At 43.5% G+C, this 56,994-nt stretch overlaps 3 protein-coding genes and 1 pseudogene across 3 annotated transcripts; all 4 read right to left on the bottom strand.

Annotated features, from left to right (window-relative positions):
• Positions 1-17,851: 17,851 nt before the first annotated feature.
• Positions 17,852-18,676, bottom strand: LOC129592104 (uncharacterized; annotated as a pseudogene).
• Positions 18,677-30,153: 11,477 nt separating this feature from the next.
• Positions 30,154-34,960, bottom strand: LOC129592175 (uncharacterized). Its single transcript, XM_055488147.1, has 5 exons — positions 34,884-34,960; positions 34,715-34,782; positions 31,077-31,262; positions 30,877-31,014; positions 30,154-30,585 (listed from the first exon to the last, which is right to left on the bottom strand). The coding sequence occupies exons 1-5, from the start codon at positions 34,936-34,938 to the stop codon at positions 30,454-30,456; spliced, it is 579 nt and encodes a 192-aa protein (XP_055344122.1). The 5' UTR covers positions 34,939-34,960; the 3' UTR covers positions 30,154-30,453.
• A 1,098-nt stretch (positions 34,961-36,058) lies between these two features.
• Positions 36,059-37,005, bottom strand: LOC129592190 (uncharacterized). The gene is made up of 3 exons (XM_055488166.1): positions 36,835-37,005; positions 36,625-36,762; positions 36,059-36,335 (listed from the first exon to the last, which is right to left on the bottom strand). The coding sequence occupies exons 1-3, from the start codon at positions 36,919-36,921 to the stop codon at positions 36,204-36,206; spliced, it is 357 nt and encodes a 118-aa protein (XP_055344141.1). The 5' UTR covers positions 36,922-37,005; the 3' UTR covers positions 36,059-36,203.
• A 3,793-nt stretch (positions 37,006-40,798) lies between these two features.
• LOC129592179 (uncharacterized) lies at positions 40,799-41,889 on the bottom strand. The gene is made up of 3 exons (XM_055488151.1): positions 41,730-41,889; positions 41,518-41,655; positions 40,799-41,169 (listed from the first exon to the last, which is right to left on the bottom strand). Exons 1-3 carry the CDS (start codon positions 41,814-41,816, stop codon positions 41,038-41,040), a joined length of 357 nt encoding a protein of 118 aa, XP_055344126.1. The 5' UTR covers positions 41,817-41,889; the 3' UTR covers positions 40,799-41,037.
• Positions 41,890-56,994: the final 15,105 nt, after the last annotated feature.

The raw sequence follows: 56,994 nt of genomic DNA, 5'->3' as shown, positions 1-56,994 counted from the left end.
AATTAAATATTCATCGCTGCCCCGATCACATTAAGGGCAGGGTTGTCCACACAGCTTACCAGGGAAGACAGTTGATTGAGCCGTTGTCGGTGGTGGTCACCATCCATGAATTTGGGATGGCCTTTGAGCACGCAATGCTTGTGAGTTCCACTTTCGATAGGGACCACGTTGTTTTAGGTTTAGACTTTTTAGCTACAAAGCCTTTTATTTTAGATATGAATACTATGACTTGGCGCCTCTCGCGTAGACAGCCTAATTCTCCGGCATTCTTTCGCCGCGAAACTTACCTGATGTCGGATGTCATCCGCTCACACGATTTTGACCCGTTAATTCCTGCAGGAGTTAAGCCGTCACCCGCAATTCCCGCACTGATGTTGACGGAGCGTATTGGTGTGGCTAAAGAGGCAAAATTTGTGCCATACGAATCTGCACATTTAATATTAGCGAAAGCCGATCCAGAAATTTGTATCCTGCACTTACAAAAGGCCAAGCAAGAGTGGCCGCGTCCAGTCCCGTCGCCACCAGTGATAAAAGTGGCTGTTGCCCCGGTGAAAACGGAAGTTAAAGAAACAGCACCCGTACAGTCGGTGCCGACAAAAAAGGGATCCGACCAGCGTGACGAAGAGTTTGTGCGCAGTGTAGTACAGGAGATGATTCGCCAATATCTCCCAAGAGCAGCTTCCGTCGTGGATGAACCCGTTCGTCCTGCAATTAAGCAAGAGATTAAGCCGGAGAAAAACCCAGTACCAAGTCAAGTTCGTGGGGGAGGCGGTGAAATAATTGTAAATAATATCCAGTCTAGTTCGCGGGGGAGAGAACAGGCGTCTTCCCAACCGCCAATTAGAAAGGAAAAGGCTGTACAGCCGTCGCCGGCAAGCAGCCCAAGTACCTCACCTGCGGTACTGATTAGTCCTGTGCTTAACTCTGGCTCCAGTCAAGTTCGTGGGGGTGATGATTCCCTGCAACTGCCAATTCAAATTTCGTCAATGGATTCGGTTTTGAAGCACCATCCGGCTGCGAAATACCTGTATATGGGCGTGCTAGACAAATCATCAAAGTCAGTGGAGTGTCTGAGTATGGATAATAAATTGCTTAATGTCATACCGGTAGAGCGCGACCGCAGAGATGTCGATGAAGTCCACGATTATCCGTCTTACATGGCACGTAATCCAGAGTTGAAGAAGTGGATGACGCCGATGGACAGGCCACAGGATAAGCAGCTCTTCCCTTCAGAAAAAAGATTTCGTGACCCACAGTTTTGGCGTGAAACCCAACAGCAGTGTGTTGATAGCCGGATGTGGTACAAGATGTACAAAAAGCCGTCGCACGCTAATACAAATTTTACCAAGTATGAAATAAATCGGTTTATCATTTGTGAAGGAATATTATGTAGAGTGCCTGATCACTCCGGCGCTTGCCCACGGATTTACGTACCGCACCAATGGCGACAGAAATTAATTGCCTGGTTCCACGAAATCTTAATTCATAAGCAAGCGTATGGCCGGCATGAAAAGCTATATCCGTACTTGGTGAAATTATTTTACTGGCCTGATTGTATAATTGAAATCGAACGCTATGAAAAGAACTGCGATGTCTGTCGAAACTCGATTAATGATCGCCGGCATTTTGAAACCTTGAAACGCACGGAGCAATTACACGCACAGAGAGCTACAGGAAAACGTAAAGTTACCTTTTCTGTGGATAACCCGGCACCAGCAGGTGAATTCGAGAATGGTAGCTTTATCCCCGCGGAAAGCATGAAGCCCATTAACATCGGCCCGTGTCCGGTTTCCTACGAAGATAAACAAGCGGAGAAGCAAAGGGAAATAAATTCTCAAATGATTAGTAACTCACCGCCGCCGAAGCCGTCTGAGTTCGTTTCAGAGGATGTCAGAGCGACCTACGATGTCTCGACAAATGTTAATATGAATGAACAGTGGAAAATCTGGAATGAAATTCAGAAACAAAAAGCATTGAGTGAATCTGCAGCTGTCAGTCTAGTCCAACCAACCGTGGGAAATTATGAACCGTCACTGGAAGGTTCAGGAAGAAGCTCGCCCAGGCGTAAAAAGTCCAGTTACAGCCGCAGAATTCGGCGGGAGTATGCAGAGCGCGAGGCTGCAAGCCAGATGTCAGCTGAGACAGTGCAGCCAGCACTGGTAGTACAACAGCCGGTGGCTAAAAATTTGCCCAAACGGTCTCAGTACGTCCGTGAGTCCACAGATATTCCGGCTTGCGTGTATTCGAAGGATGTCATCGAGCTGGCGTACAGGGACGCCCATCTGAAACAGGCACAAGCACAGGTTGAAGTTAATTCGGTAGAACATGATATTTACCGCTTCGAGCCAGAACCCGGTCCGATTGATTGCTTCAAAATGGAGCTGTTTCCAGCTTCGCCGGTTATTATCCAGCCCCATTCGCAGGGAATTATTCGTGCAACAACGTTCATGTCTGATGAACAGTTTATGGAGTTCCAGGATGAGTATTTATATACTCAGCCCTTTCTCTACGAAGGAAAAATTCCTGAATCAAACAAGAATGCGATATTACTGGACGGCGTTTTAACGCTAAACGAATACGGAAATTGTCGAGTCTGCGTCGTTAATGTGTCTGACAAACCGCTGGTTTTAAACGAAGAAACTAACCTTGGCGAAGTTGCGCTTGTTGATGCGGTTTATCAGATGGACTCTCCGGAGTTCCAGGAGAATTGTCAAGAGGCGATTGGTGACATTCCCAGTAAGGAGGAAGGCATTCCAGTGCCGGGGAAAATCCATGAATGTGTGGCCATGCAGTTGCCGCCACCCGCCGTCAGTGCTGTTGATCCTGAAACAGAGGAAACTTTCGCAAAAATTAAAGTTGGAGACATTTGTCCAAGTAAGGATGAATTGAAAGCCATATTTTATCAGGCAAAGTCAGTCTTACCGACTAAAGCGCGTCCAGTGGGATGCTGTACCATTTATGAGCACTCCGTGGATACAGGCACCAGTTTGCCGGTTAGAACTCCTCCGTACCGGACATCGTTTGAAGATAGGAAGTGGCTTCAGGCTAAAACACAGGAAATGATTAAAGACGGTATCATTGAGCCAACAAATTCGGCGTGGGGCAGTCCTATTTGCATCGTAAAAAAGAAGGATAAATCTCGGCGATTAACCGTGGATTTTCGTAAATTAAACGAACGGTTAATGGGCAGCAGTTACCCGCTTCCCAGAGTTGACGACATTTTAAACGCGTTGGATAAAGCTACGGTCTTTAGTAAAATCGATTTAAAGAGTGGATTTTGGCAAATAAAGATTAAACCGGAAGACAGATGTAAAACCACAATGGTTGGTGAAGACTTCACGTTTCAATACAAAGTCTTACCTTTTGGGATGAAGGACGCGCCTTCGGCTTTCCAGCGCGCCTTGGATTTGACGCTTGCAAACATGAAGTGGAGGAATGTGTTGGTTTTTATTGATGACATTATTGTCTTCAGTAAAAACCTGGCTGATCACGTGCGAGACTTACAGGAGCTTTTCCTGCGGCTCCAGGAATGCGGCTGGACCATTAATCCTGAAAAGACAGAATTATTCGTAAATTCGATTACCTTTTTGGGTCATACGGTCGATCAATTTGGTATAAGTACGGATCCAGAGAAAATCCAGGCGGTTAAGGAATTCGGCCCTATAAAAGACAAAAAAGACATATTACGGTTCCTGGGCATGGTAGGATATTATCGTCAATTTATTAAAAACTTTCAAGAAATCGCGGAGCCGCTTCAAAAGTTAATTCCTAAAAAAGTTACCTTTGAGTGGGGAACTGATCAGTGTAGGGCTGTGGAACAATTAAAGGAGGCCTTGGTAACGGCGCCGGTCTTGGCCCGTTATGATCCAGAGGCTTTGTCGCGAGTTATCGTGGACGCCAGCACAATCGCTGTGGGGGCTGTTCTCATGCAATGCTCCAGGGACAAACCGACGGATGTGCCGACCAACTGGCGTCCTATTGCATACCTAAGCCGCAAGTTGACTGAAACACAGAAAAGACTGTATTTCCCTACTGAGCTTGAAGCTTATGCGGTTATTTGTGCTCTTAAAAAATGGAAACACTACTTATCGGACTACCAGTTCGAAGTCCAAACTGATCACCAGGCGCTGGTCTTTCTCAATAATATGCGCGATGCCGCTGGCCGCCTCGGGCGCTGGGCGCTATATATCCAGCAATTTAACACTAAACCTGTTCACATACCTGGCAAAGAGAACGTTATTGCTGACGCCTTGAGCAGAAATCCAGGAGAGCAACCGGAACCCGACTCGGATGACTCGGATATTGAATTTGACTATAGGCAAACTTACCCTTTCGCCGGCGATGCAGCGATGATCGAATGTTGCTTTGCGGTTTTGGAGAGAGATTATGTGGATATCCGGTTCGAAATGATGTCAGCCGAGGTGAAGGCAGTCTCTCAAGAAGATATGCAAGCCTTCGACGCCGATAAAGTTCAAAAGTTGATTACGGATGATAAAGCCTCTCATTGGGCTGAGGAGCAGTCTCGCGATGCCCGGATCGTCCGATGGCGATTGCTCCTAGAAAACAAAAAGGAAAAAATGTCAGAGCACGAGAAATTACACCTAAACAAATTTGTAGTGAAACAGGGCGTTGTATACTACAAGTTCGAATTAAACCGGAAGATCTATTACTGCATGTATGTACCTGTTCACTGGCGGCTTCAGTTCCTTCAGGATAACCATGATTCTCCGTTAGCGGCACATTTGGGCGTCCTGGCCACCTATAAAAGGATGTACAAGTATTTTTATTGGCCCCGTATGTTCGAGTCTGTTAAAAGTTATTGTGCCTCTTGCCCGGCGTGCCTTGCACAAAATCCTCTCGCTACGGCACCGGCCGGCGCTCTCCAGTCAAACCCGACCGTTCCTCCTCGGTTAGTTTGGGCAATTGACGTTGCCCCGGCCCTCCCAACGACGGAATCTGGAAACAAAAATATAATTATTGCAGTAGATTACGGGAGCAAATACATTGTGGCTGAGGCAGTCGAGAGAAATGACGCTGCCACATTGGCGTTGTTCTTTTATCGCCGCATACTGACAGTCTTTGGTATGCCTGTACACATCACTTCAGACCGTGGCAGTAATTTTATGTCGGAAATGTTTCGGGAGCTTCTCGCTCTCGCTGGTGTTGCTCACGCACCGACGGCGTCAGGCCACCAGCAGGGTGACGGTCTTGTTGAAAAACGTGTAGGGGAAATCAAAAAGGCGTTGGCGAAGTATGTTAATGAGCAGCAAAGTGACTGGGATATATTTCTCCCAGCACTCTGTGCTGCCTTTAACAGTAAGGTTGTGGAGCGAACGGGCCGTTCACCATTCTTCATGATGCACGGCACCGAGATGCGCTTACCGATAAATAACTTCTTGCCATTTGAAGAGGATTTCGTAATTCCCGCTCACGTATATGTACAGCAGATGCAGCGTGGCCTTGGTGAGGCCTTGGACTTGGTGAATGCAGAAGAGTTTCGCCATAAACTTAAGGACAAAATTCGATACGATGCAAATATTTCGCATGTATCGTATAAACCGGGAGATCAGGTTCTGGTGTACGTACTTCACAGAAAAGTGGGGAAGAATCCATCCCTTATGCCCCGTTGGACTGCTGGATGGGAAATCGTTCGTCAGTCAGGGCCAGTGCATTACGTAGTTAAGAGTAGCAGGCGTGGGAACGTCAAAACTGACACAGTCCATGTCAGCCGTCTAAAGCCGTATAACTTTCGCGATGTCGATACTATTCTACAAGATGAGCACTTACCGAAGTTGCTTGACTGTGTGGAGAAGGAATGCCCCGATGAACTAGTTGAGGCGCCCGCGCCGCCGCCGGTGATCCCGTCTGTCGATTCAGCATCGTCGCGCCTTGATGCTGAGTATGCGGAATATCTGGATAATCAGATGGAAGCGGTTCCATTGCTTAAAACCCGCTCCGGGCGTGTGGTGAAACCTGTGGAAAGACTTGTAAACCAGATGAACGACAAAAAGCGTAAAAGAGACCCGTCGGCTGATGCTAAAAAGCGCATGGCCACAAATGATAGAGAAACGGCTATTCTGAATGTATCCCAGCCGGGAGGGGGTCAATCCGAACCAGCTGAACCATTGGCCAGTCATACTTCGTCAATTACCTGTAACGCAATGGAGATTGGGCCGGCGCAGCCAGCAAAAACTTCTTTAGCAGTTGTGGAAGACAGAATTCTTCCAGTTCCGGCTTGGGCACGTCCAATTGAGCAGTTCTGGCCACAAGGCGTAATATCCGATGACGCCCTTGATAAGCAGGAATTCTGGAAGTATCGACAAATGGAGTGTAGTGACTTGATGTTGTGGGACGCCGTTGTTGATGGAGATTGCACTCTTGAGGAAACTGCATACGCGGCCTGGCATCTTCCTTTAGTTCTAAAAGTAAACGGCATTATTTGCCATTATGGAGAAAAACAGGACATTGCAAAAAGGGTACCTAAAATTCTCATTCCTTATCAGTGGCGTAAAATCTTAGTTGAGTCTGTAAATCGGCGGTTGTTGCATAAGTATAACAGTAATATTACGCCGTATGATTACTTGTATAGAAGTCTTCGTCTCTTCTGGCCGGAAATGAGGCGTGATTGTGTTAATTTCATAAAAATCTGTACCTTATGCAATAACGATTAAACAAGCTGAGCGGCCGTGTAAATTTGTACATTTATTTTATTTTATTTTATTTTTGAATTTTAAGAATTGAAATTTTACCTTCAATGCACCCAAGCTGTCTGGAAAATTCCCAAAGTCGCTTGTACGTACAGATTGAGTGTGTATAGTCGCCATTGGACAGTCCGCGGTGACGTAGTAGCGTTCGTTGCTCTTTCTGCAAACAGCTGTAGGAAAGCTGCTGATAGCTGGCCGCAAATGATATTCATACCTGTAAGATCAGCATTAGTCGTCAATTCGCCTTCAGTCTCGTCTGAGTTTGCTCTTTTTATACACCGAATTTGTGGTTAAAATTACTGTATATCACTGCAATGCATCGTCCGAAAGTGCCGTCACATCCTTCTTATCAGCATGAGGATACCACGAGTTCCTCGGAAGATTCAGTGCAGGTTTTGGCAGATGTCCTGCCCGATGTTCAGCCGCCAATGTATCCCGATCCTCATGTTGGATGGCCTGAACCAACATTTGAATGGTCCCATCGCATGGTGGATTGTGGCCTTCGTCCGTCTCCGCACGACTACGCTCGTGGAGGAAAGAGTTATATTCCCCCTTCTGGTTTGATTCATTATCCCTACAATCCGGACACCGATTATGTGGAGCTGCATCCCGAAACTCGATTGCGTTTCCGCGGCAAGATTTACCATAATGGATCGGAGATGACGTTGGATAAATACAACCGCTTTGTTCACACTCTAGATTTGTCAAAGGACGCACACTATGCATTGTTGCGTTACCTGCGGGTGGACTTCCGCCAAGGATGGCTCATCGGGCAAATTGTTTGCGAACTCCGTCGGAACTTCGGCATCAATGTGGTGCGCAATCCCGTCGAGTTTCTCACTGCGTTGGATTATGTCCCCGGGGAAACGGGAGACCATGGTGCCGTTGTTACGCTCGTGGACGCGTATAATCAACATATTGAGGAATTGGTTTCCAATATTGACTAGGATCACCGCTTGGAAGCAGAGCAGCGCTATTTCGATCGTCTGAATGCAGCGGATCCGCGCTCGTCATCCCAACAGCAGCAGCAATTGCAACAAACTCGTTGGCTGTTACATGAAGGACAGGAGAAGCGGGGTCCGGGTAAATTGGATGCTTCGATCGCCAAACGCCATCGCCCACGCCGTGATGACGATGATGATAATATGGGCGCTGCGGTGTAATGAGGATTTCCCCTGCAATAACAGCCCTGTTTTAGTGCTCTCTTATTTTAGCTTCTGTATTTTTCGTTTTACGGAGGAGCATTATCTTTAGTGTTGGGCATTTTACTCCAAGTTCATAGAATCTTGTACAGAACCTGTTTTCCGTTTACAATTAGCTCTTTAGCGTTATTGTTACAGCCTGTGCTATGTGCAGCTTTCCTATGAAGTGGCTTACCATTCATTCTCTGGAGCACAGATTTGGCTGTTCAGAAATAAATCGGTTTAAATCAGATTTCTCCGGTTGTTTAAAATCAGAATTTGGCAGATAATCCGACAGAAAACGATTTTAACACACAAATGACAGTCTAAAAATGCGAAGTCTTCACGTTTGAACATGTAAACAATTATGTCACTGTATCAACCGCCCGCATGTAGTCGAATGTTAGGGCAGTCGCAGTTTGAGTGCACACAGCTGTTTTTGGTCTGCACAGTCGTTTCATGTTCAGATTTGCAGCTTTCTCTTTTCACCTTATTCATAGCCTCTCTGGTTTAAACTCTTCACTTTTCTTTTAAAATGGAGATGGAATTTTATAAATCCGAGCGCGGGCGTATGATTTGTGCTGAGCAAGATGAAAAGAAGCGCCGTAAGTTTGTCAGATTTTCTGATTCTGTTGCGTATGTTCTGGCGAACCAGGAACACATTTCCGAGTTTGTGTACTTTTGGCGTTCTTTGGACGGCCCGTATATTTCTATTTCGGAGCTTTGTAAACTCTCTCATTCCGAAATTATGGCCTTGAATTTTACAGAACCCGAGCCATTGGATTTTGAGGCTCAGGTGGCTTTAGAGATCGAGAAAGTTCGCGCGTCGGAAATGCAGATGTATTACTTGAGGATCGGTTTCATTTTGTATCCCGACACTCCTATCCTTCGTGAAGCATCTGAACGCCTTCGAAAGGAATTTGGCTTGCCATCCTTATTTAACCCGCCGGAAACTCCACGTGAGCGTCATCAGCGCATGCTGGAACACAACAAGCGTGTGATGGAAGAAGAGCTTTGTTGTGTGGAGTGTGAGAATAATGGCCCGGGTTCGTGTGGCCGTATTTTGTACACCTTGGATGATGACGAGCCTGTTCCAAATATCTGGGGATCTGGCAATCTTGAAGATTGGAAAGAGCCAGATTCAGATTTGGATGACTGGTGGGCAGAGCACAAGCTGGATTTTCCGGATCCAGTCAAAGTCTTGCCTGTGGACATGCTCTGGGTGGACGAAGATTTCGGTCCTGACCAGAAACCGAAGAAGAAGCGCAAGCACATCGCTGGGCAGCGCCATGTTCTGCGTGGCATTCCCACAACTATTGGAAGTGAGGATTTTGCCGATCGGCCGTTTGTATTTCTAAAGCACGGCGGGATGATCTAAACTGTATGGGCCCTTTTGTTTAAATCTCTTGCTGTTTTCTGCTCTTTTTGTGCGTTTTCAATGATGTCTCAGCGTGGCGCGGCTGATCGCGTATAATTTTCTAGCTGCTGCGTTTTTAATGTCTAAATGAGCGCTGTTTGCTCCTCTCAACAGTTGTGATAAGCCTGATCGTTAGGGCTTTCGTTTTCTGTGAATTATGCGGTAGCCCAATAATTTTTCTGGTACCGCTGTAATTTTTATAGCTTTCGGTAAATTGTAACACAAATTAAAACAGTCTCAAAATTACAAACAAGGGTAGTCTGTGTGGTAAACAAGGAATGGCAAGCCTACCGCCGGGTGGCACTCTCATTTGATGGACTTCGCTGGTTGCGAAGTATGCGGTCGCCGTGTGTGGGCGGTTGTCAGAATCGTAATCTGAATGTATCCCAGTTGGTAATTTTGTTAAAATTCAATCGTTTGCAGTTTTCTGTGTTTTATTCTGCTAAATTTAGCCGCGTAAACTTTGCTCAGAGGAATTCGAGATATAGTCTCTATCTCTTAATCACTATGTCACCGCCGGCTAATGAGAAGAAGAAAGCGGCCAAGCAGGTGCTGGAAGCCCGTGTGACGGCATGGACGGAGATAGTGGCGCAGAAGATGGCTGAACGCACAGAAGCTCAGCAACGTTTCGAGCGTGGAAGAATTGCTGTCAAGGAGGCCGTGTCTAAGCTCCCGCCTAAGACTCCTTAATGTGGCATCATTTGGTGGACTTTTGGAGGTGGATTTTGCCCACTATCGCTAGAATCTCTGGTGTTTTGTTCGAAATGCTCGAGATCCATCACTACACGCGTATGATCTCTTTTGCTTTCATTCTTTTATTCGTACGCTCATGTCTCTCTTTTCTGAGATCTCATATTGTAGATTTGGTGTATCGTTTTATCTTTTGCCTTTATTGTTTTACGATTAGTTTTCTCCTCTGTTCAGATTGCGTTTCACCACACGTGTTACTGTATATCACTGCAATGCATCGTCCGAAAGTGCCGTCACATCCTTCTTATCAGCATGAGGATACCACGAGTTCCTCGGAAGATTCAGTGCAGGTTTTGGCAGATGTCCTGCCCGATGTTCAGCCGCCAATGTATCCCGATCCTCATGTTGGATGGCCTGAACCAACATTTGAATGGTCCCATTGCATGGTGGATTGTGGCCTTCGTCCGTCTCCGCACGACTACGCTCGTGGAGGAAAGAGTTATATTCCCCCTTCTGGTTTGATTCATTGTCCCTACAATCCGGACACCGATTATGTGGAGCTGCATCCCGAAACTCGATTGCGTTTCCGCGGCAAGATTTACCATAATGGATCGGAGATGACGTTGGATAAATACAACCGCTTTGTTCACACTCTAGATTTGTCAAAGGACGCACACTATGCATTGTTGCGTTACCTGCGGGTGGACTTCCGCCAAGGATGGCTCATCGGGCAAATTGTTTGCGAACTCCGTCGGAACTTCGGCATCAATGTGGTGCGCAATCCCGTCGAGTTTCTCACTGCGTTGGATTATGTCCCCGGGGAAACGGGAGACCATGGTGCCGTTGTTACGCTCGTGGACGCGTATAATCAACATATTGAGGAATTGGTTTCCAATATTGACTAGGATCACCGCTTGGAAGCAGAGCAGCGCTATTTCGATCGTCTGAATGCAGCGGATCCGCGCTCGTCATCCCAACAGCAGCAGCAATTGCAACAAACTCGTTGGCTGTTACATGAAGGACAGGAGAAGCGGGGTCCGGGTAAATTGGATGCTTCGATCGCCAAACGCCATCGCCCACGCCGTGATGACGATGATGACAATATGGGCGCTGCGGTGTAATGAGGATTTCCCCTGCAATCACAGCCCTGTTTTAGTGCTCTCTTATTTTAGCTTCTGTATTTTTCGTTTTACGGAGGAGCATTATCTTTAGTGTTGGGCATTTTACTCCAAGTTCATAGAATCTTGTACAGAACCTGTTTTCCGTTTACAATTAGCTCTTTAGCGTTATTGTTACAGCCTGTGCTATGTGCAGCTTTCCTATGAAGTGGCTTACCATTCATTCTCTGGAGCACAGATTTGGCTGTTCAGAAATAAATCGGTTTAAATCAGATTTCTCCGGTTGTTTAAAATCAGAATTTGGCAGATAATCCGACAGAAAACGATTTTAACACACAAATGACAGTCTAAAAATGCGAAGTCTTCACGTTTGAACATGTAAACAATTATGTCACTGTATCAACCGCCCGCATGTAGTCGAATGTTAGGGCAGTCGCAGTTTGAGTGCACACAGCTGTTTTTGGTCTGCACAGTCGTTTCATGTTCAGATTTGCAGCTTTCTCTTTTCACCTTATTCATAGCCTCTCTGGTTTAAACTCTTCACTTTTCTTTTAAAATGGAGATGGAATTTTATAAATCCGAGCGCGGGCGTATGATTTGTGCTGAGCAAGATGAAAAGAAGCGCCGTAAGTTTGTCAGATTTTCTGATTCTGTTGCGTATGTTCTGGCGAACCAGGAACACATTTCCGAGTTTGTGTACTTTTGGCGTTCTTTGGACGGCCCGTATATTTCTATTTCGGAGCTTTGTAAACTCTCTCATTCCGAAATTATGGCCTTGAATTTTACAGAACCCGAGCCATTGGATTTTGAGGCTCAGGTGGCTTTAGAGATCGAGAAAGTTCGCGCGTCGGAAATGCAGATGTATTACTTGAGGATCGGTTTCATTTTGTATCCCGACACTCCTATCCTTCGTGAAGCATCTGAACGCCTTCGAAAGGAATTTGGCTTGCCATCCTTATTTAACCCGCCGGAAACTCCACGTGAGCGTCATCAGCGCATGCTGGAACACAACAAGCGTGTGATGGAAGAAGAGCTTTGTTGTGTGGAGTGTGAGAATAATGGCCCGGGTTCGTGTGGCCGTATTTTGTACACCTTGGATGATGACGAGCCTGTTCCAAATATCTGGGGATCTGGCAATCTTGAAGATTGGAAAGAGCCAGATTCAGATTTGGATGACTGGTGGGCAGAGCACAAGCTGGATTTTCCGGATCCAGTCAAAGTCTTGCCTGTGGACATGCTCTGGGTGGACGAAAATTTCGGTCCTGACCAGAAACCGAAGAAGAAGCGCAAGCACATCGCTGGGCAGCGCCATGTTCTGCGTGGCATTCCCCACAACTATTGGAAGTGAGGATTTTTGCCGATCGGCCGTTTGTATTTCTAAAGCACGGCGGGATGATCTAAACTGTATGGGCCCTTTTGTTTAAATCTCTTGCTGTTTTCTGCTCTTTTTGTGCGTTTTCAATGATGTCTCAGCGTGGCGCGGCTGATCGCGTATAATTTTCTAGCTGCTGCGTTTTTAATGTCTAAATGAGCGCTGTTTGCTCCTCTCAACAGTTGTGATAAGCCTGATCGTTAGGGCTTTCGTTTTCTGTGAATTATGCGGTAGCCCAATAATTTTTCTGGTACCGCTGTAATTTTTATAGCTTTCGGTAAATTGTAACACAAATTAAAACAGTCTCAAAATTACAAACAAGGGTAGTCTGTGTGGTAAACAAGGAATGGCAAGCCTACCGCCGGGTGGCACTCTCATTTGATGGACTTCGCTGGTTGCGAAGTATGCGGTCGCCGTGTGTGGGCGGTTGTCAGAATCGTAATCTGAATGTATCCCAGTTGGTAATTTTGTTAAAATTCAATCGTTTGCAGTTTTCTGTGTTTTATTCTGCTAAATTTAGCCGCGTAAACTTTGCTCAGAGGAATTCGAGATATAGTCTCTATCTCTTAATCACTATGTCACCGCCGGCTAATGAGAAGAAGAAAGCGGCCAAGCAGGTGCTGGAAGCCCGTGTGACGGCATGGACGGAGATAGTGGCGCAGAAGATGGCTGAACGCACAGAAGCTCAGCAACGTTTCGAGCGTGGAAGAATTGCTGTCAAGGAGGCCGTGTCTAAGCTCCCGCCTAAGACTCCTTAATGTGGCATCATTTGGTGGACTTTTGGAGGTGGATTTTGCCCACTATCGCTAGAATCTCTGGTGTTTTGTTCGAAATGCTCGAGATCCATCACTACACGCGTATGATCTCTTTTGCTTTCATTCTTTTATTCGTACGCTCATGTCTCTCTTTTCTGAGATCTCATATTGTAGATTTGGTGTATCGTTTTATCTTTTGCCTTTATTGTTTTACGATTAGTTTTCTCCTCTGTTCAGATTGCGTTTCACCACACGTGTTGTACACCGTTTAGTTGGTACATTATGGTTTTTGCGTTTCGTTCCACAAGACACTTTTGACGTTTGGTTACTATGCGAGTTGCGAAATAAATAAAGTCTAAGTAGTCACCGTCCGTGCCGTTTGTTGGTAAATTCTGAACAGTGTAACGCACGACCGCACGAGACTACACTTTCGTTGGGATGCCGTACTGGTTTTCATGCAGCTGGTCACTTGGGTTGGTAGGCCACAGGCACATTCACTATGGGTTGTTGTCAGTGTACGCCTTCGGCGCTTCCGTTAAACAGGATTTTGTGTAGAGCGGCCCCGCTAGTATAGTAGAGGCTTCCGTTGCTTCGTCATTGGAGGTCGGAGGTTCCAGTCCACATAAAAATGCGATTTTGTAAATGTCCTTCCTTTTTGGTTTTTATCTCATGAATCGTTATATTTTTATTAGCGGGATTTAACATGGGGAATATTGGGTGAATCGCTGTTGAGAGGTGACAAAATGAACCCTGCAAGCTGTGTTATTAGTATTATTTTTGTCGATGACTCTTGTAGTCGAGTGGTCCAGTAAAGTGGACAATACCAGGCGAATCCGTTTACCTGTTGCTGGTCCTGGGTTCCAATCCCTAAAAGTTTAAAAGCGTTTCATAAAACCTTCTTTTTCGTGTTTAAGTTTTTGCATTTGGCTGTACTTACACATTCGGTGTGATACCGTTAATTTCCTATTGGTTTTCAACGAGCGGTGCACATTTGCACAGCCCTTACCGTTCACATTTTGTTCTTTTACCGTGAGACTTCGTAGTGTAGTGGTTGTCCGTCTTGTCTCCGCTACGACTCAGTCAATTTAGGGCCTTGGGTTCGAAAACCCTACAAGTAATGCATATTTCTTTAAACCTTCTTTTTGGATTTTATTTTGTTGTAGTAGCATCAAATATGCATTACCGCTGCCCGTGGTAATTTTACGATCGTTTCCGATGAGCAAATTCAAAAATTACTGTCGTAGAACAGCGTAGTATAGTGCTTTGCACCGTTGAACTACAGCAACGGGGAAATGAAACGGTTGCGGGTTCGAGTCCCTTACAGCTAATTAGCAATTTTGAGAAACTTACTTTTTTCGTTTTATATTTTTGTTTTCGTCCTTGGAAAAGTATTGACAATAGTTTCCAGAATGTCAGAATTAAACTCAAAGAGCTGGGCGTAAAATTGTATGCACACTTAAGGGTTGACATTGCGCTTGGCCGTCTGTCTGTCTGCATTCGAATGACTTTGTAGTTCAGTGGCTATGAATGACGGCCATTCGCCTCATGTACTACCTCCTAAACGGCTAGTCTTAATCTCAGGCTTGCATGCTGCATGTTTAAAAACTACATTTTTCCTGCCCTATATTTTTGTACCCTTGTGGGATCAAGCCTTAATGGTTTGCTGCCTTATTACAGTCTGGTTAAATATACACGACATGGCGCTTCCGGTGTCAATTCTAACTCGGCTTTACCGTAGAGCACCTTGTGGCGTAGTGGCTAGACTGAGAATCCATACCGACCCGCTTCTCGCAAGTCTAGAGTTCCAATCCCTAAAGTTAATCCGTTTAATTTAACGAAAGTGCTATGCGCCAGGAAAATTTCTGGCGCATAGTCAATTTGCTGTGCGCCAGGAAATTCCCTGGCGCATAGTCGGTTTGCTATGCGCCCAGAAATTCGCCAACAAAAACGAAATATTATTGTTTCAAGTTGTTAAAAACGTTGTATGAAGTAAGTATTACAATTCCACCATAACTTCTTTCAAATGAAATGCACTAAACACTCGCGATCAGAAAATTAGACAGGCTGCAAAACAAGATCTTATGCAATGTGCGGCACTCCGTCTATTTCGTCGAGACGGACTTTTTCCGGAATATTTCTACGCTTTCTGATTTCAGCGATCTCTTTCGATGTGACAACTACTACTTTCTTTTTTGGTTCGGTTCTCGGGTGATTGTTGACACCTCGCTTTCGTGGCGGTTTCTTCAGGGTTTCTGTTTCAATAATTTCATTTAACCAGCTTCGAAATTTGAACTCTTCTACATAATTGGCAGTTTCGACACCTGGGTTTTTAGAGAGAACGTGGTCAACGCAAAAGGCTGCTCCATAAACACCACAATTGTTTGATCCACCACCTTGTTGCGGAACAGACGGGCACTCAATGTGCATTTCATTACCTTCACTGCACAGTGTCCACGTTTGTAGCTTGACCCAATCCGTCGGTTCCCATCCAAGTGTGCATAAAACGGCAATTTTTGGATGTGGCTGCCAGGATGCTTTTAGGGTAACAAAATGACGCCCTACTGGATCGTAAAGTGGTTGGATGAGAGTAAGACCGTTTTTCAAATCTGCCCGTGTTTGCTGGACAACTTGGTATGGCCGGTGACACTTTAAAACCCAACCGAGCGCCAGCATTCCAGTAAGGCCGTTATTGCGTAAGAGGCCACGAGATAGAAAGCAAATCACGTCTAGCACTCTCACATCCAACAGATATCCAATTTTTCCCAAATAGACAATATCGATTCGACAAATAGCCCACCTTTCTCCCACGCGCTTAACTGTTTGAAGCTCGTCTTCTCCTAACAAAGATGCCGCTTCCCTTTGCTCTGGTATCTGCGTAGCAGGGAGGTCACCCATCGTTTTTCTCCTTTTTGACATATGTTTGACTGGTGGTTCCGTTGGAGTACCGGCTGCTTGCGAGCCTTGTGTCTGATAGAAACCGAGGCCAGTACCTGGTGGTCTGCCTCTTTCGCGGACACTGGCTCTCATCAGGCGGAACTGCGGTTCGGAAACAACTGGCGCCTCGCTTAGTCGTTTTACCGCCTGGCCAGTCGGCGCGTGTTCGGGTGATGGTGTTGGCGATATAGTCCGCTTAGAGCGCTTAGTAATCTTGCTTGCGACTTCTCCAGATACAGCCACATTATCTGGTGAAAGTAACGGCTTCGATGCCCGCTTTGAGGTTGAAGTGGGACGCTCTGGTGTAACCGTGCTCGCCACTTGTTCCGTTTGCGTGGATTTAGGCGTAAACTTCTCTAATGGCTGAACCACAAACAAGTATCCTTGGTCAAGGAGCTTATAGGCCTTTTCAAGCTCAGACATAATGTAGGCATACCGTGGGCCGCTCTGTGACGACAGAACCGAAGCAAAATCACGACTGAAGTGCCGAAATGAGTCATGAAACTTCTGCTCTGGTCTCAGTGACGCTTTCTTTTCGACAGCGGCCGCTTCTCCAGCAATATCTTCCATGTCCTCGTCCATTGTTCCTTTAATTGCATCTTCTACAATTTCCCGATAAAGCTCAACTTCACCGTTAGATTCTATCGAATTTCGGTGCCATCTGATCAGACAATCGCCAGAAGAGAACCAATCAGCCTTGCGGAATTTCCTTACGTGAAATATATGCCGACACGGAAGTCCGAAGACACAGGATACATAGCAGTTACACGTGTGTTCTCCTGTTTCCGCAGCTATCACCACTTGATACTGCTTCCCGCTTTTTTCATGTGGGACTTCGAAGGATGCATCCGTCTCACCGGCGACAACATACTTCTCATTGGTGAACAGTTGAAACTGTTTTTTGACAATGAGCGCTGCAAAGTTTGTCAACTGTGTGCCAACTTTTGATCCGGTTTTGATATCGGGAAAGTCATGCATGACCAATTTTTTGGCTTGATTGGTGAACTCAGCAAAACTGGACAATGTAGTTTTACTCTCAACGGCAGCCATCACGACGTCGATGCATTCAGAAAGATGCATTTTCTTCGGCGTTCTTCGTCCTTGTCCTCTCATTACCGCTTTAATCATTGCGAAAAAGCGTTCAATTCTGTTGGTAGTATTGTTCCCGAGTAATCGCAAGTGCTTTCGCAGATGTAACGCCCACCGTGCCTGACATGTAGACCAATTAGCTTCATAATAGTCCCAAAATTCGTCTGGACAATCGTTACGTAGATCCGCTTCCTTTGCTTTAAACTGGGTCTCGTCCACAGCGTAGACGAGTTTTTTGAATAACGATAGTATTTGCTGCTTCTCTGGCGCAAACAGTTTTAAATGCGCAATCCAAGTTTTAACTGCTTTCATGGTGTGGAAAACGCAAAGGAGTACAGCAGCTGGATTGAAGACATCGTCGAGGATTTCTATATTTTTCAGATCTTTATCACAGAAAACAGCTGACAGTTTAGCCAGGTCGTTCTGCTCGCCAAATGTTTCAAAAAACGTTCTCATCGTCTCCGCTTTTTCGTTTGCAAGAAACCCAATTGCAGCACAGCGTCCAAATCCATTGTTGTCCATAACCAGTATGGCCCACATCACGTATGTAAACAGAAAACCTTGTATCACATTACACATATATGCACATTACTATATGTACAAGTAATTGACTAACTGATATAATCACCTTTCGATATTTATGCGGTAAGTCCCGTCAACAAACAAAACTTCCGGGAATTTGCTAACAAGGTCTTTCATCTCGGATGTTTGGATGTAGATGCACAGCAGGTTTTTGTCCTTGTCAGTGACTGCTGTGACAACGGCTTCGGGATCTTGTGCGCGGATTTTGGCCATCACGTCTTCCATGACCTGCTCCTCAGTTTTACCTTTCCTTGAATCTGCTCGAAGTTTAGTTTGGACATTGGAAATGTTTTTCGAAATAACTCTTCCCTCCGTATCGCGGATTAAATTGACCGTTCGAGCAATCGCCGTGGGTGGCATGCCTGATTTTAGCATATCATTAACCCTTGCTACTTCTTCTGGGGTCAATTGGCGATTTTTCGGGTAAAACGCAAAAATTTCAGAGGATAATGGATGATTATGTTTCGCTGTCAGGGGTTGCTCATCAGCGTTGGGTGCGTTCGTAAACGTAAAATAGGCTAGCGTGGGCGTTTTGATCAGTTTTGCCACAAGGGTCACGGGACAACCTAGCTTCAGAGATGTTTGATTTGGACGGGCTTTTGGGATTTCCCCTGGGCGATGTGTGCGAGATTCTCCATAATGAATGCATTCGTATTGAATGAGATAATACTTGTGACTTTCTTTGAGCTTATCGGTGGCTTTCAAAGCGTCGACCCGTCGTCCTTTGACAAACATTTGATGGGTTTGCTTCATATATTGCTTCATATAGTTTTCAAGCTCTTCGAAGGATTTTAGCTGCAGCTCTGCATTTGGCTCTGGAGCGTTTTCTGCCATTTGCAGCAATGGAGGATCAGATATTAATATCACAATTATTAGTATCAGATTTGCGAAATTTCAATATCAGTTTTAGTGAGGAAGTAAGATTGTTTACCAAGTTCTTCGATTTCCAGAGCAGGAAAGTACTTGTATTTTATTTCTGTACAAGTATATCATTTCTTGTAGTTAGTACTTGTAAGTACCTGTAATAATACGTACTGTACTTTCTGTGATAATTCTTTAGTGTTGCTATGGTTGTCTACCTGAAATAGGCCTTACTGTGGTGTATCGAACGATTTCAACGATTTTAAGCAATTTTGTTTTATTTTTAGCTGCAAATTTCTGGGCGCATAGCAAACTGACTATGCGCCAGGAATTTTCCTGGCGCATAGCAAATTGACTATGCGCCAGGAATTTTCCTGGCGCATAGCAGTGACCTTAATTTAAAACCTTCTTTTTCGGTTTTACATTTTTTTTTTTTATATTAATATGCAGCATTATGTTGGCTTCGAGATTGCTAATTTTACGGTCACTCCCGACGAGCGAAGTTAAAGTTTAACTCCGCAGATTGTAGTGGCGTAGTGCACTGAACTGTTGAACCACAACAACAGGTGCAATGAAGGTTGCGGGTTCGAGTCCCCTACAATTAATATGCAATTTCTGAAACCTTATCTTTTTCGCTTTTGTGAATTTATTACTGTTATTGTGAAAATATTGCCGCTGACGGAATGAATTTTATAGCCACGGTGACGGTGAAATCTTAAAACTTATCAGCTGCTTCAGTGGTGAATTTTTATTATATTGTGAATTTTCGTAGTACAGCGCCTCTAGTGATTGCCAAATTAAAAGTGAAATGTGGTATAGCCATGCTAGCGTATGGGCAAGAGCAGGATTTAGTTGTCCACCTAGATGCAAGGTTCAATCCTGCGTGAATACAAATTTTGCAAAGCTTTACGAGTTTCTCTTCATTCTTTTTTCCTTTCTTTGGTGTTCTCTGTAACTTTATTCCCAGGATGGAATATTAAAATTGTTTTTAGCGTTTGATTCACGCTTACGGTGTGATATTTGATTTTACTCTGTTAATTGGCTATTCTATATCGGAATTGACTGCAGCTGCGACTGCGTATTCTCCTACACTGATTTTATTCCGGTTATTAAGAGCCTTACATAAATCCAAAATTAATCTCAAATTAAGATCTGTCCGACCAGCATAATTAACGACTATACGAGAATCTGTATGAATGAGAATTATTAAACCAACAAGAGTGAGATTAAACGGAAGAAATAACAGTCGGCCGAATTTTAGAACAAAATTATCAGACAGCCGCGGGAAATCATCAGATATATTACAACTGCTGTTAGTCCAGATCCAGATTCTCCTTCGCAGTTTTCAAGTTCGCAAGACGTTGTTCCAGCGCCTCACGGATATATGCGATATGTTTAGCATCCATCGTCGCTCGAGCCTTCAGCGTATTTACCAGCGCCTTGCAGTTATCCATAATATCCTTTTCGCGTTCAACCTGTTCCAGTAACTTGTCGATTGAGTCTGGCTTTTTAATAGCATCCGGTTCTGCAGTGCTCACTTCATTGTCAGGCTTTTCGGCCTTCTCTTTGGTCTTCTGGTTCTTCTTCTTCGCATCCGCATTTTTCTCTGGGGCAACATATTTCGGACGGCCGCCCATTGCTTTCAGCTGAGTGAGCGTGATAATTGGTTCTCGCTCAATGCGTCTGTCTTTGCTAGCCCGGATTACCAAATTCACGTTGGCGGTATTATTCTTTGCCGGCTCGATTGCGTCCAGCCGCTCCATGACGCCATCGACAACCAAATCCCCGTCTTGTCCCACGTAACCGAAGCTACAATCGGCAACGTGTTGTTCGGTGTCTCTTCCGTTGACTGTCACCTTCATAGTGCCCATTTTGATATCTACAATTTAAATCACTTTGGTTAAATTACGGAAGGCAAGGTGATTTGCAGTAGGCAGCGTTGTTGTGCTATTGTAAAGCGTAAATATCAAGAATGCCACTTCGAAAAATACAGAAACACTCACTGATGGTCTGGGCTAGAGTGGTGCAGAGACAGCAGCCGCGAATGCTTCGTAGCCACAGGTCGATGCAACTATCCACGAAAAGATTCCCGTAGACGACGACGATATCTTTCTTTTTAACCAGTTGGCGCAGCCCGCGGTCCAGCCAGTAGTCTACGTCCTGCAGCTGTACGTCGAACGTACAGATCCAGTGTTGGATTTCGGTCCGTGACATGGCATATCGGCCGTGGTACAGGATTACGCGAATCATTCGACGAAATTTTCCGGTTGTGTCGATTATCTTCGTCTCTGGATCGCGGTTATTCTTGACTTCTTCGGCGACTTCTAGGACGAAGCGCCCGTCGCGCGACATCTTCTTGAGCAAGATTCCGGCATTAATAGCGTCGCCGAGGAAGAAATCCACTCGTTCCTCCGTGAAATCATCGTGCATTTCCACAATGAATTTCTTGATAGATGACATGTCCACATAATATCCCGTAATGTCAGCCTCAAGAATGCACGCGTGGGCTGCCGTATGCATCGCCAATTGTCGACGGCTTCGGATGGTTTCGTTTGGCTGTAGAGGCTCTGCCATGGCAAACTGAACTGATTCGCGAGTTCGTCCCTTCCAGTATTCATAGTGGGCAATCGCGTCCGCTTCGGGCGATGGCAGAGGCTCTCCAGTTGGCCCCACAGGCTGTGCTGACATGATGATTAGTAAAGATTAAAATTGGAATGCAATTCAAGGAATGGAATACGCTAGTAAATGAGAAACAGAAAAATCCCGTCACCATAAAAGATAAATATTGTTGGGTTCTTCACTTTCGCTATTAATAAAGAACAGCTGACATTTCTCGTGCCATGTACCGGTATTTTGTCGCCTGTCAACCGTCTTGACTTGACAGTGTGCTCGGAAACTGTGTGGTTTCCGGTCTGTGTTTTAAATGTAACCCAGCCGCGTGTTTCGCTTTTTCGTCTTGTGATGGCTGTCGTTCATTCGAGCATCAAGCGTATAATTATTAAAAACTAGCTACAGCGCTTTAAAATTGTCCATTTTTCCCGGAAAAGATTGGTCCTTTTGTTTCATTGTGTGAAGTACTTTCAATTTTGGAAATCGAAAAATTCAGTCTGTCGCCTGTCAACCGCTTCGGGGGCAGGTTGCGGTATTTGAGTACTTCCGGCGTCGGTGCCAGTGCAGATTATCTGTTGTGCCTTTTCTCTGCGCTCCAGTCCTTTCATTTTCTGCTGGCATTCGCTTGTTTTGTCTTCCAGCTGGCATTTGTTTTATTTCTGTTTTCCTCGTCTTCTTACGATTTGTCATTTTCATGTTTTGAGAATGTCGCCTCCCGCAAAGAAAGCGACTGCGCGGAAGACTGCATCACGTACTCCGCGTCCGAATCGTGCAACAGCGGGATTAAGTTTTGGTTATTCTCCGGACAGCGATGAAGCCCGTTCTTCATCGCGTGTCACTCGATCTCGCGTCTCTCGCCGTACCTCCGCTCAGCCAGTGTTTTCTGCACAATCTCCTGCACCATCTGCAAGTCGCCGATATGATAAGCAACGGCGACGAACGATTTTGCGACGCAATGCTGCTGTGGTTCGCCGTCAGGCCCGCCGAGGATCGTTCCCTGCCAATCCTGACGTTGAGATCCGTCAGCCGTCACCGAAGAAACTGCAGACGCAGGCAGAAAGACAGTTGGGTACTCCAGACTTGACGGAAGAAGAACCATCGTCTTCTGAGACTTCGTCTGTAAAGGCAAAGCGAGGTATTACCTAGTCTCTATTCGGGCTACCTTTTATTGGTCTGCTATTTGCTCAATTCATATTTGGCTTGCTTTTCATCGCTTTGTATAGCTGTTCTGTTCTTGTCTGTCTATTTGCGTGCTTTACTTCACCGTGATTAATCGGTGTTTCACTGTTTTTAATCACTCCTCCTACTTGCTGTATTGTCTACAATGTAGTCCAGGCTCATCATTCAGCCGTGTTACTGATGATTGTACGTTTTATTCAATGACAGATGAGGAGCATCTGCGTAAAGGTGGCATCCTTTATGCCCCGTACAACCCGGATGCACCGCGGCCGGTCTTTAAGACCAAGCAGACGGCTCGCAAACGAGCGCACTCCGGAGTGTTTCCAAGAATGGCTATTGCGGATAAGCAGGGTGAGCTGGCTGTATCTGAAGCCTTCTTTTCTGGACTAAACCGCTTTCATCCTTTTTATCCACGTCTATATTTGTCGCGCTTTTTATTCCGTGACGGAGCGCTGATTAACCGTTTTGACTTATGTGCATTTACTCGGATGCTTCCTACGGCTATCGCTCTTGAATTACGAGGCCAATATCTCTATCTCAATCCTGTTTTTATTGGTCTGTTTAAAGAACTCGCCAATCGTCAGCAGCGTGATGCGGTGGCTCGTCAAGCGGTAGTCGATGCTGGCGTCGTGGGAAATGCTGAACCGCAGGCTTCAACTTCTGCTACACGCCCGTATAATTTTCGCACTCGTGGGGAAAAGCGCAAGTACAAGGAGGTTTCGCCGTCCTCGTCCTCTGCGCCAAGTGAAGTTTCCGTTTCGGATGATGGGGAAGATCGTGAGGATCCTTCGGCCGTGTTATCTCCTGAGCAGAGTGCCGATGTCGAAGCTGATGAGAACGTTGATATGGAAGTTGATTGTGGTGGCGATGATGGATCCGATCTGGAAAAAATGGATGTCGATCCGCTGCCGTCTTTGCAGCCAGTTGTCCCTGCTGTGCCACCTGTTGCCGCTGCTTCACGTGAGGATTCACCCGAAATTGCGGAACCAGCAGTTTTTGGTCAGCATCAGCCGCATTCAAATGAGCTGTAATGTTACTATCGCTTGCTATTGTACTGTCTTTGCTCTATCCTTGTGGTATCGGTGGTCTCTTCAGTTGATATCATGATGGTTCCTTTTATTTTATACTTGTAGTTGTGTTTCCTAGTGTGGTATTTTATCGTAGAGTCCAAGGAGAATTTTCTGTCTTATTGCATTTTTACTCTTTTAATTTTGTGCGCTGAGTCAACGAACTGGTTATTGCCATATTGTCGCTGTATAGTGGCTATCACTGCCGAATCTTCCATTGTACCTGGATAGATCTGATCGGATGATTAAGTTGAATTAAAGGATATAGCGCGAAGCGCTGATTGGTTGCTTCTCTTACCAGTATGGAATCTGCCGCAGTTTAAAATTTCGCTCCAGCAGACAGGTATAAAATCACTTGTGCGTCGCGTGCAGAAATCGGCATTGTGGATTTTTCGTCTCGGCCTTCTGGCACGCCGGATTTTCAGTGTGTGTAGACAGTGATTTCACGCTTTTTCACTCTATACTTTTAGCGTTTAAGGTCACTAGTTTCCTTTAGTTTGGGCATGCCGCCTATTGATCCTAACCGTGCTTTCGATAAATTGGTAGACGCCATTTTTCATTCGTCTTCCAATCAGCAGCAACAGTATAATGCCGGTTATAATAACCGAGGAAGGGGTGGAGCCCGTGGTTCTTACCGTGGCAACTTTCGTCCGTACGGCCGAGGAAATCATAGGAATTTTGGAGACAATAACTTGCGTCGTGGAAACGATCATTGGCGTCGTAATGGCCGACCTCTGGGCGCACCGGAAGTTATTGAAGTACCTGATGGAGTCGATCACCCAGTTGCTCCAGTGGAAGCTGCCGCCGCAAACATGGAGGTTGACGACCCGGGCAACCAAGCAGCGAATGCACCGAATCCGGTCCAAGGCAACGGAAATGTGGCTGCAGGTGAGCCCAATGGTGTCAACCCTGCTGTCAATCTACATGGCCCGCCAGCCTTGAATGCCGTTGTCGTTCCTCCGGCTGTCATTCCACCTGCGCAGCAGCAAGCCCCGCAGAACGCTGAATTTCCCGGTTTGCCACCAAATGTGCTGCCGCTTCCCGAAGTGCCGATTGTCCGCGATGCCCGCGATCGTTCACCGGCTGATCGTCCACGTGCGCCGTCTGCGCCCTCTGGTCCTGTTGGTTCTGCTGAGCACAATTTTGTACCTGGTTATTTGGCCCAGCAGCAGCAGCGTGAACTGGATGCTGATCGCCGACGACAGATGGCTGCAGAAGTTTCTCGCCGTTTGGATGCCGCTGCGTCTAGCTCTGGTATTACTGGTCTCTTTTCATTGGCTCCCAGTGCTGGCAAGTAACCTTGACTCACCTTTGCCATTGACCTTGTTTGCTTTCCTTGATCTCATATTGTTTCTCACTTTGTTGTACTGAAGCTATTTTGCCTTTTTTGATATTATTACTGCTTCTCTACTCGTTTAAATTTGGTTCTGTGTACCAGTAATCTGTACTGATCTTTATATGATTTTGTCTAGCTTGTTTGTTGTTGTTGACCTTGTTATTGTGGTGCAATCTGGATTCGAGAATTCGTAAGAATACCAGTCGGATGATTCATTGTTCCGTTTCGTTTCGCTCGTACGTCAATACATAATAGTTCAATCAACCACAAGCCATATTCAACTTTAAGCATTTATTGTCAGCTAATAAAGCCTTATGCCGTCTCCTGTACATACAAAGCACCGTCTAAACTCAAACGGCACAGTATCGGTAACTCATAGTATTGCCCTCCTGGATCCCTTGGACCTCCGCCCTGCCAAACCCGTGGACTTCCGGATGCCTCTTCGCCAAGGATTCCACACTCACTAACTCTCTGGGAATCGCGGCGTACAGTCACATTGGGCATCGGATGGACGCGTGGATTGTGCGGTGGATCGGGATCAGGATGGATGGAAGTGCACAATCGCACTGGGATGTTGCGGGATGGATTGTTTATTTTGGCACGGCCAAGCATCGTTCGTGGGGGTGACGTGTGGGAATAGGATCACACGCCGGAGTACGTACTGGATGCTGACTGTCCGCCTTCCACCTGCAACACAACGGATAATCTAGTCAATCTCTTCTGTGATTTGCTGTTCTCTTTTACTAGCGATGTATATGATGTCATAACGCGAAGTCTATATAAGTTCTTGTTACTTCTAATATCGGGATCAGTAGTCTGAGATTTACTTCTGAGACTGCTTTCTATTTACGATTTCCTAGCGTTGTGAACTGTGATGTGAATTGGATAAAGAGGCAGCAATACTTGTTCCTACGGAAGTGCATAGTCGTTCCCGGATTATCGCTTAGTATACAGGTTTGCTCGTGACACAATCGTCCTAGCTCTTGCCGATCCTCACAGGACTTACGACCGGAGATTGTAGTTGGACTATCGTTTAGGGATTCCTGACTCGTGTTCCTGATTCGTTCGTCTTATTTCCACCATAGTTCTTCTGTTACAGTTTGAGAGTACGAGTGCCTACCGATTGAGCATTACAGGCGTGGAAGAGTAAAGATTGTTCATGGAGCCTTAATCGGCGTGAACGCTTATACACGACAACCGGTAAAAATTACAGCAATAAATTATGATGGTCATGTCCACCGGCTGAACTGTGCCTGCTTCACTGGAGTAAACCTTACTTCATGTCTGGACCGTTTAATCATTAATATACTTAATGTGCGCAAGTTATTTATGTACTCATAATTAATGTTCATCGCCAGATTCAAGGCACTAGTGCCGTTTGCAGTTGCATGTAATTTAAACACTGGCATGTCTAAGTTACATAATTCTCGACTATGGCTGTCAATCATATGCCTGATTCATAGAAACATTGAGATACATACTGTAGAATACTGTAGAATACACAGAATACATAGAATACGCGTCCTCAATCACCTCTGGCTTTCTTATCTCCGGTCTGGTTTTGTTTTGACCAGGATTATGAATCATAATATTCTGAACCGATCTGCTTTTTAACTGGTCGAAGGAAAGATACGGCACGTTTTACAAATACCCGCGTGAACAGCTCCGTTTTGCAAATACGCATCATGGCATCAGGCATGCAAGTCATGAAAACAACAGCCTACTACGCACATACACTTTAATACATATATATACATAAGCGTCTAAATAAGCAATTATAAATTGATCTATTATCAGGCTATTAAGTAACTTATCAACTTACGTTAATTGCAATTTACAGTTTACACTGCGTTAATCAAGTCAGAAATGTACTGTACCATGTCGGCTAACTACGGTATGTAAACGTTTCCAGTTTAATTCAGCGCCACAAAATGAACTGACACTTAATTAGCAACTGATCTGCTTAATTAGTTAATTAATCTGCTTAATCAATTAATTTTTGCCAAAGGCGAAACCTTGCGAAAAATATCTCAGCACATTCTTTAGAAAAGCGGTGCAAAACATTCTTATCCATGATCCATCGCGCTAATTGTTTCCCTCTTATACGTGCAATTAGCAACGTACTACGTAGCTTCTCTTTAGAAAATTTAAAGCGAAGATTATTTTGTAAGAAAAATATTAGATTCTTTTAGTCAAAATTCTTGAAGTATCATTTCCTGTTATCATTCTCATTCCTTATCTCTTCGCTGCTCTTCGAGTCTCCGGTGCCGCTAATGCAAATCGTCTTACGATAAATGCATTTTACCGGTGATGTGCGACCAGTAAGAGTAGCATTCAAACATCGCTCGCATAAGTCCATCGGTATGTGTTGTAATTGGTTATTGCTTATCTCTTTGGACTTCGAACCAAAAAAATTGTTAATGCAATACCAGGCTGGGAAAGATAAAGCTGGATATGCTTGAGGTCTGCTAATATCCCCTTTCGCTGACTGGTATCGATCTTCCATTCAAAAAAAGACTTGCATGACCAACCATTTCGTATACAACCAGAGTAGAAATTTGGGGAAATTACGAAGCTTAAGCATCTCTCGGCTTCAGACGTTGTGTTACCAAAGCCCTGGCTCGAGTAGCCGGGAGTAATTAAGACAAAGGACAGGTGGTCGGCTTAGATGTTGCGTAAAAATTATGTAGATTTATTCAGATGACTAATGTGATTGTTATTAAAAATATTTTCCACGCGCCGTAAAGATGAGTCTTTTTCACTTGATTCACTTCCGTATTACATTTAATTCCTGTCTATCAGGTGGAAACTGCAGATTTTGCTATTAAATGTTCTTGCAACGACTAGACAGCGTGGCTGTCCTTACGTTTAAGCAAACGGGGCTCCGGCAATGTGTAGCATGACAATTCAGCATCATGCCAGCCGCGGTCGCCGAGGTCGACCGGGACTGGCATCATGAGTTGCTGACCTTTAAGTTACTGTAGCGGATTGTGGTTACTGATTGTTGTGGCTTTTTTCGGGAGTCTGATGGAAGCGCGTGGCGATAAGTGCCCGTTCGCTCTAAGTTAGCGCATGAAGGAAAACCGGTGACCTTGTGCAGTGGTGTGTAGTATACCAAGCGATAGCAGCAGTAAATTTTAACTGTACTATTAAAAAGAGTCTACTGGGTGTACCTTCACTCTATGCCAGCTTTAAAAGACTTCATGCTCGGTATTGAGTGTGATGATACGGTGGATAATTTCCGCGCTCTTACAGCTGTTAAAAGTCGTGTTGGCTCTTGGTTCTAGCCACGTGATACAAGCATTTTCCGACTTCCAGACCCCCGTTGACTGCCCGACTGGTCTGATTTGTGAGCCGAAATGGCATGGACTTGGATTACAAAGCGATGGTAAACAACCACCCGCGTATACAACATATACGTATATATAAATTACCCGTTAAAAAATCGACGTATAATATGATCATATGTACCGGTATAATGGTGTCCTGTAACTTGTAAGCACTTAATTAAAGAGCAAATGCTGAAATATAATATAATTATATATATGTATGTGATATATCTAACCCCCGGTTCCGAAAGCCTTTTTCAGAATGATTTGAGACTAAAATTGAATAAGACTGTCCTGTGCCTCTTAAACTTAATTCTCAGGGCTGAGTTTAGCGTATTTGCACTGGCGTCACTTGTGATACAAACTGGATAATTTAATATGTACCCGAAAACGATACCAAATTTTTTTTTCGTGTCAGTCTTACTGAAACTGCAGCGAGCTGATATTCAGCAACAACTAAAGCAGCTGTTAGTCGCGATTAGAAAGCGGCTATTTTCACAACAAAAAAGGGTTCAAAATTCTGATACAATTCGCATTCGGGGTTCCCATTTTTGATCCGATACCGTGCAGACCCCAGTGAGCGGCATTCGTGCAGACCGGGACCGTATAATGTAATCACATAAACAATATAATTATATTCAGTATTGTAAAGATGGTTTTTCCGGTATATACAGATCTGCGATGGATTCCCGGAGGGCGGTAAGGACCCGTGCCAAGATGACGGGTCCTTATCGCTCCCCGGAACTGTAAGGTGACGGTTATAAAACCCGTCACCCATGTCAAGGTGACGGGAGGTGGTCGTGCAGGCCAAGGACCAACTGTATGGTTAGGGTACATGCTAGCACAAACGGGACAAAATTCGCTGAATTTCCTGTCCACAGAAAAGGAATGGTAGAAAAGCAGATTGAGTTTAAGTTATCTAAACAATTCACGTTTTTGATACGAATCATGTTTCGGTTGTTTTGAATCTGTGAGTTGGTCTCTATACAATATACCCGTCCACTATTCATTTCCACAAAATTAAATTCGGACAAAAGCAGCGTGTACAGCAATGGAACAGTAATAAAGCAGTTAGCTGGATCGTTGTTAGTCACGGCAACAGCAGATATATTAAACAAAGATTTGGAAAAAATTCAGGAACGGTGATACGCGCAGCAGCTATTACTGTTAACACGGGCTATTACTATGTACCGGTATTCATAATGCGGTATTGAATATATATATTATAATGCATTTGCTACTAATATTCAGTTCAGGAGCGCACTGCTATGAGTAGCGGCAATTAAGGTATGAGTTATGATTATGAATAAAAATATGATGACCGGTAGGACCAAAGTATGGTTATGAATATGAGAGCCATTATGAGTATGAATTCTGAATTAAGAATAGGATTATGAGTATAAGGACCGTTATGATTATTAGGTAGATACCTGGCCGAATTCAATCTCGTATGTTCATGTGCTCATCGGTACTTTATTTTGTTGCTTCGTGATCTGTGCGAACAATATTTTCAGCTGGACACAGTTCTGATTTCTTGCTGTACGTGTTGCCGCAAAACTACTGTAATAGGTTTTGAATCTTTTGATTACGATAGCTTCTGTACGGGTTTCATATATGTGGAACGCTACATTGATAATTGATATCTAATCCATAACCGATATTTGGAAGTAGCGGATTACCCGTTTAAGCAAACTGACCGGTGAGTACAGTAAATCTCCCGGTGCTATCAGTGACGGCGTGCACATATCAGCGGCAATTTACAAGTACTTCACTTTACAAACAGTTATCGCATATAAACAATCTTATTTATATAATACAAAACAAAAACATTTAAAGTTTACACTTACTCGCGTAATTATTTTGGGATATCGGAAACTGGCCAACCAAGCTTGTGAAGGAAATTGCAATATATTAACTTTTATTCGGCAGTCGGCGTTGAAAAAAAATCTTCCACGCTTTTTGCTTTTTAGTTTTAATTGTTTCTGGCCATTTATGATATTGACGCCTTCAAAAGCATCATAAACATCATTCCCGCCATGGCCAAATATTGTTACCACTGTAATTGTCATTAATTTTGTCAGCGGCGTATGTATGATATAAGCGTTTCGCGCGGCAAGAAAAAGCATGATAGCATCGAGACAGCAGAATTAGCTCTGATTCCCTGTAATCTTAACGAAGTATTATGCGATTAGAAGCACAATCGGCTCTGGGCGGCCATGTAGATATGATTTACGATAAATCAGGGCGGCATGGATTTTCTCCAATGGTGAGTTCCTCTCCGGGTCCTTTGGTTACCACGAAGACCTTGTTTGTCTCGGTGAAGGCCTCACTGGAACCGGATTTGGGCACGCTAATGTCCACCTGACAAGCAAAGAAAGTTGCTGCTCCTTTGGGATACAGATATAATAAAAAAACCACATTTATACTCAAAAAACGTAATTATAAAATTTCCGGCTATCCGTACGTGTATGTACTTGTCCCTATACAGCGCTACATAGACGAAACGGAATTATTTAATGAAATGAGGTCCGCTATTTATTTGTTACAGCTCGTATGTTATACTTATAAACTTCTGTTAGACGTGCCGATCATATGCGGCAATATTCTCCAGTGAATCGTATTATCCTGCAGTTGGAAGACGAAATCGCTTACCACCATCGAGTATTTGGTGATGCCGGGCTCCGTAGCCGACGTTTCATAGCTCACGACGGTCAAAGTTGCCTTCATATGTCGGCCACTGCAGTAGGAAGCTATCGGCTTCCCGTCCACGATGTTCGCCTTCCATGCGTCCTTTAATAAATGATAAAAGGTCATTCATGCGTTTGCTGTTGGAGCACTGAGGTTAAGCATACGTTGGCAATTTTGTTGGATTCTTCGTCTCCGTCCATAGCGGCAACGTAGGCGACGGCCAGCAGCAGTACCAGCGAAACCTTCGACATTTTGAGCGTGGTGAGATAAGTTGAAGTTGAAGGGTAAGTTGAAGAAAAATTAAGTAGTGGATATCCGATATGAATGTTTTGATTCCATTCTGTACCCGCCTTTAAATAAGAAATCGACGAGGAATCAGGTGCGGTAAAAATACTTTGTTTGCTAGAAGTGTATGCTGAAGGCCATCGTTTCCAGGCATGTGTAAGTTCTTAAGGTCCGTCAGACGACGCCAGTTGCCAAAGGAATATACTCTGTCTCGACTACGGCGCACTATCCGGAACTATTCCAGGCTTTCTACCCAGACAAACTGCATAATCACTAACCACTTTGGCACAACGCACGCCTCTTGAAAAATGTTGACGTGTTCTGCGTTGATAAAACCGGTAAAAATTACAACAATAAATTATCATGATGGTCGTGTCCACCGGCTGTATTATGTCTGCTTCGCTGGATTAAGCCTTTCTTCATTTCGGGACGATTTAATCATTATAATGTGCGCAATCATTCAGATACTCGTAATTAATGTTCGTCGCCACCGTCAAGGCAGGAGTGCCGTTTGTTGTTGCAGGTAATTTGAACAGACATGTCTAACCATAAGTCATAATTACAATTATCGATCACGCCTGTCAATACTATGCGTTATTCAACCCTGACTATAAGAGTTTTGTTAATTTTCTGACTTCCGTAAAACCGTGCCTGGCCCGGCCGGAACACACAAAAAGATATCTATGAGGCGCATAGAAAACCATCCCTTTTTGTGACTGGTATCCACCCTCAATTTGAAAAAAGACTTTCTTATGGGCCAACCATCTCGCATAAAATCAGAATACTCTGAAGATTTGTGGCGATTGCGAACACTGAATGTCTCTGTGCCTATAGGCACAGAGACATTCAGTGTTCGCAGTTATAATTGGTAACACCATCTTCGAGGCCTCGAAGATGGTGTTACCAAAGCCCGGGCTCGACTAGCCGGGAGTAGGGAGTAATTAAGATTACTTAGTAACAGAATTTTCATCGTGCGCCTGATAGACAGAACTCGAATGATTTATAGGAAAGGCTCACCATTACGACGCGAGGAAATTATATTTTAATAAATAATCAAATTAGTCAGCTGAATCGACGCGGTTCTCTAGGGGCTGTATTGTATTTCATACAATACAGACTTCACTGTATACAATATCTTCACTGTATACAGTATACGTATGTATTGTATACGTATACAATACAGTGGAGCCCTTTGAGTAGGGCGATGGCTGAATGAATTTACACAGTTTGTAAGTGTCGAAGCTGACCGTCTGACCTTTGTCTTAATTACTGTATTTTATTCTCCTGCAACGGCTATGTGAGCGTGATCTGACTTTTATAAGTAAAGTTAGTAAACAGATAGTCTGCTGCATTAATACGTAGTGCTTATGCCGCGTAATACGTGGCTTCATATGCACTACGATTGTTATTGCTGAAGAGCCTAGAGCCGCAGAATGTCGACATATGATTGAGGATGGTGCTGGTACGAGGTACGAGGTGCTGGTACGTGCTGGTGCTCGTATATGTTGGATCCCTACTGTAAGGGGCTTTGGAATTCGGACAGGATCTGTCTGCAGAGTGGAACCATACGTGTATGTATTAGCAAATGTGGCGCCCGTTTATACGCAACATGACAATTCAATGTGATGCCAGCCGCGGTTGGATGGCTGAGCCATCCATAATTCAATATATATAGGTTTAGCTGCTTGAAGTAAAACTCTGTCACGTCTTGGCACAGATGTTTATTGTGCCACTCTGGCCGGATAGATACTGAGTAATAATGATAATAATGGAAATACTCGTAGTACCACATAAAATGCGTCCTCTACAGGTCAACACAGTCATGCGGGTTGCTACGCGCTAATATGGCGCGTAGCCACTACACTACATCTTCACCCTTAAAATGAAGTGAAAAAGCAGAACATTATGGCAAAATGTCGAAATAATCTTCCTCGACATTGTAGACGGTATTGACCTTTTCCTTCTTCTTGTTGTCCTTCTGCTGGCATGCCCTCTCTATATGGCCTTTCATGCCGCAACCATTGCATCTGGTGTTTTTATACCAGCATTCTTCTGGCGTATGCCGCCAGGATCCACATCTTTTACATTTCCGCCGGGACGGCATCTCTTCTTCACTTCCACTTTCGTCATCATTCTCTTCCTGTCTCTTTTCTCTACTGCTCTTCTCCTCTTTCTTCACTCTTATTTCTCGCTTCTTAATGTTGTTCACCACATTCTCTTCCACATTAGTTTTTCTCGCCTCTTTCACGCTTGTTTCATATTTGATAGCAATTTGGAGGGCGGCGTCGAACGTCTTCAGCTCTTGCAGCATTAGGTAGCGTCTTGTTGCGTCGCTTTTGACGCCTGCCACGAGCACAGCACTTAAATTCTTCTCCAGCACTGTTGCCGGAAAGTCGCATAGGATCGTTTTGTCACGTAAACGTGTCGCGAAGTCCACCAGGCTTTCTTTTTCGTCCTGCCGAAGACTGAAGAACAGCGCCCACTCGGTTATTTGGTTTGTGTACGGGGCGTAGGCCGTTTCCAGCTTCGTGACCAGTTCACCCAGTGTGAAGTCGGACGGCATCTTGGGTTTGCACATCGAAACTAAAAGCTGCAGGGCCTTCGTGTCCAGACTGTTTATTAGCAAGGCACGGTGCTTGTCCGTATGAAGGTCGGTCAGCACAGTATAATTATCATACAAAACTTCCACGCCTTCCAGTCCATGGTTTCCGGATTGAACTTGGTCAATTGATCGGTTGTGGTCGTCATTTTCGATCTCTTATTATATAGCGCTCGCTTTTCTCCTTCCGCTTCAGAGTTCAGAGAATACTACACTTCACGCCAATTGTCACGTCTTGGCACAGATGTTTATTGTGCCACTCTGGCCGGATAGATACTGAGTAATAATGATAATAATGGAAATACTCGTAGTACCACATAAAATGCGTCCTCTACAGGTCAACACAGTCATGCGGGTTGCTACGCGCTAATATGGCGCGTAGCCACTACACTACAAACTCCTTGTGATTTTATGCAAATAGCTTTCTATACAGATATTTAGTTGACTGTACATGTTGACTGGATTAATTTTTAACATAATTTTCAAAATGTATTGCCAAAATAGCTTGCGATTAGTTTCAGATGGTACTATAAATATATCTCGTGTTTTAGCAACAAAATCAATGTTTTCCTTGGCTGATGCATAACGTCGTCGAATAATGCAAATCGTTTTCCGGTATCACAAAGTCCTTAGTTTAATGCGTGACATCGGGTTATGCTTTTCACATCAACTATCAAGACACCAATAAATTAGAATAATGATGTCACCGTTATTAATAAAAAAAACGTCTTTGTTTGCCGGAAGATAGATTACATAAGTTCTTCGCCTATAACATAGAACACTAGAAAATATTAAGACCGTTAACCGAGAAGCCGAGACAACGGCAACAGCGGTTAACCAATCAGTACTCGGTTGTACGAGTACGTTAGTTACTCACAAAATCACGCATTACAACTACATCATTTCAGCACATAATACCTCTAATTTAGTTGTCTTTAAGTTGGGGTTTGTTACGCAAACGTGACATCCCTGGACAGCTTTAAATCCTGCACAAGGATGCAAGTGCATTTAAAAGTTGCAGTATTGCGCGGAGCAGCTATTTACCACCCAACCGGCGAATTCCGTTTTCATGATTCCAGAACATTACTTGCCACGCCTGGTAGCTGGGAAGCGGTGGTCGTTTTCACATGAATGAATGACATTATGGAGGTAAGAACCCATACATTTGCCGGCTAAAAAAGGGCACAAATATGAGGTATAAAGAAAACAGTTTATACCGAGAGCATTTCTGTTTTGCGAAATTATCCCTGTTAGCTACCCTAGGGCTAATGGCATTATGGACTGGCTAGCTGGGCTGGAAATCGGTCCATAATTTGTCGTTACACTCAACATTTCTGAACAAACTGAAGTTATATAATATAACAATCACTTATTTGCATTATCAGTATAATATATGTGCTCACTAGTTAGGTCCACTAGTTAGATCGTATAATTTATGTAATTTCTACTGCCAGCTCGGATCAGAACCGCGCGCGCGCGCATCTCATCTGGTCGAAATTCTCATCTGGAAATTTTCATCTGGTCGAAAGTCGATATTACCAACTTAATCGTACTTGTACAGACAAAATTACTTAAAATTTTCTACATAATTCTGCACACAGAGATCGAGGCTACACGAGTGGCGCAGTTGCAGATACAGCTGATTAAGATGATTCAAAGTTTAGACAATAATATCTTATGTAATAATACTTTTGGTAATTTTAAATATTTCTGCTTTTGAATTGGTGTGCAGGTCTCTTGAGCTTGAACAGATGCAGCTCGCTGTTATACCATATTTAAAATTAATACCTGTGCTGTGTGCGTACCGAACGGGATCGTTTCCGGTGCTCGCAAAGATTAGCTACGCTCAAAATACGTAGAGCCGCCCCGGTCGCTTTCACTGAATTATGCTTTTTGAATCAGCAGGAATTTTTGTCGGCAATTTCTTGTGTGTTGGCGCTGGATCCATGAAAATTTGGTTAATGTAGTCAATTTAGTTTAAATTAAATTCTGATCATTTAAAGTATAACAATATCTAAAAAATTGAATACATTACCTGCACTTGTGTTAGTAAGATATCGGAAAGTGAATGCTAACAAGCATGAAGCCGAACGTACTGTAGCTGCAGTTTTATACATGTGCCGTACTCGTATAATTATTGACTTCGAATCCGCAGCCGTTGCCGCAACGCATGTACTGTATTCCAGTTTCCACGTTTGTTTATTTCATCGTTCATTTTACTCACACCTTTAACTAGCGCATCATTCTTGTCAACTGTCAAAATTTTTGGCACCGGATTTTTCATTGGCATTTTTGGTTCTGTATCTACGGGCAGAACCCGTTTCGGTTTGTGCAACAAGAAACAATCAAATCAACAACTGCAACAGAGCGCTGTGCAGGTCTACACAAATTGCCGGTAAATTGTGATTTATGATAAATCACCGCGGCAAGGATTCTTTCCAATGGTGAGTTTCTTTCCGGGTCCTTTGGTCACTTCAAACACTTGGTTTTTCAAGGTGAATGCCTCGCTGGAACCGGATTTGGGCGTCGCAATGTCCACCTGTTCAGTCAAATGCATCCATTATTTTATTGGATTAACAGAGTTACAACGTCGCATTTTTGCACAAAAGCTCCACTACATTTCCTACTCTTCATACTTTGTACTGCACTTTACACATATTACTTTTACAAACCAGGGACCCGGTCCCGACACTGGTTTTCTACGGATACGGGCTACTCAATAGTATATATACTCGTATATATGTATATATATATATATATTTCTTATGTTACATTGCGACAATATTGTTAATCGACTACCGTAATAAATAGGCATGAAATTGTTTTACCTTCATGGAATATTTGGTGATGCCGGGTGTTGTAGCCGACAATTCATAGCTTTTTACCGTCAGGGTGGCCGAATTCATTCGGCCTCCGCAGTAGGAAGCGATTGCCTTCCCGTCCACGATGGGTGCCTTCCATGCATCCTGGAAAAGTATATTGTGCGATAAATCCTGATCATTGAGTTCAGCGGAAAAATATATTTAAATTAAGCATACGTTGGCGACTTTGGTGGAATCAGTATCACCCTTCTTAGCGGCGACGTAGGCCACGACCAGCAGCAGTACCAGCGACACCTTCAACATGTTGAGTGTAGTGATGTAGCAGGTGTATATTGAAGAAAAATGGAAGGCGGTGGGTATGAATGGTTTTTTTGGCTGCACCCGGCTTTAAATAAGCATTCGACTGGGAAGCAGGTGCGGTGAATGCGTTGTTTGTTGAAAATATAGATACGCTCGGAGCAATGATTCCAGCTCGGGTTGGTTATTTGTTAGAAGCCATGGCTGGCAGCCGAACAAATACCGGGTATACGGCGCAAAATCCTCAACCGTCCCATTCTTTCCATCGTGAACATGGACAGTAAAATAAATAATAACAAATGTACTAAGCATCATAGCATGCAATGATATTGAATGAAAATTTGTGATATTGAAAAATAAATGATATTGAAGGACATGCATTTTTGCGGTAAGTCGGAAATACAATACAAGGCACAAGTTGTATATATTTTTTATATTTTGAAAATGTAGATTTATGCAGTAATAGCCAATATCTATGCCTTATGTGTACATCGATACAACAATAATGCAATAATAAATAATGTTATCATATGCAAGAATTAATGCACGCAATAATGCTCTTCATTCAAAGCTCTCCCTCGCAAAGCCCCAAACGAAAACTTCGCCTTTTTAAGTTCCCTACAACCATTGTAATATCAGTGCATGTAAATACTACATAATATGCAATAGTTATGTATAGATATTTTGTAGCGATTATATGGCTCAAAGTAATTAATTCGAGCCACAATTAACTGTACATAATACTTTTATCGATGTGCCCACTCAGTACTCGCATCCGTATGGTACGAAACTTATTTATAAGGATATAAATTATATAAAGTGCTACTATGCGATAAAAACAACTTTTTGTACATAATATCCTTGTTGCCATTTATCGACCGCTAGAAAAAAACACATAAAGGGATAGTTTATAAAAAAATCAGCATTTTTAGAAGAGAATAAAATGGAGCACAACATCATGTTGTCAATTGAAAATTAATCATCGAAGTAGACAGTTTCTGCCAGCCAGCATCTGCGCATCGTCTCTTACAAACTGACATTCGCACACATCTTTTCTGTAGAAACTCGATTAATCAGTTACTTGACTATGAGTAGATAGGTCACCCAAAATCCAATGATCTGTAAGCAACGCTCAGCTAAGAAAGAATTATAGCGGGTAACAAATTCAGTACTTACGTAACATTACCAAAATCGGCCTATCGAATGAACAGAATCCTCCAAGAGTCAGCGAAGAAGGTCGAATTGGCATCTTATCTATAGTTAATAAATAGTTCAAGTGGGGATTCTTCAAAGCCTGACCAAAATCCTGCAGATCATTCCATAATTTTTCCGTAAGCTTCCGTATCAACAGCCATGGCATGTTTACATGTACCGTACTAAAAGCTACAAATGTACTGCAAACTAGTATATCACACGAACCGCAATCCCTTGAAATAATTATATAAGCAGATCTAAGCATGGTGAGGTTGACGCGGCACGCTGAACTGTCGTATGCAGTTTCAAACACTGCCGTAGAGCCACCGGGGACTAATAATTTATTACAAACGTGAAACTGTAATTTTACAATTTCAAAACAAGAGCACTAAAAACTAGTATTTTGTGCAAGCGCTAAGAACTCAAAATGCTGCGGTGCACAGGTTTTGTTTTATTTAGGAAAACAAAAGTTACCGCAACTGCTTCACAAATTAATAAGTAAAAGCGGTATATACCACTTTAGCAAGCATTTATCAGCGCTAACGCACCCGGTTATAGAATTTTATCGCCGTATAGGTAGGAACGACAATCAGCCCCTGATGTTCCAGACCAAAACAGCGGCTTGGCAGAATAAACGCTGCCACTTGTGCGGACTACCATCTTGTATGGCCGTATGGAATGCGCTAAGGTCGCACAAAACAACTGACACTAGACGGATAAGGTGCATCAGCATGATGAAAGAAAAACACTCTTCTAATTCGAAGACCACTCTTCCGGTAGCAGTGCACACACCTCGATTCTTCGAGCAACAGAACGATAACGCAAAAGTTCTGTATCTTTCTTCGAACAGAGCCCAATGTCATAGTTGAGAAATGCGCAGTAGGTGATGACTGCCAGATACGAACGCTGTAGTCTGTAATGACCGTCTACTGTTGTATTTTATCGTTACTTACCGTAGCGAAAGTTTGCCGGTCACAAGCACAAAATCCACCCAATGTGGTCAGAACGGTTTTGTTTGCATGACCGTCAGGATCCTGACGGTCGGCTACGTGACAGTTCGTTGCGGGACATTTGGCTTTACGGACATTTCGTCTAAGGACAACTCGTCTTTTTGACAAAGACTGTTCGCTGCCATAAACCAGTCGATACATTTTCGACTCCCCAAAATGGCACACAACAGAACGGCTGCAAAACAAGTTGTTCCAAAAAAATTAGCCGTTGCGACGAAAAACGTGTGGCGAACTGTCCCACGGCGAAATGTCTCGCGACTGCACTTGGGCTGTCACGGTCAGGAGATTCGCAAGGCTGGAATAATCTTCCACGGAACGTTTCGTCTGTTGCATAAGGATCCAGACGCTGTCCACCAGTAGAGCACACCGCAGGAGTATAAAATGACTTATTAAGCGTTTGATTGATGAGGAAAGCGTTTACTTATTCCTGCATAATACCAGCTCCGATTACAAATCTTATCCTGAAATGCAGAGACCAGATGTGTAGGATAATAAATAAGTCCCAAAGCGTTCCACAGCAGAATCCCGATGAGTTCCGGAAAGAGCTCCCATTTGCGATTATTGTTACTCCGAATGACGTTATTGTCCCGGCCGATGGGAACGCTAAGGATACCTGGAAAAACGTTGCACAGGGACCTCTATCCATTGTGTCCGATATGTATCCGAACAAGTTTTCAGGCGAGAATTTGTGCTTTGTGACTTCGTGCTTTGTGCGAACTGCAGATGCTGATTAAGATGATTTAAAGTTTATACATTATTTTATGTAAGAAATAATAATTTCGTAATTTTCAGTTTTCCTGTTTTCGGGTGAGTGTGCAAGTTTCTTGAACTTCTGTAGATCTGTAGAGTGTAGATGTAACTTTCTGTTATACTATGTTTAACACCTGTACTCTGTGCGTACCGGGCGGGATCGTTCTGGCTGCACGCAAGGAGTCTGTGTGTTTTTTTATTTTCGTTTTCACTGTCTAGCCCAACATTTTAGGCTAAATAAACAATGAAATTTTCACATGTCGTTGCAAGACTCATATGGAATAATTACAGACGCTCAATATACCGACATAAAAATACGAATATATATTATTAATTAATTACAGACGCTCCTGCCCGGCTTCCATGTCGCTGTCGGTTTCTTGTATGATCTACGTATATACATTATACATAAGCGGTATTTTGTAAAGAGCAGGATCGAGCGCTGTACAAACTTTCGCACGAACAGACAACGCAGTACTTTTCTGTATACATTCGCGGAATTAGGTAGCATTGTACACGTAGGTCAGCATAAACGGTTGTCAGCAGGTTCTTGTGTTTTGTCGCTGTATTTGTTTCTTCGTATCCACGAAAATTCAATTAATATAACCAAAGCAGTCTATTAGGTGAATTTTAACCCTATGAAGGTATAACAAAAATTTAAAAAAATCAGTAAAAAATATCAGTATCAGTCAATATCAATATTCTAATCAATATCAAATTCAATATTACTTTTACATGCACTTATGTTGTTAAGATAGCGGCAAATCAATGCTGCCACGCACGAAGCCGAACATTGCAGCAGTAAATACTCGTAATACACATGCTGTAGTACCGTAATATACTCGTACATAAAGTATCATGTTGATGACTTTAAATCAGCAGCCGGTGCCACAACGCAGGTACTGTTCTCTGTACTCCGGTTTCCACGCTTTGATTATTTCATTGTTTATTTTATTCACACCTTCAAACGCATCATTCTTATCACTGTCATAAGATATTTGGCACCGTATTTGTCATTAGTTTTGTCGACAGTATTTGCACGGGCAGAACCCGTTTCGGTTTGTGCAACAAGAAACGATCGAATCAGGCAGATCTGTTTTTGAGTCTGTAATTGCAGCAGAGCTCTGTGCTGGTCTGCAGATACTCAAATCGCCGGTAAAATTGTGATTTATGATAAATCACTGCGGCAAGGATTCTTTCCAATGGTGAGTTTCTTTCCGGGTCCTTTGGTCACCTCGAACACTTTGTTTTTCATGGTGACGGGCGGGCTGGAACCGGATGGGGCCGCCGCGATGTCCACCTAGTCAGTCAGAGACGTTCATTATTTCACTGAATGCAAGCGTTACAAAGACGCTTTTTTGCACACAAGCTCTAACACTTTTTCTACTGCCATTACTTTAGGCATATTTTTTTTACGAAACAGAGTTCCAACGCAGATCTAGTTTACTACGGATGCGGGTTACTCTGCGTGCGTTTTTTTTATATTTATATATTTATATGTATATAAATATATATACAGTAGCTACAGCCATTAGCTTTATAACTATCTATATTTATTTATATACGTGTATATATTTCTTTTGCGACGTTGCGACAATATTATTAACCGAAAACCGCAGTAAATAAATACATAGGCACGTTTCTTTACCTTCATGGAGTATTTGGTGATGCCGGGTGTCGTAGCCGACAGTTCATAGCTCTTGACCGTCAGAGTGGCTGAATTCATACGGCCACCGCAGTAGGAAGAGATCGGCTTCCCATCCACGATGTTAGCCTTCCATGCGTCCTTAAAAATACATTGTGCGATAAATTCTGATAATTAAATTCAGCGGAAAAATGTATTTAAATTATTAAGCGTACGTTGGCGACTTTGGTGGAATCCGCATCGCCCTTCATAGCGGCGACGTAGGCGACAGCCAACAGCAGTACCAGCGACACCTTCAACATGTTGGATGTGGTGATGCAGTAGATGTATGATGAAGAAAAATGGAAGGTGGTGGGTATGAATGTTTTTGTTAGCTGCACCCGGCTTTAAATAAGTATTCGACTAGGAAGCAGGTGCGCCAAATGCGTTGTTGTTGAAAATATAAATACGCTGGGAGCCATCATTTCCAGGCCCGAGTGGGTTTTTGTTAGAAGCCATGGCTAGCAGCCAAACAAATACCGGGTACGGCGCAAAATCCTGAACTGTTTCACGCTTTCAAACCTGAGCGTGAACAGTGAAACAAATATTAACAAAGGTAACTCAGCATGCGATGATACTGGTGAAAAACTGTGCAATACAGGCATACTTGTATTTCTACGGTAAGCCGGAAGTATCGGCAGAAATTAAACGCTATATATTGTATTATACACGAAGATAAGTAAATAGTAAGATAAGTATAGATAAGTAGATAAGTATGTTCTACACGAAACGTATAATGTACGTATAACATATTATAATTATTATACACGAAAATTTATACAGTAGTACATTGCAGCAATACTGCACTAGTCAATAATGCATTAATATGCCGCAGTGCAGCGCTTTAATTCTTTTCATTAACCAGCACCAACTAAGGTTTCGAATTTTTTAGGTCTGTACAATCATTGTAACATCCAATATCCATATATGTTATTACTTATATCACTTTTATGCAAGAATTATTCATTTTGTTGCGATTATACGACTAGAAATAAATAATTCGAACCACAATTAATAGTAATACTTTTATCGATGTATCCACTGCCCCTCAGTACTCGTATCTGTACAATGCAAAACAGTTATCAGAATATAATAACATAACCTACTCGGAAAAAGTGCAACCACGCCGTGTAATACAGTTATTTGTCTTGTTGCCATTTTGTCGATCGTTAGAAAGCGCCTGAAATGAAAATTTATGAAGAATACAACTAATTGACAGTTTGTCATAATTTCGATTGGGTATGGATCTAACAGTGAGGGTGACTGACTTGGATTTGAAAATTCATACTTAGCAATTTAAAATAAAGTTGACGTGCGTACAAATATTATTAATGAGGAATGGGAGATTTAAACTGATGTTATAAAATTTGTGACGTAATTTGTGTTGGATGTGGACTTTTTTAAAATAAAAATCTCTTAAAACCAATTTTTTCACATAAACGTTACTGGCTTAACAACCAGTCTACCTGCTTTCATATTTCGTAAGTAATTGCACGATTAACCGAGTTTTATTTAAGAGCAGTACTTATGCAAGTGCAGTTGCAAATAAGCTATTCATGTGGATTATACCCAGGCAGCTGTGTTATGCAACCACGTTGACCGAATTCACCTAAGGCACGCCTCATAAAAAAGTCTGACTTATGCATCGGTGAAAAAAGCGGTAATACATATTTACAACAATCAATTAATAATAATTGCGATTATGGCATATCCTATTATGGCGTTGCAAGTCCACCGGCTCAGTCTGCGCTTACGGTTGGTAGCTGGATAAAAGCTTTGTTTCGGCATAGATTCAACTGGCATATGCTGATTGCATGTGAATTATATATGTAATGCTTATTACTACATGCTTAGCCTTAAGCTAAGAAACGTACATACCGCATAATGACGCACATTAGTCGCGCAGATGATTTAATCGTAAATACTCTGGCATGCTTTGACCACATAAACATACGAGTACTTTTCTATTTATTGGCTGTCGATAGTGATATTTAATTCAGACCGTTAAAATTTTTTAATTGGCCGGCTTTCGTAAAACCGCCTTACCCAGTTGGGCATATAAAGCAGTATGGATAAAATAGTCGATCTATTTTTGTTAACTACGCATATTACCCACTCTCAGTTGGGATATTTAATATACTAATTTTTTTTAAATATATCCTGGGAAAATTTACGAACGGCCAGACGCATTATTCGAGCACGTGGCATCTACAAGAAAAAACGTATGCCTGTTCGCCACTTCCTGCAGACCAAGGCTGACTATGGAGCAACCGGAAGTGCATGGATTAAACGATCAAGTGTCGGTTTTAGTATCACTTGCAACTTGGGAAACATCTAACCCGGCAACTCGTGGACTTCTAAAACTCTTAAACTTCCTATAGTTTTCTGGTAGCGCATCTGAACCTGCTTTATCAGGTGGACGATGACCTTTATAATTACATCTACCAATAAATCCTGTAACAACAAGAGGCAGAGCTCCTTTATAGGTATTCGTTAACGAATGCACACATACCTAGAATGATGTCCACTACAGCAATGTTTAACGTTTAATCCTTTGACGTCCGCACACAGTTTGGGTTTACACCCAGTTCCACAACAGAAAAACCAAATCTGCAAGAGAACATGAAGTACGATTCGCTAAAAAAAACTAGAGCTATTGCATTTCCAGTACCTCAACGTGGTCAGCGTGGTAAAATTTTTTCAGTGATGCGACAGACTTCCGGTCAACACTATCCAAAGCTCTTTAAAGGCAATGTGATATACAGAGCTAGACAAGAAACACCAATCAAACGTTGATTTTAGCGTGTGGCTGCTGTTTTAGAAACATTAAGTACGGGATCGACTACGGAGATTTTATTTGCTTTATCGGTTTTTAAAATCTAATTGAGTTTAAATGGAACTCCCTGGCGAAGGCTTGATACTTGTACAGGCATTGGCCGATTAACATAAAAACAAACAGTTTTTGCTGTTTTTGTGCTACGTCTTATACCTACGTCAGTGTAAAAAAGATATACTTTAATTCACAAAAAACGAGCGATGGTTGCTGTTTTTGATGATCATATCTGTATTAGTGATGGTTGGAAAAATGAGGTTACAATAATGCGCCTTCAAGAGAAATCCAACTACGTTTGAGTGAATTTGCCCAATTTGACATTACGTGCTTTACTTGCCAGCAGACCCATAGTTAATTGGACAATCCGCAGAATTCTTTTCTGGATATATCATCGCTCATTCGTAGCGGGTATGAGTTCATTTTCTTCAGCATTTGATTTAATACCAGTAATAGCATAGCATTTGATTTATTACCGTCCCCGGCAAACCGTACAACAGGTGTTTGCAAGATGCGATGAACGTTAATTAAAATTCAAACGGGAAACTACCAGTCCAGAAAAACGTCCGCCGGAAATTCTGCCGCAAAGTTGGATTTCCACTGGGACGGTTTTGTCAGAGATCGAGTAAACCCGAAGCTGCCAAAGTGTAAGATCGTAGCCGGACGGCTTTTAAAATAGGTGGTGTGCCGCTGTGACCGGCAAAAACGTGCCCGTATACGTATTTTTGCCGTATTCCAATACCATCACCGCCAGAACGATACCCCTTTCGCCAGATTCAGGACGAATGCAATTAGGGGGAAACCGATTTCAAATCAGTTCGTGATTTTTTGTAAACTGCACACGGCGTTACCATATAGCGGTTATTTTTTATGTCGGCTTTACTGCCTCTGGTTTCCTGTATACAGATTTGGCAATAGCACCATCGGACTGTGCTGCCTATGCAAAATCGGTTGGGCGGCGCCACCAACATCATATCGTTGTTCACGAGTAATTTGCGACGAGGATCAACTGTTTCCATCGTCAATCTGAGTACTTGTACTGGAATGAATAGGCTCTGCCTCTTCTTTGTAAATATGCAGCGTGCCAGACTTCAGCATTACGAATTGAGTAATTATGCAACAATGGAAGAAAATGATGAAAGTTTAGCATAGGAGATTATCAGCTGATGGTGGACGATTTCACAATGGTCTCGTACATTGTGAAACACATTTTCAGAGCCAAACCCCCTTGCCAAAGTTTGAGGCTGATGGCAGTGATCGATCCAACCCAGTACATCGCGTACGCCCACAGTCCGGACTTGGGTAGCGTTCGGTTGAGTGAGAACGTACAGATACGTAAAGCACAAGGTGATGTGCTCTGCGTTGTCGGTGATGTGCTGTGCTTGGGCTTTAAGCGATAAAGAAGAGCTGGACGTGGCGGACTGCGTGCGCCCAGATAAGGAAACTTCACCCGGTTTTTAATTAGCAATGCTGTACATCTGTATTGAGGATACCGATATGAAGTACGAGCTGGGCAAGCTGCTTCGCTGCTGGTGCCCCGTACGTCACTTTCGTGCACACTGGTCGCAATTATAACTGGTCGCACGGACGAGGTAACGTCGCCGGTCGCAACCTGCCAGTGATCGACAGAGGACAGAGTATCAACCTCCTAAACGTTTGCACCGACCTGGGCACATGCCGTCTGGAGAACGTCACCCTGGTTATCGTCAATTTAAAAACAAAAGGCCAATAAATAAAGTATTCAGGTTCCTATATCTCAACCTGTCTTTCTTGAATTAGCAGAATCCTCCAAGAGTCAGCGAAAGAGCTAGTTCGAGCCACCCCCACAGTTAACACATGGCTGAAGTCCGGACCCTTAGAAGCCTGACCCGCATCCTGCAGATCGTGCCATAATTTTTCCCATAAGCATGCACCCGTAGCCTGCATAACAGCAACATCAGTTTAATACATGCTTGCTAATATAGCGCACACGTCACAATAATTACTGTACATGATCGACTAGCTGCGCTATGCGGAAAACCGATATGATGCGAAGGTTTCAATAAGAAAAGTTTTTGTACTACAATTAGTGCAACTCCTCAGCACTAAGAAAGCAAAGTGGTATATCCTTTTAACTTTCTTGCGTAGTGCTACGATTTGACTACGCAGGTGGGAATTTTATGTAAACTACGACCTAGCGTATACATGCCGATATTAAATGAAGACATGACGCTTGCGACGCAGCAACATGATGATAACAGTCTGCTGCAACGGATTTCTGCAACGGCCCTTTTAAGCTTTTGGCTGTGGACCAACCGAATACTGGGTATATATACCGCGTTCCCGTGAAAAAGAAAACACTCTCAATACCGAAGAAAAAACTGATCGTCAATATGGTTTCTACTTTGTCGCCGAATCTTTCACATGCACCATAAACACGATCAAAAACAACGGTTTATGGATAATGTCTGCCAGTTACTGGGCGGCGTCCATAAGATTATTTGGCCGGCTTTTTCATGTTTCATCTACGGCCTAATTTGCGAATTCCATCAAAAAAACTTCGTCGGTCTAAATAAGCTGTTACTTTATGACATTCAGTTCGCTTTATTACTCTCGTTCATAGTTTATGGCGCTGATGTGTTCCTTACGATGGAATGCGGACCTTGTGAGCTGTCCCCTATAAAGCTTAATCGTGGATTGACGTCAGGTAGTGAGCAAAGATACTTATTACAACAAGCTCCACGAATCACAACCGATACGCGCGACGCTTTTGGTGATTATACTGACGTGTACCGGCGAGGATACATATATTTTCTTCCTATATTTTACATACCCACTTTTGAAACGATTTAATAAGTTACATCGCGTATTACACAAGTAACAATAACAAAAATACACAACATCAGGCCCGTCGCGAGACCCCTGTGCAATTTTCAAAAAAAAACTCCTCCTAGAGTTTTCATCGGAAAATTTTTCTGAATACACCATTGGATTCGTCGTGAAATTTTGAACAAAATGGTTGAGGCCAAATTTCAAAATTCGCTCCTCCCCAAGCACGTCCACCCGGGCGGACGCCCATGTCACAACCTAAGTTTTGGGGCTTTCCCCTCTGACCCCTCGGAAATAGAGAAACCATTTGCGCGTGAAATACTATTTGTATCACTGAAAATGGCTCGTGAAGGTGTCTTTGACTCCCCTTGGGGGTCAGGGGGAATGCCCCAAGAACTGGGCTGTCGCATTGGCGACCGCCCGCAGTAACGGTCTGGGGGGAAATGCGAATTTCGAAAATCGGCCTCAACCGTTTTGTTCAGAATTTCACGACGAATCCAATGGTGTATTTAAAAAAATTTTCCGATGAAAACTCTAGGAGTTTTTTTTTTGAAAATTGCACAGGGGTCTCGCGACGGGCCTGTTGTGACAACATCATTCTCGCTCAGCTGAAATGCAGTTTCTGTTCTCGGTACATTCAGCGACATGGTTGAGCGGGAAGATGTGTATTTTGCCTTCAAATTTCCTCGCTGAATCTCGATACCGATTTTCTGTCGCAAAAACTCCCCTGAGCGAGGGTTGCCTGTACAGTCGCTAATTTTTCTCGACAGATCTTTGAAGAATTTCTTTGTTAGTGGTCCGAATGTACCCGTGGTTTCAAACGCCAGCGGTTGAACGTTGTAACGGTCTGCCAGCCCGCTGTACTTTCCTAACTTCCGATTTTCACGAATTTCCGCTGCGCTTCCGGGCACCCTGGACGTCTGGGCGATGTATGTTAGGGCAAAGGTGTCAGCCGCGGTTACATCCCATACTAGCGGCTTGCCATTTTTCCAAGGGAATGCTGTGACTCCATCAGGTCGCTTTCCATCTCCTCTGTTTAAGCCTGCTGGCTCAAGTGACGATGGTACTCTTGCCGAGCACAATGCCCGCTTTGTAGCTTCGTTCAGGACGGCGTGGACTCCGTGCCTTCCTTTCGCTAGCTTGCATACCAAGCCATGGTGTCCGAGACTGTCCACTGTGCTGCCGCACCGACAAACATGAGGCTGGCATACGGGAGCTCCCAACCGCCGGGCCACGGCAATCCGTAAGTGAGTGTCCTCCAGCAAATTTCCGAATATGGATACAGGCAAGGCAGATAACCAGGCGCGCAACTCCGGTGAGGATGCAGCCAACAGGCGAGGAGAGGTAAATACGTCGGCATTCTCCATCATGCGGGATACTGTCTGGGTATGCTGCAGAGCTGTCCAAACCGACTGGAAACATCGGCTTTCCGTGCGGGGAGGTTCCAAGGAAAAACGATCTGACCACGCTTCTGTGAGCCGATAACAGCGGTCTTTTACTGCCGCGTCACCTGCTATGCTGCCAACCATGCCGGCTGCTCCGTGTACCGAAGAGGCGTAGGCGGCTAGCGCGACATCTGCTGCGCTGATTAGTCCCAAGCCTCCAAATTTTGTAGGCAACGAGGCTTGCTCCCATACCGGGCCGGACATTGTCACGTTCGTCAGTTGTTCTGCTTTCACTCGGATGACTTCATCAAATTTTTTCAGCTCATCCGGAAATTGCCAGCACGGTGATGTTCTAAGAAGATACAACAATTTCGGCAGCAACAAACAGTTCTTAAGCAAAAACAGCGCCTGATGTGAAGGCAATATACCGAGCTGGTCGGCAAGCACTTGTGCTTGACCGACCTTCCTCAACAACGCGCCCGAGACAGCTTCGTTCAACAGCGGTGAACCCAACAGCTCCAGTTCCTCCGGTTTTGACAGTCGGATATCTGGTGCTACGTTCAGGATGGACTGGATTACGTGCTGGCGTTCTTCGGGAGATCCGCCGTCTACGTACAGCTCACACTTTCCTGTGTTCAGCTGTAAGCCCACCGTGGCGGCTGCTCCTTGAATGTTCACTAAGGTGTCTTTCACGGCTTCCGGATCGCCAGCAGACACACCGTCGTCTAAGTACCAGAGATTAATTTCGGCATCGCTCTGTGAGGATATATCCTGTGTCAGCAGGCCATAGTACATTGGAGCGCAAGGGTCGCCCTGCTGCACACCGCTGGCGGACGGAATGGTGACTCCGCTACTGGGAGAAATGCAGAACAATGTTGTGGCTTCGCCGTAGGCAGAACGGACAAAATTGTAGTAAGCGGGAATTCGCTCGAAAACTTTTTCCAACAATTTATCTCGCCGGACTGTGTTAAATGCGTTGGCAAAGTATACCCACTTGTACATACATTTATACGTAAACATGTCTGGCTTATTAATTTTCGGTTGATGCTTTTACTTCACACTTTACGTTTGACCAATGTTGTTGTTTGTGGGCTGTGTTCATCTTTATTGGTTTTACGTGTGATCGATGCCTGCGCCCATCCCGAAGTCTTTATAAGGCCCGCGAAACGTTTCAGTCAACAACAATCGAGTAGTGTTCGATTCTTTCGCATTTCTTCCAGATTTTTCGCGTTCTCATAGACTACCTTCGTTGTTACTCGTAGTTGCTCTCGGAGTACAGTAAAGCGAGTACCTGATATCTGCGTAGTGTTATCCAAATTACTCGTGATCAAAGGCCATTTTTAATAAATAGAGCAGTGCTCTCATTGAATCTTGCTTGATCGTCTCTGTATTCATCTGGCGCTGGCGGTGTGTTCACACGACAATACAGATTTTTCTGTGTTCATTGTTTGAGAAAATCTTCTATAGATATGATCAGCGTAGGTGCTTCATTTTAAATTGTGTCCCGTCAAGCGAGCATGACGCTACAGGTGATCTGTGACCCATAGTATCTGTTTTGTTGGCTGCATTTGTGTGGACAGATCCTTATGTGGAGCATGTAAAGATCACAAAGCCACTTCGAATCATTTTCTTGTCATTTCTTGATTTATACGATGTACGATTAAGACAGAAAATAAATAAGCTTAATTTTTTATTTAAAATAATATCAATAATTTTTGAAATAGGGTAGTGATTTCGTTGTCTGTTTTTTTTATCGGGCCGAAGGTGAAAGAAACTTGCGTTGTCAACCGAAGCTTTTACGACCTCGCCGGACGATGCCTGTCGAGGGTAGCTGCTTGGCAGCGGTACTTCGACAAATTACATACTTCCAACTCCCCTTTAAGTTCCATGCCGCATATAATATATTCCGTGCAATACGAACAAAGACAACCACCCTTGTTTGGCGAGTGTAGGTTTAGCAGCGCTCAGTGTAACTGCTTTTCGAATTTTGTTATTGATCAACGAAGTCAGTACGTACCTGTACTGTACACGATGCTACACCGACCAGTAACTATTACAGAGTAGGTTTTAGTGACTTTAAATCCGCAGCCGGTGCCGTAACGCAGATATTCCGGTTTTATTTTCTTGGATTATTCCATCGCTTATTTTAATTTATTCACAATTTCACACATTGAAACGCATTATTCTTGCCATTGTCAACCGTTTCTGGCACCGTATTTGTCATTAATTTTGTCAGCGGTATTTCAACGCACAGAACTCGTTTTGCTTCGTGTACTAAGAAACGATAGAATCAGAGGAGAATTTGCTAAAATCCATAACAGAGCACTGCATAAGTCCACTTAAAGCCGGCAAAACTGATTTATAAATGCAGCAAATTCCGAATTAAACGCCCCCCGATATTAATGCCCCTTACGGTTTTAAGCGTCTCTCTCGAAACACTCAAAACAACAAGGTCCAGGGCATTTAATATGCAATTTACGGTAATATTTTGGGAATTCAAGGTCCTTGCAGCTCCATTATGTCCGTGCCTTAATCCCCATTATGTCTGTGCCATGACATATCACTGCGGCACGGATTCTTTCCAATGGTAAGTTTGTCTCCGGGGCCTTTGGTCACTTCGAACACTTGGTTTTCCCTGGTGGAGGCCATGCTGGAGCCGGATTTGGATTTAGGGACATTGATGTTCACCTGGTCAGTTGGAAAATGCATTATTTGGCGCACTATGCGACGCAGTTTTCACGGATATGGGATTATCGGTTACATTTAAGTTGCTATAATCTTAGTTCTGCCGGACGTATCGGTAATGCGAGGCAACATTCTTAAGCGGCACAGCTATAAAAAGCCACGATAGTTTACCTTCATGGAGTATGTTTTTACGCCGGGCGCCGTAGTGGAAAGTTAGTAGCTGATGACCTTTAGAGTGGCCTCGTTCATCCGGCCCCCGCAGTAGGAAGAGATCGACCTGGTGTCGACGATGTTAGCTTTCCATGCATCCTTTAAAAATACAATATACGGTTAACCATGGAAGAGAGTGACAATAAATTAGGCGTACGTTGGCAATTTTGTTGGATTCCTCATCACCCTTCTTAGCGGCGACATAGGCGACGACCGACAGCAGCACCACCAACACCTTCAACATGTTGGACGTACTGGTTTAATAAGTGTACCTATGTTCTAGAAAAAGAAAGGTGGTAAAAATGGAGGTTTCATGTTGGCTACGGCGACATTAAATAGATGAGCGACTACAAAAGAAGTGCGGCGGAATTTGATGGAAATATAAATCTATTCGCCGGGAGCAATATTTTCAGACCCGAGTTGGTTAAGTACCAGTCATACTGTGGCTGGCGGCCGGACAAGTGCCGGGTTGGGCGAAAAATCCAACACAGATAGTAGACCCAATATTAAAACAGATGCTTACTCTTCATTTTTATTGCATAATATTAGTGAAAAAATTGTGCAAGGCGTATATTTCTTCGTTAATTCGGCAGTAGCTGAAGATTCTTTATATAAAACTATTATGCGGGTAGGTTAAACAGTAACAGCCATATATGCGAACTTATTTCAACGATAATGCAATAACATGCCTGCACCTAAAAATAGACTAAGTTTTCGATTTTGTTTAATTTCGTGGCGTGATTACAATACTAATGACCATACATTTATACATACGTACATGCAGTTTTTATTTACTGGTCGCAGCACCAGAGACACTTCCATTCGCCTAACGTACAGAGGGCGCATACATAGTGCGAAAACAGATGGAAACGGTAGAATATTATGTCTAATAATATAGAGAAATAAAGAGATATTAGTAAACAAAACCACTTTCTGATTTCTAAAAGCTCGAGTTTCTGTAAAATAAACAAGCTAAAATATTTAATCAACATTTTGTAAAACAGAATAAAATAAAGTACTACATCACTGATGTTAACTGCAAATTAATCATTGAATTAGACGCATCATCCCTTATAAAGTGACATTCGCATTCATCCTTTCTGTTGAGACTCGATTAATTAGTTCCTTAACGATGAGTAGATAGGTCACCCAAAATCAAATGATCTATAAGCAACGCTCACGATCAGCTAAGAAAAATGATAGCGGTCAGCAAATTCAGTGCATACGTACCGTTACCAAAACCGGCCTATCGAATGAACAGAATCCTCCAAGAGTCAGCGAAGGGGGTCGAGTTAGCATCATAGTTAATACATTGTTCAAGTCTGGATGCTTCGAAGCCTGACCAGAATCCTGCAGATCGTTCCATAGTTTTTCCATAAACATCCGCATCTGCACAACATCCATGTCAGGTTTATATATACTACAAGCTACACATATGCTGCAGAATTCACATAATGCACAATTTGTTTGCAAAAAAAAACGACATGAGCTCTCGTTACAGTAAGCCACTGTAAATCAACGTAAATGCAACGTAAAAGGCTGTTAATTCACCGTTAAGTCCCTGAAAATCCATGTTTGGCAATGTGCACATAAAGTAAATCAACGTAAATGTAATGTAAAAGGCTGTTAATTCACCGTTAAGTCCCTGAAAATCCAATGTTTGGCAATGTGCACATAACGTAAGTCAAAGTAAATGCAATGTAAAAGGCTGTTAATTCACCGTTAAGTCCCTGAAAATCCATGTTTGGCAATGTGCACATAACGTAAGTCAAAGTAAATGCAATGTAAAAGGCTGTTAATTCACCGTTAAGTCCCTGAAAATCCATGTTTGGCAATGTGCACATAACGTAAATCAACGTAAATGTAATGTAAAAGGCTGTTAACTCTCTGTTAAGTCCCTGAAAATCCATGTTCGGCACTGTGCACGTAACGTAAATCAACGTAAATGTAATGTAAAATTGCTGTTAACTCTCTGTTAAGTCCCTGAAAATCCATGTTCGGCACTGTGCACATAACGTAAACCAACGAAAATGTAATGTAAAATTGCTGTTAACTCTCTCTTAAGTCCCTGAAAATCCATATCCGACACTGTACACATAAAGTAAAATAAAAAGATTTAACGTAAATACCATGTAAATCAACGAAAATCAACAGAAACACCGTGTTTGGAAACTTTAATCAACGTAAGCAAATTAAATCAACTTTAATGTAACGTAAAGGTGATGAACCAATGTTAAATTCTGTCAACACAGCCATGTCTGTGTCCGGCAAAAAATTCATTAGAAATCACCATGATTGCACGCAGAATTGATAACAACTATTTGTTATGCCGCATCACCTTTATGGTGTCTGCGTAAACCAATATCAAGCAGCGGAAGTAATCATAAATGTGGCCTAAAAGCGTCGGTTACCATAAAGTACATTCGGCTATACAATCAACCGTTGTTGTTTGCAGAAGTAGCGATCAGAAGGTTCTGCGCAGTTTTCCGACCGCGGCGTTTGTGTTGTGCTGCTTTGTTGGAGGATCCTGGAAATAAAATAAAATAGGAAAATATTGTTGCTGCACAGTAAAATTTCCGAAATTTACGTCGTCGTAAAATCATTACAATTTAAAAGAAGTCAGTTTCCCCAAGACCTTTTTAAATGCTATGTCATAAAATTTATGCAGTAAATAAAGCTGTGCGTTATATGGATTTCCGAATCTAGAATCAGTAGTGTGCTGCCAATATCCTAACCTATGCGATGGAAGGCGTTTTGATGATATTTCAGGGATTGTGGAGTGGTAAACACAGGCTTTTCGAAACAATCGCTGCACACGTATCGCATTTTGTGTATGCCGCGTTGATGTAGTAGCAAAGCCGCTCTTGACTGGAAAACTTTGTTGCAAGAATGAGTAGTGCAGACGTGAAGGTGAAGCAAATCGCTAGTTTGGTCTGGGCGGCCTATGGAGACGGTCTTTCTTTTTTCTGTCTTGTTTGGTTTTCAGGTTTGACAGAAACGTGGGACAAGAAACCACGGAACACATCATCATATATTAGTTCCACTGAGAAGTTGACTGACGGCAAATCACGTATTCGGCATAGCGTTTCTTGAAGAAAAACCCCGGGATGCATTTTTAAAAACTTTGTAGTTGGTAGTTTCCATGACGTGCATTTTTTCCCAACTTTTGGAGGAAAACGTATGGAGTTTATGTATCTTATATCAGCTACGGTTGTTGCTAAAAGACGGTCTCGCAGGAGCTGGCTCCACTGATGCAAGGCTGCCGTAGTTTCGTCCCTTTTCATCTTTCGGCACTTGAATAGACAAAACAAATACATTAAAACCGTTATGAGAATAAAGTACACGCTTACCCGGTTTCTTAGTGCCAAAGAAGCGTTTGTAACAGCTAACCAGTGTTCGTCAACAAAGTTGCGCGCCTGTGATGCAGAGCCTCCCAGATTGTACACGCTATGTAGAATTCCCGGACCCAGGTACACTACTGTATTTGGGTGTTGGATGAAAAAATGTGGTTGGATTTTGAACTTGGCGAACAGAGCTCGAGTGCAGGAAAAATTCTTGAAGCGATACTCGTGTCCACAAGCGGTGGAGCCTACAAAGGTTATAAAAAATTTGGGAAAATTAGCAGTGAAATGCTACATACCATCTTTGGAGGCAATATTCAGCGAATCCAAGTAGGCATAAAGGAGCACCATGTTACGGGTCTGAAAACCTGGTACAACGATCCATATTTTCCAACCCGGTCCTAATGAAGTTAAAGGATGTAAAAAATAATTCTGCTCATTGAAATTTATTATGCGTTTTAAAAATTAGTGGGAAACGGTACCAAGACGCTAGTGAATAAGGTTGGAAGCGCAGAAACAGGGGAAAGTTTTTTAGACAGTGGTTGTCTATCCAAATGCAGCGGGGAAAGGCAATATGTGTTGTGGGTAAAATCCCCGAGCAAGATAGCTTATGAAGAAGTGCTTTAAATTTCATTTTTAATACCCAGTATGTAGTTACATGTTATCCAGAATCAGATCTATATTGCCACGAATGGGATACATCAGAGCCGGCAAACCAGAAACGAATGACGAAAATCAATATTATTTCTGAAAGCCCGTAGTCGAAAACCCGGCCAGATAGAATTCATGTCTTTCTAAACCTATCCCGCTTCGAACGCCAAAGCGGAAGAGTTTGACTATCTTCACCAACTAAATTATTAAAATAATAATTATCGTCGTGGTATGTTTTATAGCCAGGCAGTGTTGCCAGGTAAATCAACTAAAATACAATTAAAATATGAAAGTATTTTCCACTAATTAAAATATCAGAATGAACTTATTAGCAGACCGTTATTATGGTAAGAACCTCTTCATATCTAACGCTGTCATCGAGGACATTCATTTCTAAAAAAGTGCCGGCCGAGCAGCTATCGCTACACCATCCTACTGCGATTGTGTGATTGTCTGTTCAATCAGTGATAGACAGGACTACCGTCACTGTTCAGTGCACAAACCCGTTAGTTCAGCGAGTGACCGAAATATCACTATATCTTGGTTAAAATAGCCAACTAAGACAGTGAGTGACCGAACTACCACTATGTAAAGCTATGTGAGCGGTTGACCGAGCTGTCATTACTATCCGATACACAAAGCCCGGTGGGTGAGCGGGTAAGCGAGCTACCACTGCTGTCCGGCGCAGAAACCCCGTTAGGTAAACTAGTGACCTAGCTACCACTACTGTCAGTGCACAGAACCCGATAGGTGAGCGGCTGACCGAGCTGTCACTAATGTTCAGTGTACAGAGCCCATTAGGGAACGAGTGACTGAACTACCACTGCCGTCCGTGCAAATAGCTGACCGAGCTTCCACTACTGACCGGTGTAGAGAGCCCGGTAGGTGAGCGGGTGACCGCGGTGTCATTAATACGGGAGAGAAAGTCCGTTATGTGAGCGGCCGACCGAGCTACACCTATTGTCCCTGCACAAAGTCCGTTAGGTGAGCGGGTGACCAGGCTGTCACTACTGACCAGTGCAGAGAGCCCGGTAGGTAAGCAGGTGACCGCGCTGTCACTACTGACCGGTGGAGAGAGCCCGGTAGGTTAGTGGGTGACCGCGATGTACTAAAACGGAAGAGAAAGTCCGTTAGGTGAGCGGGCGACCGAGCTACAACTAATGTCCATGCACAAAGCCCGGTAGGTGAGCGGCTGACCGAGCTGCCAATGCTGTCCGGCGCAGAAACCCGCGCGGTGAATGAGTGAGTGAACTACCACTGCTATCCGGCGCAGAGAGCCCGTTCGGTGAACGAGCGACCGAGCTACCACTACTGTCCGGTTCACAGAGCCCGATATGTGATGCGAGTGACTGAGTTTTCACTGCTGTCCAGCGCAGAAAGTCCGTTAGGTGAGCGGGTGACCGAGCTGTCACTACTGACCGGTGCAGAGCCCGGTAGGTGGGCGGGTGACCGCGATGTCACTAATGTTCAGTGTACAAAGCCCATTAGGAGATACGAGTGACCGAGATTTAACTCCTGTCCGGCGCAGAAG

Source organism: Paramacrobiotus metropolitanus, unplaced genomic scaffold (genome assembly GCF_019649055.1).
Source record: "Paramacrobiotus metropolitanus isolate TYO unplaced genomic scaffold, Prichtersi_v1.0 Parri_scaffold0000050, whole genome shotgun sequence".
NCBI classification, from domain to species: domain Eukaryota; kingdom Metazoa; phylum Tardigrada; class Eutardigrada; order Parachela; family Macrobiotidae; genus Paramacrobiotus; species Paramacrobiotus metropolitanus.
Note: the sequence above shows the minus strand (reverse complement) of the source record. Positions and strands in the feature narration are given on the sequence as shown.

Excerpts from the sequence above, each read along its gene's own strand:
- LOC129592179 (XM_055488151.1), bottom strand. The coding sequence starts at position 41,816 with ATGTTGAAGGTGTCGCTGGTACTGCTGTTGGCTGTCGCCTACGTCGCC. Across the intron at positions 41,656-41,729 it reads ATTCCACCAAAGTCGCCAAC|GACGCATGGAAGGCTAACAT; the intron begins GTACGCTTAATA and ends TGTATTTTTAAG. Across the intron at positions 41,170-41,517 it reads TCACCAAATACTCCATGAAG|GTGGACATCGCGGCGGCCCC; the intron begins GTAAAGAAACGT and ends CTGACTGACTAG.
- LOC129592190 (XM_055488166.1), bottom strand. The coding sequence starts at position 36,921 with ATGTTGAAGGTGTCGCTGGTACTGCTGCTGGTCGTGGCCTACGTCGCC. Across the intron at positions 36,763-36,834 it reads ATTCCACCAAAGTCGCCAAC|GATGCATGGAAGGCACCCAT; the intron begins GTATGCTTAATT and ends ATACTTTTCCAG. Across the intron at positions 36,336-36,624 it reads TCACCAAATATTCCATGAAG|GTGGACATTGCGACGCCCAA; the intron begins GTAAAACAATTT and ends TTGACTGAACAG.
- LOC129592175 (XM_055488147.1), bottom strand. The coding sequence starts at position 34,938 with ATGTCATTCATTCATGTGAAAACGACCACCGCTTCCCAGCTACCAGGC. Across the intron at positions 31,263-34,714 it reads TAAAGACAACTAAATTAGAG|GCGGGTACAGAATGGAATCA; the intron begins GTATTATGTGCT and ends TCTTATTTAAAG. Across the intron at positions 30,586-30,876 it reads TCACCAAATACTCGATGGTG|GTGGACATTAGCGTGCCCAA; the intron begins GTAAGCGATTTC and ends TTTGCTTGTCAG.